Source organism: Rana temporaria, chromosome 6 (genome assembly GCF_905171775.1).
Source record: "Rana temporaria chromosome 6, aRanTem1.1, whole genome shotgun sequence".
Taxonomy (NCBI): Eukaryota; Metazoa; Chordata; class Amphibia; order Anura; family Ranidae; genus Rana; species Rana temporaria.
The window spans coordinates 153,259,281-153,331,369 of record NC_053494.1 but is presented as its reverse complement, the minus strand read 5'-3'; the positions used below and the strand labels follow the sequence as shown (position 1 = coordinate 153,331,369).

The 72,089-nt window shown below is 44.5% G+C and overlaps 2 protein-coding genes across 5 annotated transcripts in view; one reads left to right on the top strand and one right to left on the bottom strand.

Annotated features, from left to right (window-relative positions):
* Positions 1-7,830, bottom strand: part of NCKAP1 (NCK associated protein 1) — a 189,948-nt gene extending 182,118 nt beyond the window's left edge. For 3 of the 4 annotated variants that reach the window (XM_040357629.1, XM_040357631.1, XM_040357630.1), the window contains exon 1: positions 7,485-7,830. In XM_040357629.1, coding sequence (XP_040213563.1) covers positions 7,485-7,592 — 108 coding nt within the window. In that variant the 5' untranslated portion in view covers positions 7,593-7,830. The remainder of the gene's footprint in view (positions 1-7,484) is intronic. The other variant, XM_040357632.1, reaches the window with a different exon arrangement.
* A 14,289-nt stretch (positions 7,831-22,119) lies between these two features.
* DUSP19 (dual specificity phosphatase 19) lies at positions 22,120-55,920 on the top strand. Its single transcript, XM_040357628.1, has 4 exons — positions 22,120-22,527; positions 29,958-30,004; positions 45,954-46,106; positions 55,496-55,920. The coding sequence occupies exons 1-4, from the start codon at positions 22,302-22,304 to the stop codon at positions 55,715-55,717; spliced, it is 648 nt and encodes a 215-aa protein (XP_040213562.1). The 5' UTR covers positions 22,120-22,301; the 3' UTR covers positions 55,718-55,920.
* The last annotated feature ends 16,169 nt before the right edge of the window (positions 55,921-72,089 follow it).

The window sequence follows — 72,089 nt, the reverse complement described above, 5'->3', positions numbered from 1 at the left end:
CATTGCTGGATTAAAGGGGAGCTGCACACAAAAGGTTTTTTGCCTTCATGCATAGAATACTTGAAGGTAGAAAAAAAAAATAAAAAAAAAAAATAAAAAAAAAACCTTGTGCCTTCAAAACCCCTTTAAAGAGAACTCCATCATCGATGAAATTTAGATTATCCGAATGAGTTATCAGAATTACGTTATGAACCTTCATACAGGTTTGATTTCTAGAGAATGTCTCTCCCACGTATGGACGCTCACACTGTAGGAACCAATCGGTCAGCAGGTATTGTATTGTGCGTACCCAGCCAGGGGTGTCAGACCCTCGCCAACTTGTCCAGCAACCACATGCTTCGTGTGAATTTATAAAAAGTTGAGATTCTCAATTAATTAGTCATTTCCAACCATTAAGTGTGGGAGGTTCAGAGGATTACCTGGTAATAGCGGTCATTTTCTTCACATAAAAGGCAAAGAAATAGCTTAGTGCAGTTAGTCATATTGGAGACCTTACAATGCGCAAATAAACACCAAACCAGAATGTAAAGATGGGTACAGCAGGGCTTGACAAAATCCAGTCCCAATTGTGACCTGGCGCCCAGGGCGCGTCAGGCCCGCGTCCGCCTGTAATTGAGGCTGCGTCTCTGTGGCCTTCAAAGAAAGAAGCTTAGGCCTGCAGAAGGCCGCAAAGCCGCGGCCTCAATTACCGGCCGACGCAGACCGGCAATTGCAGCCGCGGCTTTGCGGCCTTCTACAGGCCTAAGCTTCCTTCTGTGATCTGGCGCCATCTTGTGGTGGCCGTTGGCATTACAAGTAGTTACATTACAAATAGCAAAACAGCAGTTCTAATGTGTTTTTCACTGTTTTTACTGCCATCTCCTTCACTCCAATTAGAACCCCCAAACATTATATATATTTTTTATTCTAACACCATAGAGAATAAGATGGTGGTCGTTGCAATACTTTGTCACAACGTATTTGCGCAGCGGTCTTACAAGCGCACGTTTTTGGGGGAAAAAAAATACACCTTTTCTAATAAAAAAATAAAACAGTAAAGTTAGCCCATTTTTTTTTTTATATTGTGAAAGATAATTTTACCCTGAGTAAATTGATACCCAACATGTCACGCTTCAAAATTGCGTCCGCTCGTAGAATGGCGACAAATTTTACCCTTTAATCACTTCCCGCCCGGCAGGATTTCATGCCCCGTGGGGGCGCGCAGTGATCGGTGATGCCAGTCTGACACCCTGCATCTCCGATCTCCGATCCAACCACAGCTGATCACAATGTAAACAGGAAGAGCTGACAGACGCAAGTAGAGGTGAGCCGATCGGCAGCTCTCCTGACAGGGGGGGGTTCGCGCTGATTGTTTATCAGCGCAGCCCCCACTCGAATGCCAACACTGGACCACCAGGGAGTGCCCCCCGGTGCTCAATAGAGCAAAAAAAAAGAAACACCAATAAAAAAAAAATAACACAATCGATGCCAATCAGTGCCCACAAATGGGCAATGACTGGCAACATGAGCACTGGCTCAAATGATGCCCAGCAATGCCATCAGTGCCGCATACCAGCGCCGCCTATCGTACCACCTCATCGGTGCCCATCATTGAAGAAGGAAACTTATTTACAAAAAAAAATTAACAGAAAAAAATAAAAACGTAATTTTCCAAAATTTGGGTATTTTTTTAGTTGTTGCGCAAAAAATAAAAAAAATCTCATAGGTGATCAAATACCACCAAAAGAAATCTCCATTTGTGGGAACAAAATGATAAAAATTTCATTTGGGTACAGTGTAGCATGACCGCGCAATTGTCATTCAAATTGCGACAGCGCTGAAAGCTGAAAATTGGCTTGGGCAGGAAGGTGCGCAAGTGCCTGGTATGGAAGTGGTTAAAATCTCCATAGGCGACGTTTAAAAAAATTCTACAGGTCGCATGGTTTGAGTTATAGAGAAAGTCTAGGGCTAGAATTATTGCTCTCGCTCTACTAATTGCAGCGATACCTCACATGTGTGGTTTGAATACCGTTTACATATGCGGGCACTACTCACGTATGCGTTAGCTTCTGCGCGCAAGCTTGGCGGGACGGGGTGCGTTTTTTGGCTCCTAACTTTTTTAGCTGGCTCCTAGATTCCAAGCAAATTTGTCAAACCCTGGGGTACAGCAATGATGTTTGTTATCGGACTGAAAGGATCATATCACCAATCATGTAAATAAACGTACCCAGAGAGGTGTCAAGTACAACGACATACTAATTCAGAATGAAACACAATACGTACCAGCCTGCAGCAAGTCCGAGAACAAAATACAGAGCAGTGACAATCTCAGGACTGGATGAAATACAAATCCTTTCCGATAAATATTTTATGCGGGTATAAGGCCCAATCACAGCAGTGGGGGCGTGTTCTGCCCTGTTTAAGTGCGACATATTGAATGGTCACAAAACAACGTTTAATTCATCCTTATGCACCGCAATGTATTGCGATACGACATGTGCATTAAACATGCAACACGTTCTACTATTATTAGTACACACCACACTGGTGTGAACTACAACAATAGGGCATACGGGAAATGGCTCTGTGTGTTGGATACTGCTGCCCGACAACACGGTGCGAATGGCTCGTAGGGTTCATTTGGATGGCTGCACGCCATAACGCGGGTGATCATCAGAAAGTGAGGGACTGATGCTCGGCCCAGAATGTACAGGAACCATCAATAGCCCCTAGCTGTAGTCAGCCTGTCATTGCTTTGTACAGGCTTCCTGGCCACAGCTGTTCACATACACACAACATTCCAGGACACGGTTTGTATGGAGTTTTCATGTTCTGCTTGTGTGGGTTACAGCTGCACGATTAATCGTCAAGAATCGTTATCGCAATCTTTTTCCCGTTGCGATTCTTAACACAGGGTTTCACGATCTTTGACATGAAAAGAATTTTCTCTCTGCACTTTGGTATGCAAAGAATTTGCTCCCTACTCTCAGCCAAAAGTCAAAGTCTGGGCAATCTGCCAAGTTTTGAAAACATCTTAAGCCATTCACACCTAGGCGTTTTTACGCCTGAAGCGCACTGCTCACAAACGCCAGGGGAGAATTAACATTATTCCCTATGGTGACTGTTCACACCTGAACGCCCAAACGCCTGTCGCGCGAAGCTCAAACAAGTCCCGGACCTTTTGTCGCGTGTATCGTGCGGTTTGGGCGCATTTGAGCGTTTTTTTTCCCATAGAAAGTAATGGGAAACGTGCGAATTGAGCTTATCGCGCGACAACGGGCGTTTGCTACGGGCGTTTTGTCGCTTTAATAAATAGAACTTGTCGCCCATGCAGAAGATTAAAAAAATCTACCAACATAGCAACAAGTGATGAAAAGATGATAATTTTTCTTATTGGCTAAAATAAAAAACGCCGAAGTACAAAAACGTTGCACGACGCTGTATGCAAATACGCGCGACAAAACGCCAGAAAAAAACGACCGACGCTCAGGTGTGAATGCAGCCTAAGTCTACACATTGTATTACATCAAAGGAATAAACTTCTGTATGTAAATTAGGGACGTTTAACCACTTAAACACTAAACCTTTTTCTGACAGCTCTTTTCAAGTTAAATCGGGAGTTCACCCAAAAATCAACTTTCTGCAGTTAGATCCAGCATACTGCTGACATCTGCAGTATGCTGGTCTTTTTTTTTTTTTGGTACTTATCAATTTAGCAGTATTTCTTCTATGGCTCCGAGCGGGGATTACTTCCTGGTATAGGCGTTCCCGAAGACAAGCATGTTGATTGACAGCCTTCGATATCGCGTCACGGCTTCCGAAAATACACACGAGTGACACTCTGCAATTTACGGCGCCTGCGCAGTCAGCTCTACACGGCAGGCGTCGTAAACAGCCAAGTGTCACCTCGGCTACTTTCGGAAGCCGTGACGCGCTATCGAAGGCCGTCAATCAACTTGCTTGCCTTTGGGAACGCCCATTCCCCGCTCGGAGCCATAGAAGAAATACTGCTAAAACGATAAGTACTAACAAAAAAAAAAAAAAGACCAGCATACTGTCGTATGCTGGATCTAACTGCAGAAAGTTGATTTTTGGGTGAACTCCCGCTTTAAAATCATTTTTTTTTGCTAGAAAATTACTTAGAACCCCCAAACATTATATATTTTTTTAGTAGAGACCCTAGAGAATAAAATGGCGGTTGTTGCAATATTTTATGTTGCACTGTATTTGCGCAGCAGTCTTTTTAAATGCAATTATTTTGGAAAAAATTACTTTAATGCATTAAAAAAAAACTAGCCAGTAAAGTTAGCCCATTTTTTTTTTTTTTTTTTTAGAAATGTAAAAGATTTTACGCCGTGAGAATCGTGATCTTCATTCTAAGCAAAAAAATTGTGATTCTCATTTTGGCCAGAATCGTGCAGCTCTAGTGTGGGTTTCCTCCTACACTCCAAAGACAGGTTTGTCATTGGCTCCTGTCTAAATTGCCCCCAAAAGGTGTTCAGATGTGAGATCTGGGCCTTAGATTGTAAACTCCTTGAAGGCAAGGGACTGATGTAAATGTAGAATATGTAAAGCTCTGATTAGTTGCCACTATTTAAAAACCTGCAATAAATCAGAAAATAAATCCAGCTTTAAAAATCTGATCCTTGCCACAGAAATCTGTTGTGTGCCCCAATCACCGGTGTGATTGCACCCCAATAGCGGCCATAGTCCTTCCTCCAGGAGTCACAGCGGCCTGTACAAAGCAATGACAGGCTGTGTCTGTGAGCTAGTAAATGTAGACAGTGCATCTGTACCTGTGCACACTTAGATGATGGTAAAGCTGAATGCAAGGCGCTTGGCCTAAGGGCTCAATAATACACAGGCAGTGTGAAGTATATTGTAAGAAAAAAAAAAAAAACACACACACACACACCACACACAAACATACTTCTGTGTCCAGGAATGACAGGAGCGGCCTGTACAAAGCAATGACAGGCTGTGTCTGTACACTGGTAGACAAATCTGAGTGTGTATACATGTGTACATTGAGGGACAGTCTACATCCAGGATTGTACACAAGATGTGTGTTTACCAGTGTACACACACACAGCCTGTCATTGCTTTGCACAAATTGCTGTACCCAACACCTGTCATTCCTGGACATGGAAATATGCTTGTGATTTTTAACAATGGACTTCCGGTTGTGCCGATAATGAAAGGAAAGAAAAAACACACACACACACACACACACACACACACACACACACACACACAGTTTACTGTGCACAGAGCAGCTCCAATTCTCCTTCTCGGGTCGCCCGCTGGTGCTTCTGGCTCCTCCCCTCCTGTTCCCAGAGCAAATAGCTTGCCAAGGAGGGGGCACCCAAGCCGCTGCTTTCAGTGATCCCACCCCCCTCTCACTTCTAATTGGCTGTGATTGACAGCAGCGGGAGCCATTCTCAGCCAATGAGGAAGGAGGATCCACAGAGAACTGAGGCTGTCCATCGCTTTATGGTGATGGGGCTCAGGGAAGATTTGAGGGCGCTGCTGCACACAGGTTTTTTACCCTAATACATGCATGAAGAAAACCTTAACAATCACTTTAAGCAAAGCCATAGATAATGATTTTTTTCCCTTGAATTGAAGGAAAGAAATTGCCCGATTCCTCCATTGACACTGTCAGTGTTGATGGGGGGGGGGGGAATCCCTCCAGCTGTGCTATTGGATTATGAAAGTAGGAGGATTTAGAATACAATGGTCAATGCTGTTGGCTATAGCCGGAGGCAGCGATTTTACAAAAAGAACCTGACAGGTTGGTTGTACTTAAATTCTTTGATAGTACAACCAGCCTGCCCATAGATGGATTGACATTTGTCCGGTTCTGAATGAACCCATCTTTGGCCAGGCTTAGGCTGTGTGCCCGACGTTTGGCTTTCTCATTCACCAGGGATAGATGTACACCTCCAGATCTCATCCATCTCTGGACACACGTGTACACCCAGATCTAAGAATACCAGACACCTCCTGTCATTGACATGTAAAGGCCGCTGTACACAACCCCCCCCCCCTCCCCCCAGAGCACACATTTATTTTCTTTTATGAATGATTGAACCCCAAGGCCCCAATCATTCCCAGAAAGCGCATCACACTTGCGGTGCCTTTAACTCTTAACAGCATCCTAAATATGACTTACAGACACGCATTTTGTTGGGTGGTAAAGAAAAAAAACAACAAATACGAAGCTCACCGCCTGAAACAACGCAGGACCTTTGGCGCATTTGTTGCACAAAGGGCAGCGTGTTCATAGTGAATAGACTGCCCTATGTGCATTGCGTGATCATGTGCAAAAACAAGCGGGAGAGAAAACACATTCCCGGTACGCCTGGTGAGAACGGGACCTTCCTGGTTCAGATTTTATATCATCCCTGTGGCCTCCAGACATCACTGACACTTCTATAGGAGTCCTAGCACTAGATCACTACAGGAAGATGACAGGTACACTTGGCGGTGCAATCACCAGGCAGGAGGATGGACACATCAGGGATCCGGTGATTGGTGTGCATCAGTCAGGGATCCGGTGATTGGTGTGCATCAGTCAGGGATCCGGTGATTGGTGTGCATCAGTCAGGGATCCGGTGTGCACCCATCAGGGATCTGATCAGAGAACCGATGACCCGTGTGCACTGATCTGATGATCAAGGATCCGGTGTGTACTGATCAGGGATCCGGTGCGCACTCACCAGGGATCTGATGATAAGGGATCTGTGTGCACTGATCAGGGATCCGTTCACCAGCGTGCGCTAATCAGGGATTCGGTGTGCACTGATCAAGGATCCAGGTGACCAGTGTGCACTAATCAGGGATCCGGTGTGCACTGATCAAGGATTCAGGTGACCGGTGTGCACTAATCATGGAACCGGTGTGCACTGATCAAGGATCCTGGTGACCGGTGTGCACTATTCAGGGATCCGGTGAGCACGGTTCATGGATCCAATGATCAGGGATCCAGTGAGCACTGTTCATGGATCGAATGATCAAGGATCCGATGATCAGGGATCCGGTGAGCACTGTTCATGGATCGAATGATCAAGGATCCGATGATCAGGGATCCAGTGTGCACTGATCAGGGATCCGGTGAGCACTGTTCATGGATCGAATGATCAAGGATCCGATGATCAGGGATCCAGTGTGCACTGATCTGGGATCCGGTGTGAACTGTTCATGGATCCAATGATCAGGGATCCAGTGTGCACTGATCGGGGATCCGGTGTGAACTGATCAGGGATCCGGTAAGCACTGTTCATGGATCCAATGATCAGGGATCCGGTGAGCAGTGATTTATACAATCATGGAGGATTTCCTCCTCCCTTCTCCTCCTGCAGCCTGTCTCCTCATCCTGCACCGCCCTGTGTGTCCCCTCCACCACCCCGGGATGTCCGGGCTCCTCTCCCCGGGAGTCCCCTCCCCCTCTCCTCCCCCGGTGTCATGGATCCCGGTACAGGCCCCGCACCCCCCGCTTTTACCTTCTTGATGTTGTAGAGCCGGGTGAGCATGCCGACCCCCCGGTCATTGAGGATGGTGAGTTTCTCGGCCAGCTTCTGCTGACTGGGCTGCAGCACGGAGCGCGACATGCTGCCCGTCCTCCACTACAGGAGCCGGCGGCGGCCTCACCGGGAGGAGAACGGCGCTGAGGCGATACGGCGGAATTCCGGGTGTCCCGGGAGAAGGAGGAGGGAGGGGGGTTTGTTGTTGTAGGGAAGGGGGGGGGACCGCTCATACAGCTCCCATGCTCCGCAGTTTAACGCGATGACACGCCTGCCTAGAACCGCCGACAGCCCCTCCCTTCCTGCCGAGATGTGGGATCGTCCACCGCCGGTACCGCCCCTCTCCCTTTCCCGAGGGATCCGGGAGATGCGCGTCCCCGTCCGTGCTCTGTGCCGTGAACGCGGAATGCCGTGGTGACATCACCGCTTCTCTGCGGCGTCTTGATTGGCTGTATGGAAGCTGCGGGCAGGGCTAGGTGAGGGCAAGACAGGTGTGGGCGGAGCTTCATGTATGGCGCCTGTCCACCGCTTCACATTCCACAAATCTCAGTGAGTCTTCAAGAGATAGTCAGTGTATGAGATCAGTGCAAGGGATAGTCAGTGTATGAGATCAGTGCAAGGGATAGTCAGTGTATGAGATCAGTGCAAGGGATAGTCCGTGTATGAGATCAGTGCAAGGGATAGTCAGTGTATGAGATCAGTGCAAGGGATAATCCATCTATGAGATCAGTACAAGGGATAGTTCGTCTATGACATCAGTGCAAGGGATAGTCAGTGTATGAGATCAGTGCAAGGGATAGTCCGTGTATGAGATCAGTGCAAGGGATAGTCAGTATATGAGATCAGTGCAAGGGATAGTTCGTCTATGACATCAGTGCAAGGGATAGTCAGTGTATGAGATCAGTGCAAGGGATAGTCCGTGTATGAGATCAGTGCAAGGGATAGTCAGTGTATGAGATCAGTGCAAGGGATAGTCAGTGTATGAGATCAGTGCAAGGGATAGTCAGTGTATGAGATCAGTGCAAGGGATAGTCCGTGTATGAGATCAGTGCAAGGGATAGTCCGTGTATGAGATCAGTGCAAGGGATAGTCAGTGTATGAGATCAGTGCAAGGGATAGTCAGTGTATGAGATCAGTGCAAGGGATAGTTCGTCTATGAGATCAGTGCAAGGGATAGTCAGTGTATGAGATCAGTGCAAGGGATAGTCAGTGTATGAGATCAGTGCAAGGGATAGTCCGTGTATGAGATCAGTGCAAGGGATAGTCGGTGTATGAGATCAGTACAAGGGATAGTCTGTGTATGAGATCAGTGCAAGGGATAGTCCGTGTATGAGATCAGTGCAAGGCATAGTCCATGTATGAGATCAGTGCAAGGGATAGTCAGTATATGAGATCAGTGCGAGGGATAGTCAGTGTATGAGATCAGTGCAAGGGATAGTTCGTCTATGAGATCAGTGCAAGGGATAGTCAGTGTATGAGATCAGTGCAAGGGATAGTCAGTGTATGAGATCAGTGCAAGGGATAGTCAGTGTATGAGATCAGTGCAAGGGATAGTCAGTGTATGAGATTAGTGCAAGGGATAGTCCGTGTATGAGATCAGTGCAAGGGATAGTCAGTGTATGAGATCAGTGCAAGGGATAATCCATCTATGAGATCAGTACAAGGGATAGTCAGTGTATGAGATCAGTGCAAGGGATAGTCCGTGTATGAGATCAGTGCAAGGGATAGTCAGTATATGAGATCAGTGCAAGGGATAGTTCGTCTATGACATCAGTGCAAGGGATAGTCAGTGTATGAGATCAGTGCAAGGGATAGTCCGTGTATGAGATCAGTGCAAGGGATAGTCCGTGTATGAGATCAGTGCAAGGGATAGTCAGTGTATGAGATCAGTGCAAGGGATAGTCAGTGTATGAGATCAGTGCAAGGGATAGTCCGTGTATGAGATCAGTGCAAGGGATAGTCCGTGTATGAGATCAGTGCAAGGGATAGTCAGTGTATGAGATCAGTGCAAGGGATAGTTCGTCTATGAGATCAGTGCAAGGGATAGTCAGTGTATGAGATCAATGCAAGGGATAGTCAGTGTATGAGATCAGTGCAAGGGATAGTCCGTGTATGAGATCAGTGCAAGGGATAGTCGGTGTATGAGATCAGTACAAGGGATAGTCTGTGTATGAGATCAGTGCAAGGGATAGTCCGTGTATGAGATCAGTGCAAGGCATAGTCCATGTATGAGATCAGTGCAAGGGATAGTCAGTATATGAGATCAGTGCGAGGGATAGTCAGTGTATGAGATCAGTGCAAGGGATAGTTCGTCTATGAGATCAGTGCAAGGGATAGTCAGTGTATGAGATCAGTGCAAGGGATAGTCAGTGTATGAGATCAGTGCAAGGGATAGTCCGTGTATGAGATCAGTGCAAGGCATAGTCCGTGTATGAGATCAGTGCAAGGGATAGTCAGTATATGAGATCAGTGCAAGGGATAGTCAGTGTATGAGATCAGTGCAAGGGATAGTTCGTCTATGAGATCAGTGCAAGGGATAGTCAGTGTATGAGATCAGTGCAAGGGATAGTCAGTGTATGAGATCAGTGCAAGGGATAGTCAGTGTATGAGATCAGTGCAAGGGATAGTTCGTCTATGAGATCAGTGCAAGGGATAGTCAGTGTATGAGATCAGTGCAAGGGATAGTCAGTGTATGAGATCAGTGCAAGGGATAGTCCGTGTATGAGATCAGTGCAAGGGATAGTCGGTGTATGAGATCAGTACAAGGGATAGTCTGTGTATGAGATCAGTGCAAGGGATAGTCCGTGTATGAGATCAGTGCAAGGCATAGTCCGTGTATGAGATCAGTGCAAGGGATAGTCAGTATATGAGATCAGTGCAAGGGATAGTCCGTGTATGAGATCAGTGCAAGGGATAGTTCGTCTATGAGATCAGTGCAAGTGATAGTCAGTGTATGAGATCAGTGCAAGGGATAGTCAGTGTATGAGATCAGTGCAAGGGATAGTTCGTCTATGAGATCAGTGCAAGGGATAGTCAGTGTATGAGATCAGTGCAAGGGATAGTCAGTGTATGAGATCAGTGCAAGGGATAGTTCGTCTATGAGATCAGTGCAAGTGATAGTCAGTGTATGAGATCAGTGCAAGGGATAGTCAGTGTATGAGATCAGTGCAAGGGATAGTTCGTCTATGAGATCAGTGCAAGGGATAGTCAGTGTATGAGATGAGTGCAAGGGATAGTCAGTGTATGAGATCAGTGCAAGGGATAGTCCGTGTATGAGGTATAAGATCAATGCAAGGGATAGTTCGTGTATGAGATCAGTGCAAGGGATAGTCAGTGTATGAGATCAGTGCAAGGGATAGTCAGTGTATGAGATCAGTGCAAGGGATAGTCAGTGTATGAGATCAGTGCAAGGGATAGTCAGTGTATGAGATCAGTGCAAGGGATAGTTCGTCTATGACATCAGTGCAAGGGATAGTCAGTGTATGAGATCAGTGCAAGGGATAGTCAGTGTATGAGATCAGTGCAAGGGATAGTCAGTGTATGAGATCAGTGCAAGGGATAGTCAGTGTATGAGATCAGTGCAAGGGATAGTTCACCTATGAGATCAGTGCAAGGGATAGTCAGTATATGAGATCAGTGCGAGGGATAGTCAGTGTATGAGATCAGTGCAAGGGATAGTCAGTGTATGAGATCAGTGCAAGGGATAGTTCGTCTATGAGATCAGTGCAAGGGATAGTCAGTATATGAGATCAGTGCAAGGGATAGTCCGTGTATGAGATCAGTGCAAGGGATAGTCCGTGTATGAGATCAGTGCAAGGGATAGTCCGTGTATGAGATCAGTGCAAGGGATAGTCTGTGTATGAGATCAGTGCAAGGCATAGTCAGTATATGAGATCAGTGCAAGGGATAGTATATGAGATCAGTGCAAGGGATAGTATATGAGATCAGTGCAAGGGATAGTCCGTCTATGAGATCAGTGCAAGAGATAGTCCGTGTATGAGATCAGTGCAAGAGATAGTCCGTGTATGAGATCAGTGCAAGGGATAGTCTGTGTATGAGGTATAAGATCAATGCAAGGGATAGTCCGTGTATGAGATCAGTGCAAGGGATAGTCAGTATATGAGATAAATGCAAGGGATAGTCCATGTATGAGATCAGTGCAAGGGATAGTCCGTGTATGAGATCAGTGCAAGGGATAGTCCGTGTATGAGATCAGTGCAAGGGATAGTCTGTGTATGAGATCAGTACAAGGGATAGTCCGTCTATGAGATCAGTGCAAGGGATAGTCAGTGTATGAGATCAGTGCAAGGGATAGTCCGTGTATGAGATCAGTGTAAGAGATAGTCTTTGGAAGAGATCAGTTGTAAGGGATAGTCCGTGTATGAGATCAGTGCAAGGGATAATCAGTGTATGCGATCAGTGCAAGGGATAGTCTTTGGAAGAGATCAGTTGTAAGGGATAGTCCGTGTATGAGATCAGTGCAAGGGATAATCAGTGTATGCGATCAGTGCAAGGGATAGTCCGTGTATGAGATAAGTGCAAGGGATAGTCAGTGTATGAGATCAATGCAAGGGATAGTCCGTGTATGAGGTATAAGATCAATGCAAGGGATAGTCCGTGTATGAGATCAGTGCAAGGGATAGTCAGTGTATGAGATCAGTGCAAGGGATAGTCAGTATATGAGATCAGTCCAAGGGATAGTCAGTGTATGAGATCAGTGCAAGGGATAGTCTGTCTATGAGATCAGTGCAAGGGATAGTCCGTGTATGAGATCAGTAAAAGGGATAGTCCGTCTATGAGATCAGTGCAAGGGATAGTCAGTGTATGAGATAAGTGCAAGGGATAGTCCGTGTATGAGATCAGTGCAATGGATAGTCCGTGTATGAGATCAATGCAAGGGATAGTCCGTGTATGAGATCAGTGCAAGGGATAGTTGTGTATGAGATCAGTGCAAGGGATAGTCAGTATATGAGATAAGTACAAGGCATAGTCTGTGTATGAGATCAGTACAAGGGATAGTCCATCTATGAGATCAGTACAAGGGATAGTCCGTGTATGAGATCAGTACAAGGTATAGTCCATCTATGAGATCAGTACAAGGGATAGTCCGTCTATGAGATCAGTACAAGGGATAGTCCGTCTATGAGATTAGTACAAGGGATAGTCCGTCTATGAGATCAGTACAAGGGATAGTTTGTCTATGAGATCAGTACAAGGGATAGTCCGTGTATGAGATCAGTACAAAGGGTAGTCCATCTATGAGATCAGTACAAGGGATAGTCCGTGTATGAGATCAGTACAAGGGATAGTCCGTCTATGAGATCAGTGCCACTTGTCAGGCCCGAGCACAAGGGGCGTCCAGCAGTCGTACATCTCTCCCGGGGGTTGAGGCCTCCTGCCCACCAGGCTCTCCTGAAAGAGGTACAACCAAAGCTATTTTGTCTGTACTTCTCCTGTAGGTGACAGTACAGTTCATTCTGTGCTCCTGTGACTAGTTTTCAGCTGACAGCGGACTAAAGTCTACAGTCGGCTGACGTCACTTCTGAAAAGATCCCAACCATATGGCTGGGATCCACCTAAATTCCTGGACCAGAACCCAAAGCAATGCAATGCCTCCCACTGCCTGTGTTATCCCCATTTTTGCCAACAAACACCCCACAATCATGCGCATTGCACACATTTGCGGTGTCTCCCCATTTCCCTAAATGTATAGGGGTAGATCCACAAAAGAATTACGCCGGCGTATCTCTTGATACGCCACGTAATTTCAAATTTTGCGCGTCGTATCTTTGATTTGTATCCACAAAACAAAGATACAACGGCATCTCGGATGGATCCGACAGGCGTACGTCTTAGTACGCCGTCGGATCTAAGATGCAATTTTTCGGCGGCCGCTAGGTGGAGTTTCCGTCGAATTCCGCGTCAAGTATGCAAATTAGCGAGTCACGGCGATCCACGAACGTACGTCCGGCCGGCACATTTTTTTACGTTGGGCTTTTTCCGGCGTATAGTTAAAGCTACTGTTATGAGGCGTACTCAATGTTAAGTATGGCCGTCGTTCCCGCGTAGAAATTTGAAATTTTTACGTCGTTTGCGTAAGTCGTTCGCGAATAGGGATTTGCGTAGAATGACGTCACCGTCGGAAGCATTGGCTTGTTCCGGGTTAATTTCGAGCATGCACACTGGGATACCCCCACGGACGGCGCATGTGCAGTTAAAAAAAAACGTTGTTTACATCGGGTCACAACGTATTTACATAAAACACGCCCCCCATCACAGAGATTTGAATGCCGCGCCATTACGCCGCCAAAGATACACTACGCCGCCGTAACTTACGGCGCGGATTCTTTGTGGATTTGAAAAAAAAAAAGTAAGTTACGGCGGCGTAGTGTATCTTAGATACGCTACGCCCGGCGCATAAATGCGCCGCTGTACGTGGATCTACCCCACCCACCAACTGCTTAAAGGGGGGGTGGGTCTGGCAGCAAAAACACAACTCATCCTTGCATTTTTGCCACCCCCCAAATTTAACGAAAAGTCCATATACAGCCTGTGAGATTCTATGGTAGACTACAGCTGGACGGGGCTTTTAGGGCTCTGTGTATTCAGGGATGAGGCTAGGTTCACATACACAATATTACCAAAAATATTTACACACACATGAATTTTAATGGCACCCCAATCCTAGTCCATAGGGTTCAATATTGAAGCTATAGCAGCTTCAACTCTTCTGGGAAGGCTGTCCACAAGGTTTAGGCGTATGTCTATGGGAACGTCTGACCATTCTTCCAGAAGTGTATTTGTGAGGTCAGGCACTGAGGTTGGATGAGAAGGCCTGGCTCACATTCTCCGCTCTAATTCATTCCAAAGGTGTTCTTTCGGGTTGAGGTCAGGACTCTGTGCAGGCCAGTCAAGTTCCTCCACCCCCAAACCCACTCACCCATGTTTTTATGGACCTTGCTTTGTGCACTGGTGCTCAGTCATGTTGTAACAGGAAGGGGTCATCCCCAAACTGTTCCCACAAAGTTGGAAGAATGAAATTGTCCATAATCTCTTGGTATGCTGACGCCTTAAGAGTTCCCTTCACTGGAACTAAGGGGCCAAGCCCAACCCTTGAAAAACCACCCCACACCATATTCCCCCCTCCCCCATATGACTTGGACCAGTGCACAAAGCAAGGTCCATAAACAAAGAAGATGGAAAATACTGAACAAGGTACCTCCATCCTGATATGAGCAGGGTGGAACCCCGCTCTAGTGCGTGATCAGCGAGAGGGGAAGCCAGAAAGACAAACCCTCTTTTATACCATCTCTCAAGGAAACGCACACCCGCCCAAGGATCGGGTGGCACTGTTTGGCTTTCCTTGGGCGAGTGTCTATCTTTATTAGTACTTCTTAGTACTTAATGTCCCTCAAATTTGTTTTTCAATAAATTGTGTGTTATTTTGTTTTTTACTTCTTTGTAATGTTGTGTGTGAGCTCCCAAACCTCTCCCCCCCCCCATGTCTTTTTGTTTGAAACGAGCAGTGCACAGTAATTGTGGTCATGTGCCCTGTTCTATGCCCACTACAAATCCCATAGTCCCTAGTCCATCTCGGTAGCAAACAAGAGAGGGTGGCTACAATCTATATACAGTTGGACCATGAGGAACAAACATATCCACCTCTAATAGGAAGTCAGAACACAGCAGCAAAGAAAGAAAAAGGAATTTGGAGGATGAATGAATACGTACTTGAATATAATTTTTTAGTCCAGATTTTGTGTCCCTTTATCCCTTTTCACTGCCAAGTCTGCATATTGTATGGACCTGACAGCATGGGGTATTACATACAATCCCGACGGCGCGTGTTCCCACCATGTATCTTGGCCTCATTTGCAAGCCCAGGACCGGCATAGCGGTTGCCCCAAGGTGGAGCACAGAGGAGACATCCATTCAGGCTGGGTTCACACTAGTGCGAATTGGATGTGGGTTTAACTGCATCCAATTTGCATGACAGGAGACTGTGACCGGCTCTCTATGGAGTTGGCTCACATATCTCCGGAGCGGCTTACACAAGAGTCCTGTGCTTCTGTGGCTCAGTTTCAGGACCAAATTCAGGCAAACATTGCCCTGATTCGTCCCTGAAACGGAGAACATGAACGCATCGGACTCCTGCTGTAAGCCGCATCCTGCAGCACTGTGAACCCAGCCTCAGACCCTGGATGTCTCATTAACCACATCAGCTCCGGAATTTTTTACCCCCTTCATGACCAGGCCATTTTTTGCAATACGGCACTGCGTTACTTTAACTGGCAATTGTGCTGTCGTGAGACGCTGTACCCAAATAAAATAGAAAATTAAAGTAAAAAAGTAATACTTCGCTTCCCTGCAAATCTCTAAAGTGGGCAGCCAACACAACCAAAGGATAGGGGGAAGAAAAATAGCCATGATTGAGCACTGATTTGTAGTGTGAAACGTGTAGGCTGTTATTCCCGTTCTCTGCTTGTTTTTGTAGTGCATTTTTTCCATTTTTATATTAAAGAAAACCTTATGGTGTTTTGGAGTGCGGCTGTCCATCCTTTTTTCTTCTACCAATTGCTTCGTGCATTGCCGGCACCCTTGATTTCCTGAACCATTGCTGATTGTTCAACATACCCACCTGGAGCGGTTACTTCCTTCCTTTTGTCTGTCTTGGACAACAAAAGGGTAATTGTAACAAACTGGATAAATAAAAGTGCAGCACCTATAACAGAAACTCCTATAACCAGAGTTCTAAAAAGTATTAAAGTGTGGTGAACAAATTCAGACGTATCACCGTGAATATGTGATTAACAACTTAATATACGTGACATATATATATATAAGTGTCCATAAAAATCCAAAATCCAATTGGGGCAATCTTGTAGAATTGTGAAAAATTTCCTTTCAAAGAAACGTGATCCCTCCAAAGCCAAATAATCAGATGAGGTACCCTTACCAGATGGGGTGGACCCAAACTACACCTCACTTCCACTGGATTGATAGTCTCCTCGGCAGGATGCTGTATGAATCAACCTCCAGGTGACTCACTCCGCTCCAATTCAGGATAGGGACAGTTGGTGAAGCAAAACCAGCTAATAATAGACTCAATGGGCTCCAAACATGGGGGGGGGGGGAAACAGGAAAAAACAAGGAGAACGACTCCTCATAGCGTAAAAAAGCTTAAAATGTATTCTTAAAATTCAAAAAAGCCAGACATTAACCATTTAAGGACCGCCTCCTGCACATATACAGTACAGACCAAAAGTTTGGACACACCTTCTCATTCAAAGAGTTTTCTTTATTTTCATGACTATGAAAATTGTAGATTCACACTGAAGGCATCAAAACGAAAATGAATTAACACATGTGGAATTATATAAAAAAGTGTGAAACAACTGAAAATATATTTCATATTCTAGGTTCTTTAAAGTAGCCACCTTTTGCTTTGATGAGCTTCAAGAGGTAGTCACCTGGCGCAGCACCCCATCACTCTCCTTCTTGGTCAAATAGCGCTTACACAGCCTGGAGGTGTGTTTGGGGTCATTTTCCTGTTGAAAAATAAATGATGGTCCAACTTAACGCAAACCGGATGGAATAGCATGCTGCTGCAAGAAAGTCGGCCGATCGTTCACAGAACGTACATTTTCGCCTGATTTTCTTATCGCGTATTCCTGTCATTAATGTCTCTTTTCATAATAATAAAGTTGTGTTAGGCTCATTCTATTATGAATAAATCAGCTTTAATTTTGCACCATCCTTTTTGAATCATACTGTATATTATTTTGTTTCAATTAAATTATTCTTAATATTTAAATGCAGGCCCAAAACAAGGGCATAATAAAACAATTGTTATATATATATTCACCCTAGTAACACCACAATGCTGTGTTGAGGTGGGCTGCGGTTTGATGCTTAATGTAGCATGCATGCATTTTTTTTTACACAGAACTCATTGCACGGCTTGTCACTGCATCACTGAATGTCACATAAAGTGTTAATTTGTATCACTTCAATAAAGTTAAAAAATAAAAAAGTAAATATTGAGATGCATTGTAACAGTGACATCACACCATCCCTAGGCTTTGTATTATTTACTTGTATTTCTGCATCAGAGCAGACATTTCCGGCTGTAAGGCCATCCTCTCTCCTGCCTGAGCTTAGTTCTGACAACAGTAACTCATATAAGAAAGTTTCTGTTACAAATACAAGAAATAAAATGACAGCCTTTGTTATTTTACAGGTTGACTTTCCCTCAGCAACCCCAACAGAATGTCATTTAATGACTCCTGAGCTCTAACAGAATGGTCAGCCTCCATGGGGGAGATCACAGCCTGACAACGAGCCCCCCTGATTGCTCTGACAGGAAAATGGAACATGTGATAATTATACAAATTTCCAGCCCACACCATCCCCCATTTCATGTGACTCCCCACACTGACTATATCCCCTGGTGCAATTTCAGTTTCGGGTGGAGCACTCGATTTTTATCTTGATGAGTTGTGAACAGAAATTATTTATAAATTGATCATATGTTTGTAGAGTATATAATGGTAGCACAGCACCGCACATTTTTAATATTTATTTTATCCAACTTTTGGTGAAATATAAAAGATGAGGTTGTGCCGAGTAAATAGAAACCTTCAAATTGCGTGCAAGATCAAATGGAAGGAAAAAAACTCCAGTAAAAGTATAATAATCTCTAAGTGACTCCAAGTGGGAAAAAAAAACATATACCGTATAAGAAATGTCTGGGAAAGTCTCTAATGAGATATACATTAGACCAAATGAAGGTTAAGACCTTCTTCAGTCAAACCCCTAAATTTTCTAAGTTGCCCCAAATGAAAAATAAACACAGTCTATGGCAGTGATCGTGAACCTTGGCACCTCAGATGTTTTGGAACTACATTTCCCATGATGCTCAGCTACACTGCAGAGTGCATGAGCATCATGGGAAATGTAGTTCCAAAACATCTGGGGTGCCAAGGTTCGCCATCACTGGTCTATGGGGTCAGAAGTTGAGTCTATAATCCACCCAAAAAAGGGTTAAAACAGCACTACTGCACAAGACCATGCAGCTCCATCAGCCAGCGGGAAGTCTGGAAGCTGTGAGACATCAAAGGAAAAGGCAGAGCGCACCGGCTCCTTGTGCAATACAGTTTTATTAACCACTTCCCGACGGCCGTACGACTATATACGGCCACAGGGTGGTTCTACTTCTCTGGGACGCCGTCTTTTTACGGCCGCCCCTTTCCTCGCTCCCCGCGCACAGCGGGGAACTTCTGTGCTGGCCGTGTCCCTTGGACACAGCCAATCACAGATCGCCGTGAACGGCCAATCGGAGTGGCCGTTTGGTAGGCGATCTGTGCGGCCAATGAGAGATGATCTCATATGTAAACATATGAGATCATTTCTCATTGCCGGCTCTCACAATGACAGCATCCTGTCAGGGAGAGAGGAGACCGATCTGTGTCTCTTGTACAGAGGGACACAGATCGGTCACCCCCCTTCCCCCACAGTTAGAACACTATATAGGGTACACATTTAACCCCTTCCTCACCCCCTAGTGTTAACCCCTTCCCTGCCAGTCACATTTATACAGTAATTAGTGCATATTTATAGCACTGATTGCAGTATAAATGTGAATGGTGTCAAAAGTGTCCGATGTGTCCGCCATAATGTCACAGTCGCAATAAAAATCGCAGATCGCCGCCATTACTAGTAAAAAAAAAAATAATAAAAAATAATAATTCTGACCCTTATTTTGTAGGCGCTATAACTTTTGCGCAAACCAGTCACTTATTGCGATTTTTATTAATTTTTTACTAAAAATATGTAGAATACGTATCGGCCTAGAGTCCTAGACTGAGGAAAACATTTTTTTTTGTTAAATTGAGCTATTTATTATAGCAACAAGTAAAAAATATTTTTTTTTTTCAAAATTGTCGCTCTATTTTTGTTTATAGCGCAAAAAATAAAAAACGCAGAGGTGATCAAATATCACCAAAAGAAAGCTCTATTTGTGGGAAAAAAGGACGTCAATTTTGTTTGGGAGCCCTGCGGGTGTCTGCACCGAGGGGGTTCTTTACTGTTGGGGGACTATAGTTGGTGGGGGGGTGACACCATTTTTTTCTGCCCTGGGTGACACTAACCCTAGTAAGGCCACTGCAGTGGGGGATATGTGGATATTACAGTGGGGGGGATGTGGATATTACAGTGGGGGAGAATTTTTTATTTTTTTTGCCGATCCGAAAATGATCCGATCCGTGACTCCTGATCCGAGGAACGATCCGAACCGTGAGTTTTTTGATCCGTTGCACCCCTACTCCTCATCAGTGCTGCCTATTCAGTGCCATCTATCAGTGCCGCCTATCAGTGCCACCTATTAGGGCCCATCAATGCCACCTATTGAACTTGGTGTTGAGTTATTCACTTTACGGTTAACAGAAAAGACAAGGGGGCACGCTTTACATCTAGAGGAAAAAAGATTTATTATCCAAATACGGAAAGGTTTCTTCACAGTAAGAGCTGTGAAACTGTGGAACAGACTCCCTCCAGAGGTGGTTCTGGCCAGCTGTAGATTGCTTTAAGAAAGGTCTGGATTCTTTCCTAAATGTACATAATATATTGGGGTACTAACATTTATAGGTAAAGTTGATCCATGGAAAATCCGATTGCCTCTCGGGGATCAGGAAGGATTTTTTTCCCCTGCTGTAGCAAATTGGATCATGCTCTGCTGGGGTTTTTTGCCTTCCTCTGGATCAACTGTGGGTATAGAATTAGGTATATGGGATTGTATGATATATATATTTTTTTTATGGTTGAACTGGATGGACTTGTGTCTTTTTTCAACCTGACTAACTATGTAACTATTAGTGCCCATCAGTGCCACGTATCAGTGTAGCCTATCAGCGCCTATCAGTGTCGCCTATCAGTGCCCATCAGTTCTACATATCAGTGCCACCTATCAGTGCCCATCAATTCTACATATCAGTGCCACCTCATCAGTGCTGCCTCATCAGTGCCCTTCAGTGAAGGAAAAAACAAAATTTTATAACAGAAACAAAGAAAACGTTTTTGTTTGTTTTTTCAAAAATGTCAGTCTTTTTTCGTTTGTGTTGCAAAAAAATAAAAACCGCAGAGGTGATCAAATACCACCAAAAGAAAGCTCCATTTGTGGGAAGAAAATTATAAAAAATGTAGTTTGGGTACAGTGTTGTATGACCGCACAATTGTCATTTTAAATGCAACATCACTGAAAGCTGAAAATGTTCCTGAGCAGGAACGAGGGAAAGTGCCCGGTATTAATGTGGTTAAAAAAAAAAAAACATTTGCAAAAATTCATTTTTTTTTCTGTGAGTATTTTAAAAGTATTTTATCCATATCGTTGTGCTGTAATAAATGCTCAATGCCATTTTTCCCACAGTAATAATCTTTTATCTCTTCCTGTAGTTCAGGTTTCATGGGTTCTGTGCAGTGTTGCCAACCGTCCGTGGTTGTGGGAATGTGCCAGTAAAAATAGCAGAGATCGGTTCGGCTTGGAACTGTGCATGGAGATTGGAGGCAGGGGGTGATGGTGGCTGCAGTGGCACCGCAGAGGGGGGTGGAGAAAGGGGACGATGGAGGCAGGGGGAGATTGTGGCATCGCAGAGGGGGGTGAAGGCAGGGGGTGTTGGTGGCAGAGGGGGATGGCGGCAGGCGGTGATGTGAGTAAATAATTTGCCCTTATTATATCGAAAATAACAAAAATATTGTTTTTTACCTTAAAGCGGAGTTCCACCTAATAATGGAACTTCCGCTTAACCCACTCCTCGCCCCCTTACATACCACATTTGGCATGTAATTTTTTTTGGGGGGGAGTGGGGGCTTCAGGAGAAGGGGACTTCCTGTCCCACTTCCTCCTTCCGCCGAGGGGCTGGAAAGGCGATTAGCTTAATCGCCTTTTCACAGCCCCTCCCTGTAGGCGAGCGCCTGTCCAATCGGACAGCGCCGCTCGCGCATGCGCACTGCCGCTCGCGCATGCGCAGTGGGTGCCCGGCCGTGAAGCGGAAAGCTGTCACGGCCGGGTGCCCACACTAAGAATGAAGACGCCGGCCGGCGAGGGGGGGGGAAGAGCGGAGCCCCGGCCGGCGCGTCGCTGGAGCCGTGGAGCAGGTAAGTGTCTGTTTATTAAAAGCCAGCAGCTACACTTTTTGTAGCTTCTGACTTTTAATAAACTTAAAAAAAAGGTGGAAAACCCCTTTAATATCTACCTTAAATCACATTGCTATTTGCCTAGCGTACTTGTTTGTAGCCTAAATACTGAAATTTTAAATGTAATTTAGTAACTTTTGTGAAATGCCAGTAAAAACTTGGCTGCGCCAGTAAATTTCAGGTGTCGTGTCAGTAAATTTCAATCTGGTAGGTTGGCAACACTGCTTCTGTGTTGTGCATGAAGAGATATGTATTGGTAAAGGATCATATTTCTCTAGTCGCATTGCTTTAAATGTAAAAACTGTCAAAAAGTTGCATGATGTCAGTAGAACAGCATGTCACACAGATGGTTTGCACTCAGGGAACCAGATCTGCAGTTCCAGCTTTCACTCTGTGCCTTGTGAGAAGCAGCCAATAAAGGCTGTGAAGAGAACACCCAATGAGAAGGCTTCTGTTATGTCATGCAGGAAGACTTGAATGAACAGCCAGGTCTAGGAAGGGATCAGATGTGAGTTTGGTATCTGAGTGCATTGTCTGCTGTCATTACACGTTGTCTGCTGTCACTACACGTCTCTGGCTGCACATTGTAGAGCGAATGCTCATGTGATGCACTCACTGGGTGATGAGATCAAAGGATTCTCTAAAAACAGGCTCAAGAAACAATGCACTCGTGTCACAACATTATCAGGAAAGAGAATCATAGAGACATGGAAAGATTCCCTGGTACATGTTGTGGATGACCCAGAGCAACGTGACGGACCAGCCTGTGGATATGTGCAGGACCTTAGCATGGACCTGCAGGTGGGGGTCATCAAGACCTGGCTATTGTTGGGTAAGTGCGAAATCGTGTACATTTGATTATACTTTTTTTTTTTCTATGCATCAGAAACCTAAAAGTAAACAATTGTAATTTTTAAAGGGTGAATCCACCCAAAAGTGATACTTAATCAAAGTGGAACCCAGTGTGACGGGTTCACCGCTGGCTTCTTATTTGTCAAATGTTTCTGCCGTAATACCTTCCTCTGTTCCCAGGGCCGATCCGCCCTATACGCTCACTATGCAAGCCGCTTAGGGCCCCGCAAAGCTGCGGAGGGCCCCCAAATTACAAGAGTCCACGCCTGGTGAGAAGTACCGTATTTATCGCAGTATAACGCGCTCCCGTGTATACCGCGCACCCCTAAAGATGCCCCGAATCCTGTGGAAAAAAGTTTGTTTTGTACTTACAGTTTTGGTGTCTTGCGCGGCGGCCTCGTCGGGTCCGGCGTCCTTCTGCGGCTTCGGGTGTCCTCTTCGGCGGGTCCGGTGTCCTTCTGCGGCTTCGGGTGTCCTGCGGCGGGTCCGGTGTCCTCTTCGGCGGGTCCGGCGTCCTCCCCGCTCGTTTCCCGCGCCGAGTTTGAATACTGCGCCGACATATACAGAGCGCAGTACACTCGTGTATTGTCGGCAATGCTCGGCTACACGCGCTGACGTCCTGTACGTCCAGGACGTGACCGCGGAAGGAGCCGAGACTGCCCGACTATACCCGAGTGTACTGCGCTCGGTATATGTCGGCGCAGTATTCAAAACTCGGCGCGAGAAAGCGGGTATCGGCGTATACCGCGCACCCACGATTTTGCCCTAAATACGGTAATTTTCCCCGCTTCTCCACTCGCTGGCTGCATGGGAGAAGAGGTAAGAAGTCAGCCCCCCGCTTCTCACTTTAATGTAAGATGTCATTTCCGACAGCAGAACACCCCCCCCCCCCCCCCCATATCTCAACTTTAATGTGATATGTAATTTTGCTTAGGGCCCCAGGGAGGTCAGGATCGGCACTGTCTGTTCCTACCCACTTTTGCATGTTTCAGTGCCTCTTGTGACAATGTTCACATGCTAAAATAGTCAGAGAGGAAGAATGTGACCCTCCTAATATTAGCCACAACAGTTGTGCAGACCTGGGAACTCAAGTGCAAAGATCTCACCATTGGCGTCCCTAAGGAATATAAGGGTGCGCTTATACTGGGTATTGTTCAACTGAACCATGAGTGAGTAGGATTGTCCCAACTGCCTCGCTGGTTTGCACTCACATGGGGCTATAAGCAAGTGTTTCTGGGCATACTTATATGATCACCTCTGCCAACCATACCACAGTGATCCCTACTTCCATGCTTGGTGATCTATGATGCTTCAGCACGGTTTGCGCCAACACTGAAGCTAACCGTATCGGACCACAAGTGAACCATTCCCAGGACCACCCTTTCCAAGTGGTCCTGGGCACAGTGCGCTTAACCGTTCCCTGACACCAGAGCATAGATAAGGGGGTACCACCAGTCCTCCTGTACCGGGCCCAAGCAGCAGGGTGAATCGGATGTGGGCAGGGAGGGTGATCGGTGCGGCAGAGGGGCAATTACTGGAACCAATCACCTGTATGGCTCTCTTCTTCTCCTCTCGCTCCCGTTGGCTTTCAGCTGCTGCAGAGAGCCATAAAAATGACCGGTTCCAGTAATTGCCCCTCATGCCACACTGATCACCCTCCCTGTGCACCATACATTTCCCCCTGCTTACCAGGTCCTCCAATGTGACCTCCCCCCTACCCCTGCAGTGCTGACGCTTCCACCCTCTCATTCCCGTCAGAACTGCAAGCACACAACAGGATCCTTAAAGGGGTTGTAAAGGTAAATGTTTTTTCACCTTAATGCATCCTATGCATTAAGGTGAAAAAACATCCGACGGTACCGGGCCCCCCCCGAACCCCTGTTTTACTTGCCTGACCCCTCGAAAGTCCAGCGCGCGTCCACGTTTTCCTCTTCGGTTCCCAGCCTGGCCGTTGATTGGCTAGGCTGGACGGATTGATAGCAGCGCAGCCGTTGGCTGGCGTTTCTGTCAAACACAGCGGATGACGCAGCGAGCCGGGGGGCGGGGCCGAGTGATACAGTCGGCGGCTATACCCGCCGCTGTATCTCGGGAGCGCGCTCGCAAAAGCTTTCCACCATGCGAGCTCGCTCGCATGAAGGTGGAAAGCTTTTGCGAGGAGGCGCCGAGACAGCCGCCGAGGGACCCCAGAAGACAGGGTTAGGGGACACTCTGTGCAAAACGAGCTGCACAGTGGAGGTAAGTATAACATGTTTGTTATTTAAAAAAAAATAAAAGTTTTCCTTTAGTGTTCCTTTAAAGTGGTTGTAAAGCTTCACTTTTTTTAAAAAATAACAAACATGTCATACTTACCTCCACTGTGCAGCTTGTTTTGCACAGAGTGGCACCGATCCACGTCTTCTGGGGTCCCTCGGCGGCTGTCTTGGCTCCTCCCCACATCAGCTATCCCCCTCTGGGAAGCACTCTCCCAAGGAGGTTAGCTTGCGGGCGTGCTCCCGAGTCCTGTATCCAGCGTCCATAAGCCGCCGACTACAGGACTCGGCCCCGCCCCCCGGCCCTTGCATCATTGGAGTTGATTGACAGCAGCACGAGCCAATGGCTGTGCTGCTATCAATCTATCCAATAAAGAGCCGAGAAGACCAGGCAGACATCAAGCGCGTTCTCGACGCGGGACTTTCGAGGGCTCAGGTAAGTAAACAGGGGGGGCTTGCAATTACTGAATTTTTTTTCACCTTAATGCATAGTATGCATTAAGATGAAAAACATAAACCTTTACAACCCCTTTAAAGTTTGAGAGTGGGGGGAAGGGTCCAGTAAATATGTCATATTTACCAGCCCCTTCCTTTCCTGAATGAACACAATGAGTGGTCAGTACCGATCACTCACTGTGTTCATTCATAAATGAAGCCTTGGCTGTATGGAGCACCATATCAGGTTGTCTTTATAGGACCCCATGGTTTCTAACAGCTGCCCTACTGGGCACCGTTTGGAGCACTCACACTGCTTAACAAACCAGACCAAGGGGGTGAACCGTGCAAAGACACAGTTAATTAAAACAGTCAGTGTAAGTGCACACTATGATGCTTATAGTCCGTACTTTAACTCTCTACCTTCTGTCTAGTAGTTTAGCAGCTACCAAAGGCTGAAATATCAGATGTATGTGGACTGACCTTTCTTGCTTGAGGGTTCTTTTACACTGTTGTGTTTTAACACATTAAAATGCATGTCAAATGCACGAACATGAGATGGGTAGTCATCTTCTGGAGCACTCGTACCTGGCACCTTGGATGGCCAAATATCTGAGGTTAAAGTGTCATGAAGGAATAACAAATGCTAGTTGGCTGAACTATGCTGACCCACTAGCTTTAAAGTGTTACTAAACCCAGGACCCTGCATTCACTATATCTGGTCTCCTACAGAACATGGAAATGCAATTATTTTAGTAAATATAAACCGCTAAATACCTTTTCTCATCAGCAGTATATCGCAGTCTTGTGACTTTTATCAGTGTCCAGCCAAGCACTGGTAAAGCTTGTAGGAGGAGTTTTCATCCTACTCTGACTGTCCTACAAAGCTGCATGACTCCTGACCCTCTGTCTGGACAGTGCTGATTGGCCCTGTGCTCATTACATGCACCCTGCCAAGGAAAAAAAACTCTAGCAATACACACCAAACTGAACATATGCAGAGTGCCCTGTAGTATCAAGAGATGGATTGAGGACTGTAGAAGAAAGCAAAGGTTCAGAGAAGACATGATCAAACAGCCTTTCTACACAATGCACAGGATTAACCCCTTAGGTTCTGCAGTGAGTATAATAAAAGATGACCAGATTTTTTAAATGAAATCTGGGGACATTTTTTTTTTTTTATTATTATTGGCAAATGGTAAACTATTTTAGAAGCATATTTTCCTGAAATGATATATGCAGTGTATGTACAGAGTGCAGAGTTCAGGGGTGCACGATGTGCAGAGTGTGTGATGTACAGAGTTCAGGGGTGCACTATATACAGAGTGTGCTAAGTACAGAGTGCAGGGTTCTATAGTTGCTAATAGGGTTGTCCCGATATCGGTATCGGGACCGATACTGAGCATTTGCGGGAGTACTTGTACTCCCGCAAATGCCCCCGATGCCAGATCCGATACTACAAGCCCCCCCCCCGCCACCGTCGCCGCAATGCCGCCGCATACCGCAATGCCACCGCCTAGTTATTCAGCGTGTGGGGAACAGTACAGCTTTCATTTGAATAGCTGTCTGTTCCCCGCCGCATATAGACACTCCCCCTTGCTCAGGATTGGACGGGTGATCTGTCTATCAAAGTGCAGATAACCCGTCCAATCCCGAGTAAGGGGGAATGTCTATACGCGGCGCGGAACACACAGCTATTTAAATGAAAGCTGTAATGTTCCCCGCACGCTGATTAACTAGGCGGCGGCATCTAGGTATGGGGAGACATGGCTGCATATGTGGGGGGACATGGCTGCATATGTGGGGGACATGGCTGCATATGTGGGGGACATGGCTGCATATGTGGGGGACATGGCTGCATATGTGGGGGACATGGCTGCATATGTGGGGGGACATGGCTGCATATGTGGGGGGACATGGCTGCATATGTGGGGGACATGGCTGCATTTGGGGACACATTTAAAAAAAACTATCGGTATTCGGTATCGGCGAGTACTTGAAAAAAGTATCGGTACTTGTACTCGGTCCTAAAAAAGTGGTATCGGGACAACCCTAGTTGCTAAGTATACAGTGCAGAGATCAAGAGTGCGCTGCGTACAGAGTTCAGAAGCACGCTGTGTACACAGTGCAGTGTTCAGGAGCATGCTATGTACAGAGTGTAGCATTCAGGCATGCACTACATAGAGTATGGAGTTGCGAATTAGCTGATTCTCTTGAAAAGATTGCATTTGCTGATGGTACTGACCACCAAACTCAATATGGCATATATCTTACACTAACATGAAAAGAGAGAGAGATAGTACAGAGAGAAAGTTCACATTACTTTTATTGAGATTCAGGGCTCTTGCACACAGGTGGCTGAGCCCATTTAGTGTAATTGCAGCCCAGGTGAAATGTACAGCACGTCACTGACATGAATAGCTGTACTCATGTTTATTATCACTGTATAGAGTAATACAGCAGCACGCAACTTTTCATGCCAGTGAACGGGCTGTACACTGCACATGGGCTGCAATTACACTGAATGGGCTCAGCCACCTGTGTGCAAGAGCCATGGCCTGGATGGAGGGAGGGATGGTTGGATGGAGGGGGGGGGAGGGATAGATGGATGGAGCGAGGGAGGGATGGTTAGATGGATGGAACAAGAGATGGAGGGAGGGAGGGAGGGAGGGAGGGAGGGAGGGATGGTTTGATGAATGGATGAGGGAGGGATTGATGGATGGAGGGATAGAACACACAGACATCCTGTCCGGGTGCTCTTCTTCTAGATTTCTGTATCTCACACTGTGGAAACAGCCTCTGCTCTCATTGCTGGCAGAAGATGTTTCTTTAGACTCATGGGCTAACTGCAGAGGCTGAGAAATAATCTGTCGTCCTCTTGCAATCCATCCTCCATAGCAGGCTGTGTTTTCTCCACTCCTCTCCCCCTCCAATCCAGCTTAGCTTAGAAGTCAAATCAGGTGGGCTGAGGAAGGGGGCGGGTACAATGCTTTCTCATTAGCTAAGGAGGCAGTGGAGAGGCTATATATCAATCCGCCTCTAAAATCAGGCTGCTGGGTCTAACTAAACTTTATCGGCTTATGTGGCCGGAGCAGCTGTATCCCTCCACAGGAAAAAAAGAGTCCCCAGCCTTCTAGCATCAAAAGAAGATGTGCAAGTAGTAGCATCTAAATTTTAGGGGTGCTATGGGGGTGCTTAAAGAATTTTTGGAGGTGCTTAAGCACACCCAAGCAACCACCTGGCGCCGCCCCTGCCGGGGACAAAACCAGGGAGAGACTTGGTTCGGGGACAGTGTCCTCAGTCCGGGTACATCTGGTTACCCTAGTATAACAAGCATGCTTTACTGCATATATAAAATATGATAAATATAGTGTAGCACAACCAAAAACTCATAAGTCAAGTCCGAATATTGACAAAATCCCACCGTAGTGCAACTTTCAGTGACAGTTCATTGATATGCAGAGACTTCTGTGACCACCACCGCTAGCTGGAATGCCTGCTCACCTCCCAATGTTGACTCCACTACTGGGTCACACACATCTGAAGTAATATCTCTCAGGATGTCTTGGGGGAAATCTTTCCTCCTCCTGGTGTTCCTGGACAAGACAGGACTCCTCCCGGGTTCTCACGATATGGACCCCACTACAGAGTCACACACGCCTGGTGAAAAATCTCTCAACATACCTCGGGAACACGAATCCTCATCACAGTGCACCTAGGCAGCTCAGTCCTCCTCCCGGGATCTCATTCAATCACGTGTAGCCATATAAAACAAAGGCAAACCATAGTACTCTCTGCTAATAACATTTAATACAATTTAACTTAGGGATAAAATACTCACATACAAATGTGAAAAACCGGCATATCATCAATATTGATAAAAACGGAAAAACTTCCTGAATGGCGGCACCTCGTACCTGTACGCGTTACGCTCTCTAATGAGCTTCTTCAGCAGGTCCTACTGAAGAAGCTCATTAGAGAGCGTAACGTGTACAGGTGCGAGAGTTTTTGGTTGCGCTACATTATATTTATCATATTTTGTTTATTACCTAATGAGAGTCACAAGTTGATACACTCTAAGTGGTGTGGGCAGCAATCGCGTCAAGCCTATCAGTAGGCAATTCTATTGATTTATTATATTTTTATTTTCACAATCACATTGTTTATTGCACTGATTATATATATTTTTTTTTACTATGACTGCATATACACACTGATTTTACAGTTGTGGGTTTAGTAACACTATTTCCTTTACAAGAATCAACCCCAAGCAATACTGTAGAACATCCATTCATATTATACGATCATTGTTGGGATGACTCAGTCCTAAATTTGAGTTGAGTAAAGTTTGTATGATGTAATGCCTAAAATTCCTTGATTAGCGATCAGTGATTCAAGAAAGACAATGTGCCGTTTGCCCAGGTAGGAATTGTGATGTCAGTTTTCTAGTCTTTACTGGCCGGTCAGAATTATTGATGAGGGTTTCATATGTCAGTAGCTCTGCACAGTGTGCCACCTTATATGACAGTCAGTGATGGTTCTGTTGCCAATACTGTTGGCAAATACCTGGAAGATAAAGTGGCCTACTGTAATAGTTGCTACAGTAAAATGTTTACTTAAATTAACACATATAAATATAGAGAGAGAGAGAGAATGAACAGCAAAATAAATTAAATTACCTTTATAACTAAGGCCTTTTTATGCATTTTATGTCATTTTATTTTAGGTTCACAAGATATTGCACAGGACCTGGCTGTACTAAAAAACTATAAGGTAAACATTTGCTTTTTTTAGTGCTGTAAGAAATGTAATTTAAATACTTTGGATAAAAAGAGAAACTCTAATGACCGCTTTTCATGACGAAAAATTAAATTGGTCGTTAAAAACGATCGTGTGTAGGCTCCAGAGCATTTTTCTTGACGAGAAAAATGGCCATTAAAAATTTAGAACATGCTCTATTTTTCCTCGTAGTTTTTCACGTCGTCGTCTTTCTCGTCATGAAAAACGGTCGTGTGTGGGCTTTAATGACGGAAAATGCGCATTCTCAGAAGCAAGTTATGAGAAGGGAAATTTGCATAATCAGCCCAAAGGGTGGCGCCATTCGAATGGAACTTCCCCTTTATAGTGCCGTCGTATGTGTTGTACATCACCTCGCTTTGCTCGAGCATTTTTTTTTCACGATCGTGTGTTTGCAAGGCAGGCTTGACAAAAATCACATCAAGAAAAACGTTGTGTACGTGGCATAAGAGCCCACTCACACCGAAACGGGGCGCTGAGAAGGTGCGTTCCGTGCATATTTCCTGCACCGCACGTGAACACGTTGCCCTTGCAAATGACTTACGGGAGCCATTAATTGTTAATGGCACCCTAAATGCATCCTGCAAACACAACTCATCCACCAAATCGCATGTTGCTGCAGTAATGCCTGCACTACTTTTTGCTCAGTTCTGTGCGCCTGGCAGCCTATTCAAAAGAATGAGCTGTCAAAATCAGAATGCGATGGACCACACAGCGTTCAAGATGCGAACACTAGGGATGACCCGAAAACTTTGTGTGAACTTTAGAACCCTGTTAAAGTCTATGGGACTCCAACGTTTAGATTTCAAAGTGCTAATATGCAAATTATTGTCCTAAAAAGTGTTTGGGGACCCCGGTTCCTGCCCCAGGGGACTTGTATCAATGCAAAAAAAGTTTTAAAAACTGCAGTTTCGGGAGCAGTGATTTTAATAATGCTTAAAGTGAAACAATAAACGTGAAATATTCCTTTTCAATTTCGTATCTAGGGGGGTGTAAAATATGCCTGTGAAGTAGCGCTTGTTTCCCGCAGCTATAATGAATTGTCGGCTCCTGGCTATACAGAGAAAAGTCATTAATAAAAAATAAAAAAAAATGCGTGGGGGGGTCCCCCCAAATTTAATTACCAGGCCCTTCAGGTCTGGTATGGATATTAAGAGGAATTCCACCCCAAATAAAAAAAAATGATGTGGAGTTCCTCCCAAAAATCCATACCAGACCCTTTTTCCAAGCACACAACCTGGCAGGCCGCAGGAAAAGAAGGGGGGACGAGAGAGCGCCCCCCCCCCTCCTGAACCGTACTAGGCCACATGCTCTCAACATTGGGAGGATGATTTGGGGGTCTATGACCCCTCAAAGCACCATGTCACCATGTTGATGGGGACAAGGGCCTCATCCCCACAACCCTTGTGCATTATTCAATCATATGTGCTCAAGTGAATGAAGTAAAAGTTAAAAATGAGTGCCAGCAAACAAAGTTTCAAACATATAAGCCCAGCTTCACACTATTGCGAACACAGACATTGCATGTGATTCACAGCCGCACTGCTGGTGCAGATCACATGCGGTGTCTGTGCAATGCGAGTTCAGCCATACAGTTGGATTTGCACAAAAAAGGTGCAGAAACTTTATTTTTCCCGGACTGGAATCAGATCGCATAGGTGTTCTCACCCATGCAATTCGATTCCTGTTCCATTGTATTGACACTCGCACCGGTTTGCAGAGGGCAAGTGTGAACTGCCTGCGGGAGAGATGTGATGTGGGAACCCGCGCTGGTATCGCGCTGGTTCCCGCATCGCTACAGTGTGAACCCAGGCTCGATGTGCCTCTACATATACCGTATTTATCAGTGTACAACACACACCTTAATTTTAAGAGGGACATCTCAGGAAAATTTTTTTTTTTTTAATAATTTTGAAGCAAAATAAGGGTCTGTGCCCATCAATGCAGCCTTATTAGTACCCATCTGCAGCCTCGCCATTGCCCATCACTGCAGTCTAATCAGTGCCCTTCATTGCAGCCTTGCTCATCATTGCAGCCTGATCAGTGCCCATCTGCAGCCTTGCCCATCATTGCAGCCTGATCAGTGCCCATCTGCAGCCTTGCCCATCATTGCAGCCTGATCAGTGCCCATCATTGCAGCCTGATCAGTGCCCATCATTGCAGCCTGATCAGTGCCCATCATTGCAGCCTGATCAGTGCCCATCATTGCAGCCTAATCAGTGCCCATCTGCCCATCATTGCAGCCTAATCAGTGCCCATCTGCAGCCTTGCCCATCATTACAGCCTAATCAGTGCCCATCTGCAGTCTTGTCTTTACTTGCAGGCTAATCTGTGCCCATCTGCAGCCTTGTCATTGCCGGAAAAGACATAGCCGGATCTTCTGTGTGCTCTGTTTGCAGTCACGCCCAGTTCCGCCCAGGGGGCGGGACTAGGCGTGACAACAAGCTGAGTACACAGGCGATCATGGCTCTGTATTTGGACAGCGCTCGTTCCCTCCTTGCCCCCCAAGGCAGCCCTATATCGGCGTACAACACACACACACATTTTCCCCCTATTTTAAGGCAGAAAAAGTTTGTGTTATAAGTAAACCCCCCATTTCGTTCTACTTTATCAAGTTGAGAGCCTGGTGATATAAAATATATATATATAACCCTTGTTTTTTCAACCACCCACAGCTACCTCTCTGTATAATTCAGTGTGTAGTGAACCCACTCAGGAGGACACACACCCCGCTACCAAGCTAACCCCTTACAATATATATATATATATATATATATATATATATATATATATATATATATATATATATATATATATATATATATATATATATATTGTAAGGGGTTAGCTTGGTAGCGGGGTGTGTGTCCTCCTGAGTGGGTTCACTACACACTGAATTATACAGAGAGGTAGCTGTGGGTGGTTGAAAAAACAAGGGTTATGGTTTATTCTTCCATATTGCTGGAAACAAGTGCAAGCATCCAAACAGCATAAACAAAACATAAAATAAACCCTGGCCACTTAGGCCGTCTACCTTCACCACACAGGAACCTACCTATGGAGTCTGGCAGAGCCTACTGCTGGGCAGACACTGCTGGTCTTCCAGCAGAAAACAATAGTCTTTTTGATTTTCTTATCACACAGCAAAAATATCAACAACCACTTCACCTTCAGAAGTCTTCCTCAGCTCACTGCTCTCCTTAACTCAACAAGCCTCAGGATGCAGCATTCAGTAGTAATACTCTGGACAACTTATAGAGGCCTTAATTTTCTCATTCTGAGCAGCTGAAGCTATCCAACGTCCTTAAACCTTTTTGGCTACCTCTGCAGCCGACACCTGATAGTAATTGGTGAATTTTCTAAACAAGGCAGAAATGTATCTCCCGTCTGTGCCAACACTTCCTGTCACAATATATATATATATATATATATATATACACACACACACACAATCTATCTCAAGAGCTGCTAAAGCTTAACTCCAGGAAAGATAAAATCCCTCCACTGCAATGGAGCTGTGCCTCACTGCAAGGGTTAAATGGCTGTTTAGTCTAGGGAATGGTAAAACCTGTTTTTCTTACCCAATCCTCCATTTCCCTGGCAAACAGCACTCCCATACATTCCGGTAGTAGACTGTCCTCTTTGGCGTTTCCATGTCCAACGCTGAGCTATGGTCCTTGAATCGGTCTTGATGACGTCAGAGACATCCAACCACTGGAATGCAGAGGAGAATAGGCTGCAGAGACTGAATTAGTGTCGTGGAGGAGCCTGAAGAAGCAGAGGATCAGGTAAGTAATGCTGGCCAATACACAATTTGAATCTCGGCATAGATGTCAATCCAGCCTTAAAGTCTATGGGACACTAACATGAAAAACCAAAAGTGCTCATTTTAAAGGCTTAAATGCAAGTTATTGTCATAAAAAGTGTTTGGGGACCTGGGTCCTGCCCCAAGGGACATGTATTAATGCAAAAAAAGTTTTAAAAACATCCGTTTTTTTCGGGAGCAGTTATTTTAATAATGCTTAAAGTGAAACAATAAAAACAAATTAAATATTCCTTAAAATTTCGTACCTGGGGGGTGTCTATAGTATGCCTGTAAAGTGGTGCATTTTTTCCATGTTTAGAACAGTCCCTGCAGCAAGATGACATTTCTAAAGGGAAAAAAAAGTAAATTAAAACTGATCGTGGCTGTAATGAATTGTCGAGTCTCAGCAATACAGATAAAATTCATTGAAAAAAACAGCATGGGTTCCCCCCTAAGTCCATTACCAGGCCCTTTGGGTCTGGTATGAATATTAAGGGGAATCCTGACCCAAAATAAAAAAAAATGTGTGGGGGTCCCCCTCAAAATCAATACCAGACCCTTATCCGAGCATGCAACCTGACAGGCCGCAGGAAAAGAGGGGGGTGAGAGAGCGCCCCCCTCCTGAACCGTACCAGGCCACATGCTCTCATCATGGGGAGGATGCTTTGCTGTCTGGACCCACAACCCTTGCCCGGTGGTTGTGGGGGTCTGAGGGCGGGGGGCTTATAGGAATCTGGAAGCCCCCTTTAACAAGGGGACCCCCAGATTCCGGCCCCCCATGTGAATTGGTAACGGGGTGAATTTTTTGGGGTGAAATGGTAGGGATACAATGTACCCTGTTACCAACTCACATGGAAGGGCGGGATCTGGGGGTCCCCTTGTTAAAAGGGGGCTTCCAGATTCCTATAAGCCCCCTGCCCACAGACCCCCACAACCACCGGACAAAACATGGGAACATAGTGCTTTGTGGTCCAGCATCCTCCCCATGTTGAGCGCATGTGGCCTGGTATGGTTCAGGAGGGGGGCGCTCTCTCGTCCCCCCTCTTTTCCTGCGGCCTGCCAGGTTGCATGCTTGGATAAGGAGCTGGTATTGATTTTGAGGGGGACCCCTACGCCATTTTTTTTTTTTAATTGGCACAGGATTCCCCTTAATATCCATACCAGTCCTGAAGGGCCTGGTATGGAATTTGGGGGGACCCTTACACATTTTTTGGTAATGGACTGGGGGGAACCCATGCCGTGTTTTTTTTCTTCAATTAATTTTATCTGTATTGCCGGGACCCGACAATTCATTACAGCCGTGATCAGTTTTAAATGACTTTTTTTCCTTTAGAAATTTCATTTTGCTGCAGGGACTGTTCTTAACCAGTTCCCGACCACCGCATGTACATATACGTCCACAATATGGCACGTACAGGCACATGGGCGTATAGGTACGTCCCCGCCTTACCTCGGTTCGGGGGTCCGATCGGGACCCCCTCCGGTACATGCGACGGCCGGGAACGGTGTACGGGAGGTCCGGGAGGAGGGGGCGGCTATTGGTTTCCAGCCGTCCCCTCTCGATCTCCCTCGGCGAATGAGATTCCAGCTGAGCCCTCCCTGCCTGTGTAACTGTAAACACAGGCAGGGAGGAAGTGACGTTTTCTCCCCTCTGGCGGTCTTTTCGTCCGATTCCAGAGGAGAGAAGACGTCAGTACTGTGAGTTGCACCAACAGCACACTGACACAGCACACATAGGCACATAACCCCCCCCGATCACCCCCCCAGCACCCCCAGATCACCCCCTGTCACAGTGTCACTGATTGCAGTGATCATTTATTTTCTGATCACTGCTTTTAGTGTCAGTGTGACAGAAAAAAGTGTCAGGGCAGTTAGGTTTAGGCCCCTTTAGGTCCAGGGTAGCCCCCTACCCCCCCCCCAATAAAGGTTTAACCCCTGATTGCCCCTAAAGTTAACCCTTTCACCCCTATTGCCAGTGTCACTAAGCGATCGGTTTCTGATCGCTGTATTAGTGTCACTGTTGCCGCTAGGCAGTTAGTTTTTTTTGAGGTTCGCCGCCAGGTTTATATAGCGTTAGGTACCCCCATAAATAAAGGTTTTAACCCCTGATTGCCCCTAGAGTTAACCCTTTCACCCCTATTGCCAGTGTCACTAAGCGATCGGTTTCTGATCGCTGTATTAGTGTCACTGTTGCCGCTAGGCAGTTAGTTTTTTTTGAGGTTCGCCGCCAGGTTTATATAGCGTTAGGTACCCCCATAAATAAAGGTTTTAACCCCTGATTGCCCCTAGAGTTAACCCTTTCACCCCTATTGCCAGTGTCACTAAGCGATCGGTTTCTGATCGCTGTATTAGTGTCACTGTTGCCGCTAGGCAGTTAGTTTTTTTTGAGGTTCGCCGCCAGGTTTATATAGCGTTAGGTACCCCCATAAATAAAGGTTTTAACCCCTGATTGCCCCTAGAGTTAACCCTTTCACCACTGATCACTGTATAAGTGTCACTGGTGACGTGGTTAGCCAGTTAGTTATTTAGTTATTTTAGGTTCGCCACCAGGTTTTTAGAAAGCGTTAGGTACCCCCATATATTACCGAATAAAGGTTTTAACCCCCTGATTGCCCCCTAGTTAACCCTTTCACCAGTGATCACCGTATAAGTGTTACGGTTGACGCTGGTTGGTTAGTTTGCTGTTTATAGCATCAGAGCACCCGCCGTATATATAACCCAATAGGTTTAACCCCCTGATCACCCGGCGGGTGATATAAATTTAATTTTAGCGCCAGTCAGGGTCTGCGTCGCCCCAGGCAGCGTTAGGTTAGAGCCAGTACCGCTTACACCCACTCGCTAAGCATACACCCCCCTTAGTGGTATAGGATCTGAACGGATCGATACCTGATCTGATCAGATCTATACTAGCGTACCCAGCAGTTTAGGGTACCCAAAAACGCATTGTTAGCGGAATCAGCCCAGATACCCGCTAGCACCTGCGTTTTCCCCCTCTGCCCAGCCCAACCCACCCAAGTGCAGTATCGATCGATCACTGTCACTTACAAAACACAAGACACATAACTGCAGCGTTCGCAGAGACAGGCCTGATCCCTGCGATCGCTTACAGTTTTTTTTTTAAGCGTTTTCTACATTTGCTTTTCTATAGTCAGGTGCTTTTTTTACCTGTGAATCCTTACCATTGTACCACTAAATTTAGAGTCCAAAATGGCAAACCGAAGGTACAATGATAAGCAGGCCTTGGAGTTCATGTGCATGTCAGATAGTGAAGAGGAGGAGGTCACGCATCTGACAGATTCTGGCTCAGAATATGAACCCATTTACGACAGCGGCTCCATGTCAGATAGCTCGCACGACGAAGTTGAGGTCCCTGCTAAGGCCAGGCGTACCCGATCCCATTCTGATGTTGTTGAGCAGCAAGAACCGCAGGACCCTCGTATGGAGCAGAGATCCAGTACTAGCGCCGCTATTCCTTCTGGTGAATTGGCAAGCACCAGCGGCCTAGTACACCCTGGTCGTTTATCCAGCACTGCAGTAACACTTGGTGACGTGGCGAGTCCCATAAGTGCAGTTGAAGCTGGCGATGTGGCAAGCACAAGTAGTGTCCCGCTGCCACCAAGAAGAAGACAGAGACAGGCCCGTCGTGTCCATAGTGCCCTTCCTGTAGAATTTGCCTATCCTGATTGGGTCCCCACCACTTCTACAGCACCTGTACTTCCCCCATTCACTGGCCAACCCGGTATTCAGGTGGATACAGCGAACTTTATGTCACTTGATTTTTATTCGCTGTATTTCACGGAAGATCTCTATAGATCTATTGTGGACCAGACTAATTTATATGCTGGTACTTACATCGCCGCTAACCCCCAGTCTCGCCTTGCCAAAGAATGGAAACCTCTCGAGGTTTCCGAATTTAAGACCTTTCTGGGCCTTACCCTCAACATGGGCATACACAAATTTCCGTCATTGCGGATGTATTGGTCCACACATCCCATTGACCATATGTACATTTTCTCTGCTCACATGGCCAGGAGACGATACGAGGCGATCCTGCGGTTCCTGCATTTCAGTGACAATGCACTTTGTCGTCCACGTGGAGACCCTGAATTTGACCGGCTCTACAAAATTCGGCCCCTCGTAAACCATTTCAACGAACGTTTTGCAGCCTTGTTTAATCCCCAGCAGGTTGTATGCGTTGATGAGTCCCTGATTAAATTTGCTGGCCGCTTGTCTTTCAAACAGTTCCTTCCCAGCAAGCGTGCCAGATACGGGGTCAAGCTCTATAAGCTCTGTGACAGGGCCACAGGCTACACATGGAGCTTTAGGGTTTACGAGGGAAAAGATAGTCAGGTAGAGCCGGAAGGATGCCCAGATTACATGGGGAGCGCTGGCAAGATTGTTTGGGACTTGGTGTCACCCTTATTCGGAAAGGGGTACCATTTGTATGTGGACAATTTTTACAGCAGCGTGCCACTTTTTAGCCACTTATTTGATCAACAGATTGGAGCATGTGGCACCGTGCGACCTAATCGCCGGGGCTTCCCCCAGCGGCTTGTAGATGCCCGTGTTAGGCCGGGGGCGAGAGCCTGCTGCAGATGTAAAAATTTGCTCGCTGTGAAGTGGCGGGACAATAGGAATGTTTTCGTTCTTACCACCCTTCACGCAGACACGACAGTCCAAATTCGTACGGCGACTGGTGTTGTGGAGAAACCCCTCTGTGTCCACGAATATAACCTTAATATGGGAGGGGTGGACCTCAACGACCAGTTGATGGCGCCGTATCATATTGCCCGTAAGACGAGACGCTGGTACAAAAAAGTGTCTCTACATTTATTTCAATTGGCTCTACTGAATGCTCATGTCGTATACAGAGCTTCAGGACGGAATGAATCCTTCCTTCAATTCCAGAGGGATATCATCACAGAACTCCTGTATCCAGGCGGTATTGTACCTCACCATCTCCTACCAAATGCAGTAAGCCGACTGCATGAGAGGCATTTTTCTTATGTCCTCCCAAGTACCCCTACCCAACGAGCCCCCCAAAGAAAATGTCGTGTCTGTACCAAGCGCGGATTTAGGCGTGACACCCGTTATTTTTGTCCCAAATGTCCTGGCAATCCTGGTCTTTGTATTGGTGAATGTTTTGAACGCTTCCACACACACGTTAATTATTAGTGTAGGGTGAAACATTTCACAGGCTAGGCACACTCACACAGGGTCTCCCAAGATGCCATCGCATTTTGAGAGACCCAAACCTGGAACCGAAAAGTTGAAGTTACAGTTCACAGTTACAAAAAAAAGTGTTAAAAAAAATAAATAAATAAATAAAAACACACAAAAAAATATAAAATAAAAAAACCAAAAATAGTTGTCGTTTTATTGTTCTCTCCCTCTCTATTCTCTCTCTATTGTTCTGCTCTTTTTTACTGTATTCTATTCTGCAAAGTTTTATTGTTGTTATGTTTTTTCATGCTTGCTTTTCCATGCTTGCTTTTCAGGTATGTAATTTATTTTACTGTTTTCAGGTACGCCATTCAGCTGTTGCGCGGACTTATTTATCTTGACAGCAACAGCGTTTGCTCCCACGATATATAAAGCCGCGACTCCAGTGCTGTAGGAGGTGATTTCACCACCACAGTTAAAAAAAAGAGCATATATGCCGAAGCATGCGGGCAGCAGGGGCGGAGGAGCGATTTTGCTCCTAATGCCGCGTACATACGGTTGACATTCCTACGGAGGCTTTCCCGTGGAAAAGTCTGACCATGTGTACACGGCATAGAAAAGTCCGACCGTGTGTACGCGGCATAGAAAAGTCCGACCGTACGCGGCATAACTTTTTTGCGGGAGGATGCCCCCATGCTTTGGCATATATATATATTTTAGGCACAGGTTGCGTTAAAAAATGTTTTATTTTTTACTATGTTTTTTTATAGGTATTTGCTTTGCAGGTATGGTATGATCTTACTGTTATACTGGAATGTTACTTTGTTTTAATGTTAACCATCATTTGCTTAGCAGGTACGCCATTCAGTTGCAGTGCGGATTTATTTAGCGTGACAGCAACAGCGTTTGCTCCCACGATATATAAAGCCGCGACTCCAATGCTGTAGGAGGTGATTTCACCACTACAGTTCAAAAAAGAGCATATATGCCGGAGCATGGGGGCATTAGGGGCGGAGGAGCGATTTTGCTCCTAATGCCGCGTACATACGGTTGACATTCCTACGGAGGCTTTCCTGTGGAAAAGTCTGACCATGTGTACACGGCATAGAAAAGTCCGACCGTGTGTACGCGGCATAGAAAAGTCCGACCGTACGCGGCATAACTTTTTTGCGGGAGGATGCCCCCATGCTTCGGCATATATAAATGGTGCATGTATGCCCATCATTAGAAGTGGGTGGATGAAGGGAGGTATCCTAATGGTGGGCATACCCACCGATCAATCTTTTTTTTGTTCAGCCAACAGACTGCATGAAAAAAAAAAAGATTACAATACATGTCCAACAAGAACCATCAACGTACTGGTATGTTGCAGGACTTTGAATGGTTATACCAGAATGATGCCTGCGGGTTTAGGCATCATCTTGGTATCATTCTTTTCAGCCAGCGGTCGGCTTTCATGTAAAAGCAGTCCTAGCGGCTAATTAGCCTCTAGACTGCTTTTACATTCAGTGGGAGGGAATGTCCCCCCCCCCAGATATAAACGGCGCCATTGAGAATATGGGAAAGCATTTTATCACACCGATCTTGGTGTGGTCAGATGCTTTGAGGGCAGAGGAAAGATCTAGGGTCTAATAGACCCCATTTAAAAAAAAAAAAGAGTACCTGTCACTAACTATTGCTATCATAAGGGATATTTACATTCCCTGAGATAACAATAAAAATGGTAAAAAAATAAATAAATGGAAGGAACAGTTAACAAATAAAATAAAAAAAGCGAAATAAATATATAAAAAAATAAAAAAATAAAAAAAAGCATCCCTGTCCCCCCCTGCTCTTGCGCAAAGACGAACGCAAGCGTCGGTCTGGAGTCATATGTAAACAGCAATTGCACCATGCATGTGAGGTATCACCGCGAAGGGCAGATCGAGGGCAGTCATTTTAGCAGTAGACCTACTCTGTAAATCTAATGTGGTAACCTGTAAAGGCTTTTAAAGGCTTTTAAAAATGTATGTAGTTTGTCGCCACTGCGCGTTTGTGCGCAATTTTAAAGTATGTCGTGTTTGGTATCCATGTACTCGGCCTAAGATCATAATTTTTATTTCATCAATAATTTGGGCAATATAGTGTGTTTTAGTGCTTTAAAATAAAAAAAAGTGTATTTTTTCCCCAAAAAATGCGTTTGAAAAAACGCTGCGCAAATACTGTGTGGAAATTTTTTTTGCAACACCTACCATTTTAATCTGTAGGGCCTTTGCTTTAAAAAAATATATAATGTTTGGGGGTTCAACTTTACTTTCTTGCAAAAAAATAATATGTTTTTATGTAAACAAACAGTGTCAGAAAGGGCTTTTTCTTCAAGTGGTTAGAAGAGTGGGTGATGTGTGACATAAGCTTCTAATTGTTGTGCATAAAATGCCAGGACAATTGAAAACCCCCCCAAATGACCCCATTTTGGAAAGTAGACACCCCAAGCTATTTGCTGAGAGGCATCTTAAGTCCATGGAATATTTTAGATTTTGACCCAAGTTGCGGGAAATATAAATATATATATATATATATATATTTTTTTTTGCGCAAAGTTGTCACTAAATGATATATTGCTCAAACATGCCATGGGCATATGTGGAATTACACCCCAAAATGCATTCTGCTGCTTCTCCTGAGTACGGGGATACCACATGTGTGAGACTTTTTGGGAGCCTAGCCGCGTACGGGACCCCAAAAACCAATCACCGCCTTCAGGCTTTCTAAGGGTGTAAATTTTTGATTTCACTCCTCACTACCTATCACAGTTTCGAAGGCCATAAAATGCCAAAATAGCACAAAAAAAACCCAAATGACCCCATTTTGGAAAGAAGACACCCCAAGGAAACTGCTGAGAGGCATGTTGAGTCCATTGATTTTTTTTTTTTTTGTCCAAAGTGATTGAATAATGAGAAAAAAAAAAAAAAAAGAAAAATGTGTCACTAAATGATATATTGCTCACACATGCCATGGTTATATGTGGAGTTGCACCCTAAAATACATTCTGCTGCTTCTCCTGAGTACGGGGATACCACATGTTTGGGACTTTTTGGGAGCCTAGCCGCGTACGGGACCCCGAAAACCAAGCACCGCCTTCAGCATTTCTAAGGGCGCAAATTTTTGATTTCACTCCTCACTACCTATCACAGTTTCGAAGGCCATAAAATGCCAAAATAGCACAAAAAACCCCCAAATGACCCCATTTTGGAAAGTAGACACCCCAAGCTATTTGCTGAGAGGCATGTTGAGTCCATGGAATATTTAATTTTTTTGCCCCAAGTGATTGAATCATGACCAAAAAAAATTAAAATAAAAAAATGTACAAAACATTGTCACTAAATGATATATTTCTCACACATGCCATGGTTATATGTGGAATTGCACCCCAAAATACATTCTGCTACTTCTCCTGAGTACGGGGATACCACATGTGTGGGACTTTTTGGGAGCCTAGCCGCGTATGAGACCCCGAAAACCAAGCACCGCCTTCAAGATTTCTAAGGACATAAATTTTTGATTTCACTCACACAAATCTTGAAGGCAGTGCTTGGTTTTCGGGGCCCCGTACGCGGCTAGGCTCCCAAAAAGTCCCACACATGTGGTATCCCCGTACTCAGGAGAAGCAGCAGAATGTATTTTGGGGTGCAATTCCACATATAACCGTGGCATGTGTGAGAAATATATCATTTAGTGACAACGTTTTGTATTTTTTTTTTTTTGGTCATTATTCAGTGACTTGGGGCAAAAAAATTAAATATTCCATGGACTCAACATGCCTCTCAGCAAATAGCTTGGGGTGTCTTCTTTCCAAAATGGGGTCATTTGGGGGGGTTGTGTGACATCTTGGCATTTTATGGCCTTCAAAACTGTGATAGGTAGTGATAGGTAGTGAGGAGTGAAATCAAAAATGTATGCCCTTAGAAATCTTGAAGGCGGTGCTTTGTTTTCGGGGCCCCGTATGCGGCTAGGCTCACAAAAAGTCCCACATATGTGGTATCCCCGTACTCGGGAGAAGCAGCAGAATGTATTTTGGGGTGCAATTCCACATATAACTATGGCATGTGTGAGCAATATATCATTTAGTGACAACTTTGTGCAAAAAAAAATCAGTTTGTCATATTCCCGCAACTTGTGTCAAAATATAAAATATTCCATGGACTCGACATGCCTCTCAGCAAATAGCTTAGGGTGTCTACTTTCCAAAATGGGGTCATTTGGTTTTTTTTTTTGCTATTTTGGCATTTTATGGCCTTCGAAACCTTGATAGGTAGTGAGGAGTGAAATCAAAAATTTGTGCCCTTAGAAATGCTGAAGGCGGTGCTTGGGTTTTGGGGCCCCGTATGCGGCTAGGCTCCCAAAAAGTCCCACACATGTGGTATCCCCGTACTCAGGAGAAGCAGCAGAATGTATTTTGGGGTGCAATTCCACATATAACCATGGCATGTGTGAGAAATATATCATTTAGTGACAACTTTTTGTAAACATTTTTTTTTTTTTTTTTCGTCATTATTCAATCACTTGGGACAAAAAAATTAAATATTCAATGGACTCAACATGCCTCTCAGCAGTTTCCTTGGGGTGTCTACTTTCCAAAATGGGGTCATTTGGGGGGGTTTTGTACTGCCCTGCCATTTTAGCACCTCAAGAAATGAGATAGGCAGTCATAAAATAAAAGCTGTGTAAATTCCAGAAAATGTACCCTAGTTTGTAGACGCTATAACTTTTGCGAAAACCAATAAATATACGCTTATTGCGATTTTTTTTACTAAAGACATGTGGCTGAATACATTTTGGCCTAAATGTTTGACTAAAATTTAGTTTATTCGATTTTTTTTACTTTTTGTTATAAGAAAAATATTTTTTTTTCAAAATTTACGGTCTTTTTGCGTTTATATCGCAAAAAATAAAAATCGCAGAGGCGATCAAATACCATCAAAATAAAGCTCTATTTGTGGGAAGAAAAGGACGCAAGTTTCGTTTCGGTACAACATTGCATGACCGCGCAATTACCAGTTAAAGCAGCGCATTGCCAAATTGTAAAAACACCTCTGGTCTTTAGACAGCGTATTGGTCCGGGGCTTAAGTGGTTAAACATGGGAAAAATGTGCCACTTTACAGGCATGCTATAGACACCCCCGAGGTATGAAATTTTAAGAAATATTTCATTTTTATTGTTTCACTTTAAACATTATTAGAATCACTGCTCCTAAAAAAAAAAAAATTGTATTGATACATGTCCCCTGGTGCAGGACCCAGGTCCCCAAACACGTTTTATGACAATAACTTGCATATAAGCCTTTAAAATGAGCACTTTTGATTTTTCATGTTCTTGTCCAATAGACTTTAACGGTGTTCGCGTGTTGGAAATTTTTTTTTGCCTGTTCGCAAGTTCTGGGGAGAAGCGAACCGGGAGGTGTTCGGCTCATACTTAAATCTTCATGGCAGCACACATATTCCCACCCATTAAGGTGACAGATATGGAGAATGCTGCGGTGGGTTCCTCTTTAGAACTTAAAGCTAACCAGGCCTTTCAGGTTGTGGGGACAGAGTCGCAACCCAGTGTTTACTGCCATGAAGATGCGCCAGGAAAGGAAAATGATGGAAAGGTGAATATACAATTTTCCTTTTTCGGCCCATCAAAACAAGAGCATTTCAAAGTCCTACAGTTAAAGTGTTACTAAACCCAGAACAGTAAAATCAGTCTGTATATATTTAGTAAAGCATTTGTGTTCTACTCACTGTGGAACCTAAGGGGTTAATCCTCCGTTGTGTAAAAAGGCTGTTTGATCCTGTCTTCTCCTTCTTCCACAGTCCCCAAACCATCTCCTGATAGGACAGAGGCTAGGGGACAAGCTGTACATGCTCAATTTGGTGTGTATTGATAGAGAGTTTTTTTTTTTTTTGAGAGTGCACTTGGCCAATCAGCACTGTCCAGACCGAGGGTCAGGGGTCCTGCAGCCTCATAGGACAATCGGGGAGAATGAAAACTCCTCCTATAAGCTTTAACCAAACAGCGACAGAAGTCACAAAATTGCCTAACTGCTGATGAATAAAGGTATTTAGCAGTTTATATTTTCTTAAAATAATTGCATTTCCATGTTCTGTGAACTGTGGGGGACCAGATACAGTGAAAGCAGGGTCCTGGGTTTAGTAACACTTGAATTTTTCTTGCAAAAACCACTACATCTTAAATGAAAAAAAAAAAAGTATTCTCCCTGCCAGCAGCTACATAAAAGGACTGGAAACACTGGTCTCTCTGTGGAGGTCTGACGTGCCCCCCTGCTGAGTCCAACCTATGACTCTGCAATCAGCAAATCTCATGCTCCTTTTTGATTGGAGAACTCTTGTTCAGACTCTGAAGGGGGTGTGTTGGATCTTTGTAGAGAGATTTAAACTAAAAGTTCAGTTTGGTGTTAAGGCCCCTTTCACGCTGTTGGACCGTTCAGGTTTGCCTGTCAGTTTTGTCGGCAGATCTGAACGGCCGCTCCATGCAAGCCTATGGCGCGTCGGATGTCATCGGTGACATGTCCACTAACATCCGACCCGATCCGCTAAAATCAGACGTATGGCGATATTTCGCCATCCGCCCATGGCGGAGCGGATTGGGAGAGATCTCATGAAAAGGACATGCTGTCCGTTTTCATCAGATCTCTCCATAGGAGACAGCGGTGCTCAACAAGCCCCTCCCCTTTTAGTGAGCAGAGAGGGACCTGTCATCCGCCAGCTCAGCGGAGATCAGCAGAGAGATCTCCCGCTGAGCTGGCGGACTTTGTAGCGATGGAGTCCGCCTCGTCTGAATGACGCCTAATGGTTTTAGTGCTGCATACTTGCACCCTTGGAAAAACAATAATACCTAATTCTTCCTCAGTTTGGTGGCGGTCCTTTTTTTTCTTTAATACTTCTAACATTATTATTTTTCATATCATCATGTAGGTTACCCATATTTTGAATGTGGCCTATGGTGTGGAAAATGTATTTCCAAATGAATTCACTTACAGGAAGCTTTCCATCCTTGATCTCCCTGAGACTGACATCACTTCCTATTTCCCGGAGTGCTTTGATTTTATAGAACAAACAAAAAAGGAGGTAAGAATTTCTCTTACTCTTTATTTTTCTAGAATACATTTCATCATTCTTAATTTTAGAGATGAGGTACAGGGGTGTACAGATAACTCATATACCCTGCAGTATAGATATTGTTTTATGGACAGGTAGTGCAACAATGGCACCACAATGTTTGTAGTAACACCAATGCCGCGTACACGCGATCATTTTTCGGCATGAAAAAAACGTTGTTTTAAAAAAAATGTATTTAAAATGATCGTGTGTGGGCTTCACATAATTTTTCGGCTTCTGAAAAACAACCAAAAATTTTTTTTGAGCATGCTGCATTTTTTAACCACTTAAGCCCCGGACCATTTTGTTGCTAAATGCCCAGGCCAGGTTTTGCGATTCGGCACTGTGTCGCTTTAACAGACAATTGCGCGGTCCTGCGACGTGGTTCCCAAACAAAATTGGAGTCTTTTTTTCCCCACAAATAGAGCTTTCTTTTGGTGGTATTTGATCACCTCTGCGGTTTTTATTTTTTGCGCTATAAACAAAGATAGAGCGACAATTTTGAAAAAAAATCAATATTTTTTACATTTTGCTATAATAAATATCCCCCAAAAACATATATAAAAAAAAAAATGTCCTCAGTTTAGGCCGATACGTATTCTTCTACCTATTTTTGGTAAAAAAATCGCAATAAGCATTTATCGATTGGTTTGCGCAAAATTTATAGCGTTTACAAAATAGGGGATAGTTTTATTGCATTTTTATTAATTTTTTTTTTTTACTACTAATGGCGGCTATCAGGGTTTTTTTTTTCTCGTGACCGCGACATCATGGCGGACAATTTTGACACATTTTTGGGACAATTGTCATTTTCACAGCAAAAAATCCTATAAAAATGCATTGTTTACTGTGAAAATGTCATTTGCAGTTTGGGAGTTAACCACTAGGGGGCGCTGAAGGGGTTAAGTGTGACCTCATATGTGTTTCTAACTGTAGGGGGGCGGGGCTGGACGTGCAACGTCATTGATCGTGCTTCCCTATATCAGGGAACACACGATCAATAACAGCGCCACAGTGAAGAACGGGGAAGCTGTGTTTACACACAGCTCTCCTCGTTCTTCAGCTCCGGGGACCGATAACGGGACTCCAGCGGCGATCGGATCCACGGTCACGGAGCTTCGGACCAGGTCGCCGGCGGCACGACCCCCACGGCTGGGCTTAAAGGGCCACGTACAGGTACGTGGATGTGCCCAGCCGTGCCATTCTGCCAACGTATATCGGCGTGAAGGGGTCCTTAAGTGGTTAAAGGGGTTGTAAAGGTTAAAAAAAAATTACCTAAATAGCTTCCTTTACCTTAGTGCAGTCCTCCTTCACTTACCTCATCCTTCCATTTTGCTTTTAAATGTCCTTATTTCTTCTGAGAAATCCTCACTTCCTGTTCTTCTGTCTGTAACTCACCACAGTAATGCAAGGATTTCTCCCTGGTGTGGAGATAGCCTCTTAAGGGGGGAGGGGACGAGCAGGCAAGTCAGGACACTCTCTACTTTGCAGATAGAGAAAGGAGCTGTGTGTTAGTGGGCGTCCTGACACTCCTGCTCGTCCCCTCCCCCCTCAAGAGGCTTTCTCCACGCATTACTGTGTGTAGTTACAGACAGAAGAACAGGAAGTGAGGATTTCTCAGAAGAAATAAGGACATTTAAAAGCAAAATTGAAGGATGAGGTAAGTGAAGGAGGACTGAACTAAGGTAAAGGAAGCTATTTAGGGAATTTTTTTTTTTTTACATTTACAACCCCTTTAACCGCTTCAATACTGGACACTTTTAACCCCCTTCTGCCTAGGCCAATTTTCAGCTCTCAGCGATGTCATGCAACGCTGTACCCAAATTAAATTTTTATGATTTTCTTCCCACAAATAGAGCTTTCTTTTGGTGAAATTTAATCAAAAAAAATGAAAAAAATACCAAAAAAAAAAAAGTTTTTCTAGTTTCTGTCAGTAAATTTTGTAAATAAGTAATACTTTTCCTTCACTGATGTACGCTAATGAGGCGGCACTGATTAGGTGACACTGATGAGGAGGCACTAATATGCCATAGAGTGGACTTATTAGGTCTACTACGTTTTACACCCAGAGCCGCCATCAGGGGGGTACAGACAGTACACCTGTAAGGGGCTTGGAGGTCCCCAGGGGCCCGGATGGCTATCCCTCTTTTTTTAAAAAATTTTATGTATATATATATATTTTTTTTTTATTTAATTTTTTTTTGTAAGGGGCCCAAAGCCCCCGCTTCTGAATTTGCGGCAGCCCCCCCCGCTTCTCTGCTCCAGGGGGCCCATGCCTGAAGCTGTGTAAGGGGCCCCATAATTCCTGATGGCGGCCCTGTCTACACCCATTACTGGCTATTAGCAAATAGACACAAGACCAATCGCCCTACATATGAAGAGAGAGCAGTGTATGAACAGAAGATCAGTCATTTCCCCATGTCAGTCCACCCCCCCTACAGTTAGAACACACCCAGGCAATATACCTAACCCCTTCCCCGCCCCCTAGTGTTAACCCCTTCACTGCCAGTGGCATTTTTATAGTAATCCAATGCATTTTATAGCACTGATCGCTATAAAAATGCCAATGGTCCCAAAAATGTGTCAAAAGTGTCCGAAGTGTCCGCCATAATGTCACAGTATGGGAAAAAAAATCGCTGATCGCCGCCATTACTAGTAAAAAAAAAATATTATATAAAAATGCCATAAAATACCCCCTATTTTGTAAACGCTATAACTTTTGCGCAAACCAATCAATAAACGCTTATTGCAAATTTTTTATTTTTTTTACGAAAAATAGGTAGAAGAATACGTATCGGCCTAAACTATGGAAAAAAATGTTTTTTTTATATATATTTTTGGGGGGATATTTATTATAGCAAAAAGTAAAAAATATTCATTTTTTTCAAAATTGTTGCTCTATTTTTGTTTATAGCGCAAAAACTAAAAACCGCAGAGGTGATCAAATACCACCAAAAGAAAGCTCTATTTGTGGGGAAAAAAGGACGCCAATTTTGTTTGGGAGCCACGTCGCACGACTGTGCAATTGTCAGTTAAAGCGACGCAGTGCCGAATCGCAAAAAGTGCTCTGGTCTTTGACCAGCAATATGGTCCGGGGGTTAAGTGGTTAATAGCTATTTTCTGCCACTTTTAATGTATCCTAATAAAGAATTTGGAATTTGGAACAAACCGGGTTGCCTGCGAATTTTGTCTATGGATAGGCTCCTGTATAGGTTGCCTTGTGGATGATCTGCCTCTAACCTAAAGTACCGTAGTTCTTTAATTCTCCATACATGTGTTTGCTTTGTTTTTTGTAATGCACAACATTTTAGGGTGTAGGTTTCCCACAAATATTATAGTCAGAGCTTTTTTTCTCAGAAAATAGATGCAGGAACTTAACCACGACTTGTTCAGATTTCACAAACAGTAGAAGGGTATTAAAGGGGCATTAAATACCAGAATTGCATTACATACAGAGTGCAGAGTTCAAGGGGTTACAAAACTGTCACTTGTAAACACAGAAACCAGACTTCTGTGTTTACAGGTGATTGTGGTGAACAGGCACCAAAAGGTTTGAGCCAGAGGTGGTGGAACTGAGAACCAGATTCACAGCAGAAATACGCCGGCGTATCTACTGATACGCCGGCGTATTTTCAAATTTGCCGCGTCGTATCTTGATTTGGAATCCTCAAACCAAGATACGACAGATTTTGGCATAGATCCGACAGGCATACGGCTTCGTAAGCCTTCGGATCGTAGGTGTAATTCTCCGGCAGCCACTGGGTGGAGTTTGCGTCGTTTTCCAGCGTCGGGTATGCAAATTAGCTGTTTACGGCGATCCACGAAGGTACACGCGTTCGTCGCATACTCTTACGTCGTCGCTAGTCGGTTTTTCCCGTCGCAATCTTAAGCCTGCTATTTCATGGCTTATGCCGCGTACACACCATCACTTTATGTGATGAAAAAAAACGAAATTTTCTGTGAAGTAAAAAATGACGTTTTTGAAACTTCAATTTTCAAAGACGAAGTTGCCTACACACCATCGTTTTTTCACAATGTTCTAGCAAAGCGAGGTTACGTTCTCACCACTTTTTCCATTGAAGCTCGCTTCATAAGTAGCTTCTGGGCATGTGCGGGTGAAAAAACGTCGTTTTAAACGACGTTTTTTTACTACACACGGTCAATTTCTGTGAAGTAAAAGTTGATGTTTTGAAAAACGACACATAAAATTGAAGCATGCTTCAATTTTTTTTGGTCGTTTTTTAGAAGACATAAAACGACGTTTTCCCCCACACACCGTCAATTAAAGTGACGTTTTTAAAAACTTCATTTTTTTTCATCACATAAAGTGATGGTGTGTACGCGGCATTAGATTTAGACCAGCCATGTTAAAGTATGGCCGTCGTTCCCGCGTCGAATTTCAATTTTTTTTTGTTTTTGCGTAAGACGTCCGGAAATACGAAAGTACGTTACGCACGTCGCCGTTCCAAAAACACGTCGGGGCGCCGTTATTTTGCGCAAAGCACGGCGGGAAATTTTCACACGGAGCATGCGCAGAACGTTCGGCGCGGGAGCGCGCCTAATTTAAATGGTACACGCCCCATTTGAATTAGACGGGCTTGCGCCGGACGGCTTTATGTTACACTGCCGTAAGTTTACACGCAAGTGCTTGGTGAATCAGGCACTTGCGCTGAAAAGTTGCGGCGGTGTAACGTAAATGAGTTACGTTACGCCGCAGTGCAGGTACATGAATCTGGCCCTGAGTTCCCCCAAGTTCCCCCTGAAAAAAAATCCTGATTATAGTTATACTTTTGTTGCTGTTGTTGCTGTTAGGCCCCGTACACACGAGAGGATCTATCTGCTGGAATTGATCTGCGGATCAGTTCCAGCGGATAGATCCGCTGGTGTGTACATCCCAGCGGATCTTTTTCCGCGGATTTTTTTCTGCCCCCACTGTTTTCCAGCAGATAAAAATTTCTTAGCATGCTAAGAAATCTATCCGCTGGAATCGGCTTCAGCGGATCGATCCGGTGGTCTGTACAGACTCACCGGATCGATCCGTCCGATTCCCTCCCTCGCAGGCGTCGTAATGATTCGACGCATGCGTGGGTATCCTTATATGACAGCGTCATCATCGCGGCGACGGCGCGACACGTCATCGCAAAGGGATTTCGGCGCGGATTTTGATCCGATGGTGAGTACACTCCATCGGATCCAAATCCGGGGAAATCCTCGAGAGGATTTATCCGCGGATACGGTCCGGCGGACCGTATCCGCGGATCAATCCTCTCGTCTGTACCCGGCATTAGCCTTCGCATAGCTCTCTATGCTACACACTGTACATAGCCAATACTACAGTATATACTATATAACCTTTGCTGTAACCCCGAAAAGACCTTAATAATCATCTCATCACTAGCAAGGGTTGTGGGCAGATTGCCCAACTTTATATGGGATTAACTTCTCACTGGATCCAATGTGGATTATTTATCATAGATTAACATCTTGGAAGATTCAATTGCACTGCTCTTTGTTAGGTGTAGTATCCTCTTCCCATGTGAAGAATAATTTACAGGCCATCTGAGTCCTGCTTTGCATAATGACCTCTCTCGGGTTACTTAGACCTGTTAACGCTTCCAACTTTTCCGTTTTGTATACATGTATGGACATAATGAAAAGCATTGAGTAATTATATCACTCAGTACAGCTATATAAAATACCTGGCTTGTTGATTCCTCATTCATGGAAGTTTGATGTTGTCAAGCAGCATACAAACCATTCATATTGAATTGCATCGTTTGTCTCATTAAAGCACAAAATAAATGAATGTAATAGATGGCAAGCCTATTTTCTTTAACAAACTCTTTTGCTTATCTACTGTATACATTTTTATTTTAATCCACACCGATGTCATATAGTATTTTTTTATTAACATTTATTTTAAGGTATAGATAATATACTGCTCCAGATTGCAATCTCGCTACTGACCTCCCCTGGATGTAGAAAGGGTGCTGGCTCCGCATGCAATGATCACATAGTAAAGAAATTCAAGATAGTCGCATTCCTATGCAATCACCTTTATTAGTATAAAAGACAGTCCATACAGCACAAGAAGCATAAGGGACAGCTGTAACTACGCGTTTAATACCCTCACTGGTGCTTATTCATATGACTAAGCACCAGTGAGGGCGTGAAATGCGTTGGCTACAGCTGTCCCTTATGCTTCTTGTGCTTACATTAGTGACAATGGCAGTTTTTACACACACTCCAGACTGCTGCCATCTGTCGACTTCCTGGTGACTTCCTATAAAGCTGCCCAATCGCTTTCACTGGCACTGGAAGATAACCCCCCAGCCCCCATCTATTCTGGGCTTTACTGTTCAAACTGTGGGTCCTGGGCCAGCATGATATGTTAACCAGCTAACATCAATTTCCATGTCACAGTTCTATGATCGATTTTTGCTTAATCATGTGTCCCCAGTATTGATCGTGCTGTCATCAACAGTTCCCAGTTACACTGTATGTTCAGGGGCGGTAGGAAGGGCTCCCAATATGTGACAGCCAGCCACAGTAATCACATGATCTGGAAGCTCTGGCATTAAAGGGATTGTAAAGTCTCATTTTTTTTTTCTATGAAAATAACAAACATGTTATACTTACTGTACCTGCTCTGTGTAGTTGGTTTTGCACAGGGACGTCCAGATCCTCCTCTTCTCAGATCCCTGGCTGGAGCTCCTGGCCCCTCCCTCTTGTTGAGTGCCCCCACAGCAAGCAGCTTGCTATGGGGGCACCTGAGCTGCAGTTTTGTGTATCCATGTAGACATGGAGCTGCTGTTCGGCCCTGGCCCCTCTCTCTCCTGATTGGCTAACTGAGTTTGATTGACAGCAGCGTGAGCCAATGGCATTACTGCTGTGTCTCAGCCAATCAGGAGAGAGGGTTTCCGGATGGCTGAGGCATCGCCGGACAGAGATGGGGCTCAGGTAAGTATTAGAGGGGCTGCTGCACACAGAAGGCTTTTTATCCTAATGCATAAAATGCCTTAAGATAAAAAAACCTTCTGCCTTTACAACCCCTTTAAGACTACCTTAAAGGGCCCCTCCTGCTGGTAGAAAGGGGTTAAAGTGGAACTTCTCTTCAGCGCTGTGGTGTCCCGGTGCTCCTGATTGGCCGCAGTCCTCTTTGAGTGGATCATCTTCTAAATATCGATTTTGCATTGGTCTGACCATGATGACATCACTCCCAAGCATGTTCATTAATCTTGGCATTGCTGAAATTTGTACTCTGACCTGCAAATGTACAGCTCAGTGTACAGGGAATACAGGCAGTTAATGGAACTTTAATGTAGGAAAGACATAGTATATCTCCAATAGTTTGTGCAGTGCTTAACAATGTTAGGGCAGACAGTACAATAACAATACAATTCAATGCAGAAGGAATTAGAGGGCCTTGCTCTTTAGAGCTTACAATCTAAGAGGGAGGGGTGATACAAAAAGGTAATAGCTGTGGGGGATGAGTTGATGAAGGAAAACAAAAAAGTACAGTTTTTAGGTGAGGACAGGATAGGCTTCTATGAAGAGAAAAGTTTTCAGGGATCGCCTAAAAGTTGCATTAAAATCCTCCCTGTTTGCCAAATGCTGATTTCTTACCTAAAGTAAGATGCAGACTTTGGGCATGCTACACACGTCCAAAAAAGCTTCACCATTGTAAACAGGGTGTGTGTAGCACATCCAGTCTGTCTGCTCTGCTTCTGGGACCCCGCCCCCTCCAGTATACCCTAATGGTTGTCTGTGACTAATCAAAGGCAGCATTACAGTATACTCAAGAGAAGAAGTTGACAGCTCTAGCTTTCATAAAAGCAATCGGAATCAATGTTTATAAACAACACTGCTGCAGACCACACAAAGTAACATATTGTTACATTTGTATCTTTCTTTTCATTTATCTGCCAAACAAAGAAATTAACTACCGTACTTAGATAATGTCAGTTAAAGCAACCTAAAAAGTAAAAAAAAAATTTTTTTGTAATAATATGTTTCTATTTTACCCTCTTTAGTTTACTTTAATCAGCCCTAATTAACTCCTTAGTCTCCTATCATCAACAATTTATTTTTCATGCTATTTCTATTTTATTATCTTTGAATATGTAAACTATGTTGTATTTGATTTGTTAATATTTTTACATATTTAACATAATAAACACTTTATTTCATTTGTAAAAAACTTTGCAACACTTTGTACCAGAATCCTAATTTTCAAGTACGGTAATTTTAAACAGGACAAAGTGCGGAATAAAATAGACACATTTCATTTGCAATAACACTATTTTTAAAGTAACAGTGCTAAAAAAAAATTGCGTTTTGTTTAGGTTTGTTTCATTTTATTGTCTAAGGATTGGGAAAAAAATCATTGTTGCAAGACAACATTGTGAAAAAAAGCCATATATGTCCTTAAAAAAACAATATATGTATTACCTATTAATATTATTTAGTAATGACAAAGGGCCTAATCCACAAAAACCCGGTGCAACGTAATTTTTCCCATTTAAGTTACACCGCCGCAAAATCTCTACCTAAGTGCCCGATCCACAAAGCACTTGCCTAGAAATTTGGAGCGGTGTAACTTAAATCCGTCCGGCGCAAGGCGTTCCTAATCTAATGGGGTGAGTCCCATTTAAATTAGTCGCGCTCCCGTGCCGGACGTACTGCGCATGCTCCCGACACGATTTTCCCGACGTGCTTTGCGCGGTTTTACGTTACGCCGAGTTTTGTGAATCGCGGCGGGTAAAAAAAGTTGCGTCGGGAAAAAAAAGAGATGCGGCGGGGAAAAAAAAAATGTAAAAAGAAATTTGACAGCGTCGCGGGAAAGAAGGGTCTACTTTTACATGGTGTACTAACTTTAAACTTTGTAAAAGCAGCCCTAATTTTGCGACGGCAAACTAATACTTACGGAGAAAAAACGAAGCGTAAAAGCTTCGTGGATCTCCGTAAGTGCTAATTTGCATACCCGAAGCGGCATTTCGATGAGAAATGCCCCCAGCGGCGGCCGAGGTATTGCATCCTAAGATCCGACAGTGTAAGTCCCTTACACATGTCGGATCTTCTGCCTATCTATGTGAAACTGATTCTGTGGATCAGTTCCATAGATAGAAACAGGGATACGACGGCGTATCAGTAGATACGCCGGCGTATCCCTTTTGTGGATTAGGCCCAAAGTTATTGCCGAATAAACAGGTCTATTGCATAAATGTAAAAATTGCTCCGGTCCATAGGGGGTGAACAGGTGTGACAGATGAAGTGGTTAAGAAGTGTTTTGGTATGCTAAAGGAATCATTTGTACATGCAATGTTATATAACTCTTTACTTTTATTTTATTTTGGCAGGATGGAGTGGTGCTTGTCCACTGTAATGCAGGCGTGTCTCGCGCTCCAGCAATAATTATTGGTTATTTGATGTATCACGATAAACTGAATTTTGCCAGAGCCTTTTCAATTGTAAAAAATGCCAGACCCGCAGCTTGCCCCAACCCTGGATTTATGGAACAGCTCCACAAGTATCAAGACATTATAAGAAGACAGACAGATATACATGAAAAGACAGACTGACAAAACTGTGTTTTCCGTCTCCTACTGCTTATCCATGGTTGCACTTCTTATAGAAAGAGTTGAATTCCAGGTGTCAATTGAAATGCAGTGTTTTATTTATCTGAACATAAAAACTCCAATAAGGCCTGAGTACTTTATGTAACTTGCAGCAGTCAGTACCATGTTATATTTAAAGTGATACTAAACACACAGTTTAATTTCCATTGTCCCTATTTCTGTATGTGGATGATGGCACTGTAATTATTTTATTAAGAAAAACCCATCCAAGTATCGTTTTCCTATAATGGTTATACAACTGTCACATGACCCAGCTCTTTTCCAGCCTGTCTGCAGGGAAACATAAGCAGGAAGAGCCTCTAGTCCTCTGCTGCTGGTCACATATTTAAAATAAAAAAACAGCCTTTGGAATACAGAGTAAAAAGGAATATCAATAAACTGTTTTAAATTATGATAAATTATATATATATATCAAATCTTTATAATTTTTTGGCAATAACATGGTGTGGGCGAATTTCTGCCAGTCACAGCCTGTCTTAGAATAACAGGGAGGTGAAGCCTCCACCAATCTATATTTAACCCCCCCACCCATTGGGGTAGATCCACAAAGAAAGTATGCCGGCGTATCTATTGATACGCCGGCGTAATTTCAAAATTCCCGCGTCGTATCTTTGTTTTGAATCCTCAAAACAAGATACGACGGCATCTGGGTTAGATCCGACAGGCGTACGTCTTCGTACGCCTTCAGATCTTAGATGCAATTTTTCGACGTCCTCTAGGTGGCGTTCTCGTCGTAATCCGCGTCGAGTATGCAAATTAGCTATTTCCAACGATCCACGAACGTACGAGCGGCCGTCGCATTTTTTTACGTTGTTTCCGTTCGGCTTTTTCTGGCGTATAGTTAAAGCTGCTATCTGGTGGCGTACTCAATGTTAAGTATGGCCGTCGTTCCCGCATTTAATTTTGAAAATTTTACGTAGTTTGCGTAAGTCGTCCGTGAATGGGGCTGGACGCCATTTACGTTCACGTCGAAAACAATGACGTCCTTGCGTCGTCATTTGGAGCAATGCACCCTGGGAGTTTTGACGGACAAGGCATGCGCAGTTCGTTCGACGCGCTTCATTTAAATGAAACACGCCCCCTACCCGCCCAATTTGAATTCCGCACCCTTACGCCGCGAGAGATACACTACGCCGCCGTAACTTACGGCGCAAATTCTTTCAGGATTCAAAGAAAAGTAAGTTATAGCGGCGTAACGTATCTCACATACGCTGCGCCCACGCAGATGTATGTGGATCTGCTCCATTGTGTTTAGCTGGTTAGTGGGCATGGGGGAGAAGGGAGGGAGTGGGCTGCCATTTTCCACTGTGTATATGCCCACATGTATGACTCTTTTAGTCACATGGGCTGCTCAGATGTGATAGGGAGGAAATTCTCAGCATAGTAACTCACTGAAAATTGAGCATGTGCAGAGCTGCCAACAAAGCTCTGCAAAATCACTAGCTGAATTGGGGACATGAACAGAAAAAAGAGATAGAGAACAGCAGGATCAACCAGGTTTTTTGCAGAATCCAGAAATGAACTTCATAATGACTGAGTGAGTATGAACAGCAAGTAATACAACATTTATTGATAGTTTTTATGATGTGGGTGTAATGACACTTTAATTTCCCTGACTATTAAGCGGTTCTAAAGGCAAAAGTAATGTAATGCATCCTCTGCATTATGGTAAAAAAAACTTTTATTGGTATCTTCTCCCAGCCCCCACTTACCCAAGTCTCCTCCTCTCGATCCAGCACTGTCCTGTCTGCAGTAGCTCTTCTCTCCTCTTCCTGTAGTCATGGGAGGCTATCATAGAAGCAGGAGCCATTAGCTCCTTGTACTGTCAATCAAATCCTGTAGGGAGAGAGAAAGGTGTGGGGCCAAGGCATACTTTGTGTGCCTATGGAAGCACACAGTCTCGCTTGGGAAAGTGCCTGCACCAGTGCCCCATAGCAATCGACTTTCAATGGGGGCACTTGGAGAAAAGACACAGCAGAGAGTGCCGGAATGGGACCCCAGAAGACCCAGCTTGACAGCTCCCGCAGTTGCCTGTGGCCACTTGCATGTAGTTGCTCAAGTAGTGATGGGGCCCAAATCCAAGCAGCTTCAATGCAGGCTGTTATCGATATAACTGTGAAACACAGTGCTGATTACAGTGTCGGTATGCATTTTAAAAAATAAAGATGATTTCTGCACTGACTCTATACTACATATTACATCAATATCTCACCATGCATTCCACATCTTTCCTTTAACCACTTGATCACTGGGCACGTAAACCCCCTTAATAACCAGACCAATTTTCAGCTTTTGGTGCTCTCACAATTTGAATGACAATTACTCAGTCATACAACACTGTACCCAAATGAAATTTTCGTTCTTTTTTCACGTAAATAGAGCTTTCTTATGGTGGTATTTAATCACCATTGGGTTTTTAATTTTTTGCGCTATAAGAGAAAAAAGACTGAAAATTCTGTAAAAAAAATGAATTTTTCTTTGTTTCTGTTATAAAATTTAGCAAATTTAGCATTGTTTCTTCATTCTTTTGCATAAATGTGAAAGATGAAGTTACGCTGAGTAAATAGATACCCAACATGTCACCCTTCAAAATTGCACACGCTCATGGAATGGCGCCAAACTTTGCTACTTAAAAATCCCCATAGGTGACGTTGCAGGGTATTGTAGGGTATTGCAGAGTATTGTGGGGTATTGCAGAGTATTGTGGGGTATTGCAGAGTAGTGTGGGGTATTGCAGAGTAGTGTGGGGTATTGCAGAGTATTGTGGGGTATTGCAGAGTATTGCACAGTATGGGTATGGGATGGCTGAGCAGGGATGGATGGCTTGCTGGATCTGTGACTGCATGTGTCACAGATCCAGCCCACAGCAGCTGCTGCTGCATCCGCTCTCTCCCCCCCTCTCCTCTCACACTGTACCGTTCGGTACAGAGAGGGGAGGGAGGAACCGGCGTCATCACATGACGCCGGTTTGTTTACAAGTGATCGCTCCGTCATTGGACGGAGCGATCACGTGGTAAACCGCCGCTATTAGCGGCGATTTACCGTGAAATGCGGACCCAGAGGTCACAGACATTCCCGTGTGCGCGCCCCAGAGGGCGCGCGGGAGCGCGATTCTGGGAGGACGTCCATGGACGTCCTCCCAGAGTTAAGCAACCGCCTTGTAGACGTATATCGTCTATAGGGCGGTTATTAACTGGTTAATAATCTTTATACAGCTTGGAATAAAATAATACATTTGCAGAGAAAGGTTATATGGTGAAAAAATAAAAAATATAGCATATATTATAATATTTAATAGTCTCAAACGCTTTTGCAATGCACTTAGGACCCATTCATACTCTGCTGGTGTGCATTGCTAAAATGCATTGAGTTGTTTACATTTGCATTTTTTATTTAATGAAATGTCACAAAATTACATTTCATTTAGCTCCATGAACTTCAGCGCTTCGCTGTGCGTCGTAGCACGTCACAAGGCACTGTGTAAAAATGCAATCTGTCCTACTTTTTTCTACAGAGTGAACTCTGTCCATCCAATATCACAGAGCTTGAGCTATATTGCAAAGAAGAACGGGCAAAGACTTGCAGCTGTAATTGCAGTGAAAGGCGGTTCTACAAAGTATTGACTCATTGGGGCTGAATACAAATGCACGCCACACTTTTCACAAATGTTTATGTTAAAAAAATTAAAAGCCATTTAATATTTCCCTTCCACTTTACTATTATGTTCCACTTTGTGTTGGTCTATTACAGGGGGTCTCCAAACTTTCTAAGCAAGGGGCCTGTATACTGTCCTTGAGGCTTTTGGGGGGCCGGACTGTGGCCAGTGGGAGTTGAAAATGCCCCTGTATCAGTTTTAATAGGAGGAATAGTGCCCCAAGTAAAGGGCCACATCCAGCCCCCGGGCTGTAGTTTGTAGACCATTGTCTATCACATAAAATCCCAATAAAATTAATTTATATTTTTGGTCGTAACGTGACAAAATGTGGAACATTTCAAGGGGTATGAATACTTTTTCAAGGCACTATATGTAGTGCAATTTATATGCAGCTATTTAAATCAGACCAAACAAATAAGGAGGAAAGAGGGACCTCGAAATCGGGGACAGTTGGGAGCTATGTAAGGCCTCGTACACACGATAGGTTAAACAGAGGACAACGGTCTGATGGACCATTTTCATCGGTCAAAACCGATCGTGTGTGGGAACCATAGGTTATTTAACCATCGGTCAAAAAAAAGCCAACTTGCTTTAAATTTAACCGATGGATTCCTAACCGATGGGAAAAAAACGATCGTTAGTAGGCACAACCATCGGTTAAAAATCTACGCATGCTCAGAATCAAGTCGACGCATGCTTGGAAGCATTGAACTTCGTTTTTTTCAGCACGTCGTTGTGTTTTACGTCACCGCGTTCTGACACGATCGTTTTTTTAACCGATGGTGTGTAGGCGCGACGGACCATCAGTCCGCTTCATCGGTTAACCGATGCAACCGGTCCATCGGTCCGTTCTCATCGGATGGACTGATCGTGTGTACGCGGCATAATATGACAAAAGGTTATGAAATGTTTTGTTTATAAAATTCATTTTAAATTTGTGATCTTTTAAAGGGTGAATAAGGTCTCTTGCATTAAAGGAACAAAACTTTATCCCTCCCATAAAGGAGGAGAGGGGAGAAGAAGTATGGGAAGAGAAAAAAAAAAGTAGAAAAGGAGTGTTATCCTTGGTATACACCCTCTCACTACACACATGCACCTATCGCACCTAACTCTCTAAGGCCGCGTACACACGGTCGTTCCAAACTGATGAGAATGGTTCGACGGGCCATTTCCATCGGTTCACCGCTGAAGTGGCCTGATGGTCTGATGTGTGTACACACCATCGTTCCAAAAATCGGGTCAGAACGCGGTGACGTCAAACATACGACGTCCTGAATAAAACGAAGTTCAATGCTTCCAAGCATGCGCGGGTTTTGAACCGATGCTTTCTGTACTAACCATCGGTTTGGACCGATCGGGCAGCGGTCCATCGGTTCGATTTTGAAGCATGTTTTAAAATTTTGGACCGAAGGAAAACAGACCGATGGGCTATACACACGGTCGGTTTGGACCGATGAAACTGAACCTCGGTCCATTCTCATCGGTTTTGTCTGACCATGTGTACGCGGCCTCAGGCCCCTTTCACACTGGGGCGGGAGCCGCGGTGGCGGTATAGCGGCGCTATACTGTCGGATTTGCAGCGAGATTCGGCCGCTAGCGGGGCGGTATTAACCCCTGCTAGCGGCCGATAAAGGGTTAATACCGCCCGCAATGCGCCATAAGTTACGGCGGCGTAGTGTATCTCTGGCGGCAGGAATTCAAATCGGCGATTAGGGGGCGTGATTCATTTAAATGAAGCGCGTCCCCGCGCCGAATGAACTGCGCATGCTCCGTTTCGAAATTTCCCACCGTGCATTGCGCGAAATGACGTCGCAAGGACGTCATTTTTTAAACTTAGACGTGACTTACGTCCATCCCAATTCACGGACGACTTGCGAAAAAAAAAAAATTTCAAATTTCGACGCAGGAACGACGGCCATACTTAACATGGCAAATCTAACTATACGCTGCAAAAAAGCAGCTTTAACTATATGCCGGAAAAAGCCGACTAGAGACGACGTAAGAGAATGCGATGGCCGCGCGTACGTTCGTGGATCGCCGAAAATAGCTAATTTGCATACCCGACGAGGAAAAGGACGCAAACTCCACCCAGCGGACGCCGAAGTATTGCATCTACGATCCGAAGGCGTACGAAGCCGTACGCCTGTCGGATCAAACCAAGATGCCGTCGTATCTTGGTTTGAGGATTCAAACTAAATATACGACGCAGGAAATTTGAAAGTACGCCGGCATATCAGTAGATACACCGGCGTTCTCTCACTATGGATCTGGCCCCAAATATATATTTTAGCAGACACCCTAGGGAATAAAATGGTGGTCATTGCAACTTTTTATGTGACACGGTATTCGCTTTTTTTGGGGGGAAAAAAACAAAAATTGACGTTGGCCTGATTTTTTTGTATAATGTGAAAGATGATGTTGCGCAGAGTAAATAGATACCTAATATGTCACATTTTAAAATTGCGCACACTTGTGGAATGCAGCCAAACTTTAGTATTTATAAATCTTCATAGGCAATGCTTTAAAAATGTTTACAAGTTACTGTTTTGAGCTACAGAGGAAGTCTAGTGCTAGAATTATTTATCTCGCTCTAACGTTCAAGGCGATACCACACATGTGGGGTTTGAATGCAGTTTACATATGCTAAAACAAGTCCTTATTTTGGTTAAATTAGTAAACTATGAGAACTAATGAAGGTGCTATATACAGTATATTCTATATAATCAGAGAATGGTCCAGGTTCTATTCTTTTATGATATAGATTATACAGGTGAAACTCCAAAATTTTAATATCGTGCAAAAGTTCATTATTTTACTAATGCAACTTAAAAGGTGAAACTAATATATGAGATAGACTCATTACATGCAAAGCAAGATAGTTCAAGCCGTGATTTGTCATAATTGTGATGATTATGGCTTACAGCTCATGAAAACCCCAAATCCACAACCTCAGAAAATTAGAATATTACATGCAATCAATAAAACAAGGCTTGTACATAGAACAATATCGGACCTCTGAAATGTATAAGCATGCATATGTACTCAATACTTGGTTTGGGCCCCTTTTGCAGCAATTACTGCCTCAATGCGGAGTGGCATGGAAGCTATCAGCCTGTGGCACTGCTGAAGTGTTATGAAAGACCAGGATGCTTCAATATTGGCCTTCAGCTCTTCTGCATTGTTCGGTCTCATGTCTCTCATCTTTCTCTTGGCAATGCCCCATAGATTCTCTATGGGGTTCAGGTCAGACGAGTTTGCTGGCCAATCAAGCTCAGTAATCCCACGGTCATTGAATCAGGTTTTTGTGCTTTTGGCATTGTTGGCAGGTGCCAAGTCCTGCTGGAAAATTAAGTCAGCATCCCCATAGAGCTCGTCTGTGGAAGGAAGCATGAAGTACGGCTGCGTTGACCCCGGACTTAATGAAGCGCAGTGGACCAACACCAGCAGATGACATGGCTCCCCAAATCAACACAGACTGTGGAAACTTCACACTGGACTTCAAGCATCTTGCAGTGTGTGGATCTCCATTCTTCCTCCATACTCTGGGTCCTTGGTTTCCAAATGAGATGCAAAATTTGCTCTCATCGGAAAAGAGGACTTTGGACACCTGAGAAACAGACCAGGTCTGTTTCTTTAGCCCAGGTAAGACTCTTCTGATGCTGTTTGTTGTTCAGGAGTGGCTTGAAAAGAGGAATACGACATTTGAAGCCCATATCCAGGATCTGTCTGTGTGGTGGCTCTTGATGCACTGACTCCAGCCTCAGTCCACTCCTTGTGAAAGTCCCCAACACTTTTCAATGGCCTTTTCTGAGAATGACCATTCTCTCCAGGCTGGCGTCATCTCTGCTGCTTGTGCACCTTTTTCCTCCGCACTTTTCCCTTCCACATAACTTTCTATTAATGTGCTTTGATACAGCACTTTGGGAACATCCAACTTCCTTAGCAAATACCTTTTGAGGGTAGATGAGTGTCAATAAAAATTTTCTGCACAACTGTCAGGTCAGCAGTCTTTGCCATGATTGTGATTCCTACTGAACCAGACTGAGAGGCCATTTAAAGGCTCAGGAACCCTTTGCAGGTGTTATGGCTTAATTAGCTGATTAGAGTGGGACACTTTTAGGTAGATTCAGAGAGAGTTAGGCCGGCGTATCAGTAGATACGCCGACCTAACTCAGAATCTGCGCCGACCTATGTTTAAGTATATTCTCAAACAGAGATACGCTTAAACATATCTAAGATACGACGGCTTGCGCCGTCCTATCTTAGGTTGCAATATTGAGGCTGGCCGCTAGGTGGCGCTTCCATTGCGGTCGGCGTAGAATATGTAAATTAGTAGATACGCCGATTCACGAACGTACGCCCGGCCGACGCAGTACTTTTACGCCGTTTACGTAAGAGATAGGCCACCTAAAGTTAAAGCTGGGCCCTAGGTGGCGTAGCCAATGTTAAGTATGGCCACCGTTCCTGCGTCGAAATTCGAAATTTTTACATTGTTTGCGTAAGTCGTCCGTGAATAGGGATTTACGTCGTTTACGTCCACGTCGAAATCAATAGGCCCGTGCGGCGTACTTAGCCGCAATGCACACTGGGAAATGTAGGCGCCCGGTGCATGCGCAGTTGAAAAAAACGTCAAAAACGTCAGGTCAAGCCCCATTAACATAAAACACGCCCCCTTAGAGAAATTTGAATTAGGCACCCTTACGCCCGCCCGCTTTAGGCTACGCCGCCGTAACTTAGCAGGCAAGTACATTGTGAATCATGTACTTGCCTCGCAACTACTTCAGCCCCAGAAGGATTTACCCCCTTCCTGACCAGGCCATTTCTGGCATTACGGCACTGCATTACTTTAACTGACAATTTATGTCAGTTCCCACAAATAGAGCTTTCTTTTGGTGTATTTGATCACCTCTGGGTTTGTTTGTTTTTTCGCTATAAACAAAAATAGACAATTTTGAGAAAAAAAAAATATATATATTTTTTACTTTCTGCTATAAAACATACCCAATAAAAAAAATCGAAATTTCTTCATAAAGACAATACGTATTCTGCTACAATAAGCGTATATTGATTGGTTTGCACAAAAGTTATAGGCCCGGATTCACGTAGAGCGGCGTAAATTTGTGCGGGCATAGTGCATCTCATATGTGCTACGCCGACGTAACATTGAGAGGCAAGAACAGTATTCACAAAGCACTCGCTCCCAACGTTGCGCCGGCGTAACGTAAATTGTCTGGCGTAAGCCCGCCTAATTTAAAGTAGGAAGGAAGTGGGCGTGACCCATTTAAATGAAGCTTGACCCCATGCAAATGATGGGCCGAACGAACGGCGCATTCGCGCGCATGTTCAGAATCACGTTGAATTTATTCCCTAAGATACGACGGCTCAATGCCTACGACGTGAACGTAACCTACGCCCAGCCCCATTCACGTAGTCCTACGTAAATGACGTAAAATACGCCGGCTGTTCCGTTGTCCATACCTTTGCATGGGATGCGCCTCCTTTAGGTGGAATTACTTTACGCCGGACGTACGCCTTACGTAAATAGCGTATACTACTGCGACGTGCGCAAGTACGTTCGTGAATCGGCATATCTCCCTCATTTGCATTTTTGCAATGAGGTGGCCAGCATAAATATGCGCCCAAGATACGCCGATAGAGGAAAGTTACGTCGGTCGGATTAAGCCTATTTTCAGGCGTATCTAGTTCTATGGGTACGGCGCAGAGATATGACGGCGCACATTAACACTTACGTGGCGTATCTCGAGATACGTCGGCGTAAGTGCTACGTGAATCTGGGCCATAGCGTCTACAAAATAGGGGAACGATTTGTGACATTTTTTTTCTTTTTTTTTTACTAGTAATTGCGGTGGTCAGAGACTTTTAGCAGAACTGCAACATTGTGGCGGACAGATCGGACACCTAGCTGACATTTTTGACACTTTTTTTGGACCAGTTACATTATTACAGTGATCGGTGCTAAAAATGTATTAATGACACTGGCAAGGAAGGGGTTAACACCAGGGACGATCAAAGGGATTTAATGTGGTCCCTCAGTGTGTTTCTAGCATTGCGTTGGGATGGGCTGCCTGATACAACACACAGATTCGTCTTCCTGCATAGCAGAAAGACAGGATCTCTGTGTCATGTCCAGACAGAACGGAGATCTGCCTTGTCTACTATGGCAGATCCCTGTTCTGTATCTGCAGGGAATGATCGTGGGAGGCCGGTGGACATTGAGTCCGCTGGACCTGCTGATTGGCTCACCCAAGGGCGTGCACGTGCGCCCACAGAACCTTGTGCTCGAACCGACATACACCTACAGCGATTCGCGCAGCCGAGCCAACTGCGACAGGTGGTCAGCAAGAGGTTAACCAACATAAGGACTTGATTTAACAAAATCAGCACTGTTGGTAGCTATATAGAGCACAGTGTCATTTTAATTTTTTATTTCTGCATTCTGTAACAACCCTGTACTTGACCAGTAAAATGTCAGAATTTACAGGGCTGTTACTGAATGCAGAAATAAAAATCTGCTGTCCAATAGATTCCTTTCACCAGACGCTTATTTGAGGGGGGAATCAAATTGACTTCCTGCATCCTGACACATGGGTTTTTAAGCGTAAGCCAATTGGATGAAGATAAAGATTACGGGCTAGATTCATAGAGAGTTACGCTGGCGTATCAGTAGATACGCCGTCGTAACTCTGAATCAACGCCGTCGTAAATTTAAGCGTATTCTGGAAACCAGAATACGCCGTCGTATCTTAGGGTGCATATTTACGCTGGCCGCTAGGTGGCGTTTCCGCTGATTTCCACGTAGAATATGCAAATGAGCTAGATATGCCGATTCAGAAACTGATTTTTTACGTCGTTTGCGTAAGGCTTTTTCCGGCGTAAGGTTATGCCTGCTATATGAGGCATAGCCAATGTTAAGTATGGACGTCAAGACAGCGTAGAATTTTACGTCATTTGCGTAAGTCGTTCGCAAATAGGGATTAGCGTAAATTACGTTCACGTCGAAAGCATTGACTATTTGCGACGTGATTACGAGCATGCGCACTGGAATACGTTCACGGACGCCGAATGCGCCGTTCGTTAGAGACGTCATTTACGTGGGGTCATGTTTTATTTACATAAAACACGCCCACCTCTTCTCAATTTGAATTTGGCGCGCTTACGCCGGCAGATTTACGCTACGCCGCCGTAACTTACGGCGCAGGTTCTTTGTGAATCCAGAGATACTGAGATCTGAGATACGCTACGCCCGCACAAACTTACGGCGGGCTATCTGAATCTAGCCCTGTATTTTTAATCTCACAGTACTTGGCTACGCTGTGTTGGGTTTATTCACTAAATGATGATGTTGGGTTTATTCACTAACTGGTTAGTAACCTTTATAAAGATTCCCTGTGTGTATCTGGCTCTGATACTAGCCAGTGCCTCACCAGTCAATGACCTGGTGTAGACTTGACTTACACTGGGAGACAGCTGATTTGAGTAAAGGCACACACCCTCCCTCCACATAGGCAGAGACTTGCAGAGCTGTGCTGTGACAAGTCAAGCTATCTGCTAATGTATTTATAGTAACCTCTGTAGAACACAAATTTCAGGCTGGTTTTATCTTGGCTGACAGAGAACCAGTCAGACGTTATCATGCTGATAACAGAGAAAACAAACAGTAGAGACACACTGGACTCATGGCTTTGCAGAGAGATAAGAAAACACTACAAATACTGTATATGTGCCTAGGTCAAATTTAATGAATCAGGTTTATATCCACTTTAAAGCGGAATTCCAGCTGGACCCATGTTTATTAAAAGTCAGTAGCTACAAAAAGTGTAGCTGCTAACTTTTCATAAACACACACTTACCTGTCCCACAGTCCAGCAATGCGGCCGCCACAAGCCTCCGTTCTCTCCCCCGCCTGTCCGTGGAGTCGGCATTGCTACTGTGCATCGTGCCGGGTGCGCGATACACATGGGCGAGTTGCACTGCGCCTTCTCAGTGGCCGGGCAAACTTCAGGGACCTGTGAAGTGTTCCAGAAGATTGTGACAGCACAGCAAGAGCTGGTGGGCGGGAGTGCACACGCACGCCCTGCACCCCGGAAGTGGCCAGCAATGTACAGGTACGTCGCTGTGTCCACAGTACATTGCGTGCAGGTGGTTCTGAAGTGGTTAAAAACTAACCTAAACTGTGTTTTTTCAAACCAGTTTAGGTGAGTTTAGCAGCTTTTGGTGTGGGGCATATATTTGTTTCACTAAATTTTAATTTATTTTGGCTATTGAAATTAATAAACAATTCAATTCTAATCAAGTTTTTGGTGTTTTTGATGCCCAAAAGCTCCTCCCCTGAATGCAGAAGAATCAAGCTTTGACTTCCTGTACACTCTGCAGCTCTGCATGCATGGACACATAGGGCTAGATTCACATACCTTCCTATACGCTACGCCGCCGTAACTTTGAGAGGCGAGTATGGTATTCTCAAAGATTTTGCAGCCGAAGTTACGGCGGCGTAGCGTATTAGGGCTGGCGTAATATTGAAGCTGTGGGCGTGTTTTATGTATATTAAGTGTGACCCCACGTAAATGACGTTTCAAACGAACGGCGCATGCGCCGTCCGTGGACGTATCCCAGTGTGCATGCTCCAAATCATGTCGGCAAATCGTCAATGCTTTCGACGTGAACGTAACTTACAGCCAGCCCCATTCACGGACAAGTTACGCAAACGACGTAAAACTTGAAAAATTTGAAGCGGTTACGACGTCCATACTTAACATTGGCTGCGCCATCTTTTTGGTGGTTTATCTTTACGCCTGAAAACCCCTTACGTAAACGGCGTATCTTTACTGCGACGGCCGGGCGTATGTTCGTAAATAGGCGTATCTAGCTGATTTACATATTCTAGGCGTAAATCAGCGTACGCGCCCCTAGCGGCCAGCGTAAATATGCAGTTAAGATACGACGGCGTAGGAGACTTACGCCGGTCGTATCTTAGCAATATTTAAGCGTATCTCAGTTTGAGAATACGCTTAAATATACGACGGCGGGGATTCGGACTTACTGATACGTTCGTCGTAAGTCTACCTGAATCTGGCCCATAGGCTTTTATTGAGGTGCGTTCATGGGCTAAGCCCTGGTTCACACTGGTGCGATTTGACCTGTCAAATTGGTGCGACTGTGGTGCTGCACCGATTTCAAAAAGTAGTTTCTGTACTACTTTTTGCGATTTCGGGCTGCGGTTTACATTGACATCTGTGCAAAAACCTGCACAGATTTCTCTGTAATCGTGGCCGAAATCAGGACTGACAAGAGGGAGTGAAATCGTGTGAGTTCAGCTGAACTCACACAGCTTCATTCCTGCAGCCCAGTGTGAATCTGGGCTTAAAGCGATAATAAATTATCTTTTTTTAAATTAAAAATAAACATGCTATACTTACCTGCTCTGTGCAGTGGTTTTGCCCAGAGAAGCCCAGATCCTCCTCCTTCTCTTTGGCTTTCCTGGCCCCTCACTCCTGTTGAGTGCCCCCACAGCAAGCAGCTTGCTATGGGGAAACCCAAGCCGAGCAGTAGCTCCCTGTGAGTATTTAGACCCTATTTATCCCCTCATTGGCTCACCGACTTTAATTGACAGCAGCGGGAGCCAATGGCATTGCGCTGCTGTCTCAGCCATGGAGGAGGGGAGTCCTGGGCAGGTGAGCCTCTTGTGCAACATCGCTGGATCTAGATGGGGCTCAGGTAAGTAAAGAAAGTGCTGAGGGAGGAGCTGCACACAGAAGAGATTTTATCTTAATGCATTAAGATAAAAAACCTTCTGCCTTTACGATCACTTTAAGCACACAATGTTAAAAGCCTCAAAAACTTTGGTTTAGGAGCAGCAGTGTGTACGAGGCCTTATTGTCAGATGTGGCCCTGGAAATTCTTTTAATGCCAGGAACCAAAAAGGAATGAGCTCACCCATTGCCTTCAGGGCAGCTTCCTGCCTTCCTGAAATGCCATCATACAAGCCCTGGCTTGTATTTATTGGAATACTGAACCAAAAATTCCTCCAGCTATGTTAAGGAAAAAAAAAGGAAAAAAGAAGAAGAGTTGGAAGTGCCACTCTCCGTAGCTTTTAAGTTTTCATAAAGCTCCAATGCTGTTTAGATCTTATGATGGAGGCCATGAATGGCACTTGGTTTCATCTGGGTGTTTTTGAAACCATTCTTGAATTTGTAATATATATATATATATATATATATATATATATATATATATATATATATACAGGGCTTTTTTTCTGGGGGAACTCAGTTCCACCACCTTTGGCTCAGACCCTTTGGTGTCTGCTCATTACAATCACTTGTAAACACAGAAGTCTGGTTTCTGTGTTTACAAGTGACAGCTCTGCACTCTGTGTATAACCCCCTGAACTCTGCACTTTGTATGTAATGCAATTCTGATATTTAATGCCTCTTTAAGACCCTTCTACTGTTTTTGAAATCTGAACAGGGTCATGGTTGAGTTCCTGCACCTATTTTCTGAGAAAAAAAGCTCTGTGTATATATATATATATATATATCTATATATATATATATATATATATATATATATATATATATATATATATATATATATTCTAGGACCTAGGTAAGGAATTAAATGTTGGTAATTTCAATAAATCCCAACCAATTTTTGACTGCAAAAGAAACCAAACAGATAAAGGGGTTGTAAAGGTAAAAAAAAAATGTTTTCCTAAATAGCTTCCTTTACCTTAGTGCAGTCCTCCTTCACTTACCTCATCCTTCGATTTTGCTTTTAAATGTCCTTATTTCTCCTGAGAAATCCTCACTTCCTGTTCTTCTGTTTGTAACTACACACAGTAATGCAAGGCTTTCTCCCTGGTGTGGAGTGTCGTGCTAGCCCCCTCCCTTGGATTACAGGAGAGTCAGGACGCTCTCTACGTTGCAGATAGAGAAAGGGAGGGGGTGAGCATGACACTCCACACCAGGGATAAAGCCTTGCATTACTGTGTGTAGTTACAGACAGAAGAACAGGAAGTGAGGATTTCTCAGAAGAAATAAGGACATTTAAAAGCAAAATCGAAGGATGAGGTACCGTATTTATCGGGGTATTGCGCGCTCCGGCGTATAGCGCGCACCCCTTAATGTTGACCTGAAATTCCTGTAAAAAAAAACATTTTATTACTTACAGTTACTTACAGTTTTGGTGTCTTGCCCGGCATCCATCGGCGACCTTGTCCGGTCCGGCATCCGTCTGCGGCCTCAGTGGTGTCCTCCCGGCTTCTCCCGCGCAGTCGAATCCCCGCTTCCCACGCTCAGTTTGAACACCTCCGCCGACATATACCGAGCGCAGTACACTCGGGTACATTCGGCCAGGCTCGGCTTCTCACGCATAAACGTCACAGAGCGTGACCACGAGCGAAGCCGAGCCTGGCCGAATGTACCCGAGTGTACTGCGCTCGGTATATGTCGGCGGAGGCATTCAAACTGAGCGCGGGAAGCGGGTATTGGCGAATATCGCGCACTCACGATTTTGCCCTGATTTTCAGGGCAAAAAAGTGCGCAGTATATGCCGATAAATACGGTTAGTGAAGGAGGACTGCACTAAGGTAAAGGAAGCTATTTAGGGATTTTTTTTTTTTTTTTTTACCTTTACAACCCCTTTAAGGCCTGGTGGTTCACACCTATGCATTTTTTTTTAGTGCGTTTTTAGTTTTGCAGAAACACACTACAGTCCATTTAACATGGTTTCCTATGGGTCATGTTCACATCTGTGCATTTTATGGAAAGGGCCAGGGACTTTTTTGGTTTTTATTCCATAGACTTTAATGGATCAAAAACGTGGATTGAAAAACGCAATATGCACCTACAGTATGCAAACGGCAACCTGCATAGGTGTGAATCAGGCCTAAATCAACTACCACCAACAGTTTTGATAATTTTTTTTTTTTGTATAATCACATTTTATTGAATTTTGCAAGAAAACAAAGACAGTTCAAGAAAGACAAGAATCAACAATGACATAATGCTTATGTCCAGTGCAAACATTGGGAACAGGTCACATATAATTGGAATAGGAACATTAAAGTGAATGTAAACCCCCCATACACCCAGTGAAGTGAACAGCCTCAGATGATACACAGAGATGAACCAAATCTCCCTACATAAGTTTTACATGTATATCTGCTGTCTTCAAATTTATATACTGTGATATCGGGGGATGTTTAGCTCAGTTGTAGATGCTTTTTCAGTGAGTTCACAGCCAACTGGAACTTCAGTTTAAGTGCGTGGTAGCCTACTTTTATTGAAAGTAAAAAAAAAATAAAGTTCATACATGCATGGGTTGCCCACACAGGGGTTCTTTTCCCAAAAATTAAGACAAAAACTAAAATGCCAAGCCACCTGGCTCTCAAGGCTCACTACGCCTTGGTCACAGTACAAAAAAGCTGCACAGGCCCACTCCTGGCCTCTAGGAAGGGGCTCTCCTGACACTCCAGGATTTCACACTCCTCCAAGACTCAGGGTCCCCTCTGGTCCCCAGGACTCTCTCTTCCAGTTGTCTCAGCAATGGTCTCACCGACTCTCTAAGCTGGCCCAACTCTCTCAGTCCACCGACCTGGAACCTTCCCTTCATGGAGCGCCGTCTCAAGGTTATTGCCTG

Excerpts from the sequence above, each read along its gene's own strand:
- DUSP19 (XM_040357628.1), top strand. The coding sequence starts at position 22,302 with ATGCACTCACTGGGTGATGAGATCAAAGGATTCTCTAAAAACAGGCTC. Across the intron at positions 22,528-29,957 it reads CAAGACCTGGCTATTGTTGG|GTTCACAAGATATTGCACAG; the intron begins GTAAGTGCGAAA and ends ATTTTATTTTAG. Across the intron at positions 46,107-55,495 it reads TAGAACAAACAAAAAAGGAG|GATGGAGTGGTGCTTGTCCA; the intron begins GTAAGAATTTCT and ends TTATTTTGGCAG.